At 33.9% G+C, this 65,439-nt stretch overlaps 7 protein-coding genes across 29 annotated transcripts in view; 4 read left to right on the forward strand and 3 right to left on the reverse strand.

The window, feature by feature from the left end:
- The window catches only part of LOC111700891 (protein bicaudal C homolog 1-like), an 11,211-nt gene extending 5,582 nt beyond the window's left edge, over positions 1–5,629 (forward strand). Inside the window, 6 exon segments of the mRNA XM_023471956.1 lie at positions 1–521; positions 1,186–1,277; positions 2,013–2,462; positions 2,465–2,665; positions 4,104–4,360; positions 5,574–5,629. The exon segment at positions 1–521 is cut by the window's left edge and continues 761 nt beyond it. Coding sequence (XP_023327724.1) covers positions 1–521; positions 1,186–1,277; positions 2,013–2,462; positions 2,465–2,665; positions 4,104–4,360; positions 5,574–5,629 — 1,577 coding nt within the window.
- A 5,453-nt stretch (positions 5,630–11,082) lies between these two features.
- LOC111700892 (nascent polypeptide-associated complex subunit alpha, muscle-specific form) lies at positions 11,083–18,100 on the forward strand. Of its 2 annotated transcripts, none has more exons than XM_023471957.1 (4): positions 11,083–11,269; positions 11,322–11,692; positions 14,354–17,495; positions 17,686–18,100. In XM_023471957.1, the coding sequence occupies exons 1-4, from the start codon at positions 11,097–11,099 to the stop codon at positions 18,014–18,016; spliced, it is 4,017 nt and encodes a 1,338-aa protein (XP_023327725.1). In that variant the 5' UTR covers positions 11,083–11,096; the 3' UTR covers positions 18,017–18,100. The 2 variants fall into 2 exon arrangements, with proteins under 2 accessions (XP_023327725.1, XP_023327726.1); XM_023471958.1 differs by having other exon boundaries at positions 17,606–17,717.
- A 3,964-nt stretch (positions 18,101–22,064) lies between these two features.
- LOC111700900 (protein O-GlcNAcase) lies at positions 22,065–31,466 on the reverse strand. 9 transcript variants are annotated; one of them, XR_002765076.1, is made up of 13 exons: positions 31,331–31,466; positions 29,855–29,939; positions 29,335–29,526; positions 27,415–27,642; positions 26,860–27,058; positions 26,073–26,738; positions 25,721–25,995; positions 25,307–25,637; positions 24,250–24,422; positions 23,452–23,983; positions 22,993–23,126; positions 22,696–22,714; positions 22,065–22,534 (listed from the first exon to the last, which is right to left on the reverse strand). XR_002765076.1 is itself a non-coding variant. In XM_023471971.1 (12 exons), the coding sequence occupies exons 1-11, from the start codon at positions 31,369–31,371 to the stop codon at positions 23,038–23,040; spliced, it is 2,811 nt and encodes a 936-aa protein (XP_023327739.1). In that variant the 5' UTR covers positions 31,372–31,466; the 3' UTR covers positions 22,065–22,714; positions 22,993–23,037. The 9 variants fall into 9 exon arrangements, 2 of the variants coding, with proteins under 2 accessions (XP_023327739.1, XP_023327737.1); XR_002765075.1 differs by lacking the exon at positions 22,696–22,714 and having other exon boundaries at positions 22,968–23,126; XR_002765073.1 differs by having other exon boundaries at positions 22,065–22,714; positions 22,968–23,126.
- A 233-nt stretch (positions 31,467–31,699) lies between these two features.
- Positions 31,700–37,829, reverse strand: LOC111700901 (sorting nexin-17). The gene is made up of 6 exons (XM_023471972.1): positions 37,727–37,829; positions 35,827–36,051; positions 35,207–35,558; positions 34,635–34,804; positions 34,010–34,477; positions 31,700–33,868 (listed from the first exon to the last, which is right to left on the reverse strand). Exons 1-6 carry the CDS (start codon positions 37,757–37,759, stop codon positions 33,689–33,691), a joined length of 1,428 nt encoding a protein of 475 aa, XP_023327740.1. The 5' UTR covers positions 37,760–37,829; the 3' UTR covers positions 31,700–33,688.
- Positions 37,830–38,092: 263 nt separating this feature from the next.
- On the forward strand, positions 38,093–46,002 carry LOC111700902 (plexin domain-containing protein 2). 12 transcript variants are annotated; one of them, XR_002765081.1, is made up of 14 exons: positions 38,093–38,290; positions 38,472–38,749; positions 38,982–39,145; positions 39,619–39,832; positions 40,251–40,419; positions 40,531–40,666; positions 42,411–42,558; positions 42,860–42,938; positions 43,098–43,225; positions 43,962–44,057; positions 44,668–44,900; positions 45,019–45,083; positions 45,395–45,492; positions 45,690–46,002. XR_002765081.1 is itself a non-coding variant. In XM_023471973.1 (11 exons), the coding sequence occupies exons 1-10, from the start codon at positions 38,215–38,217 to the stop codon at positions 44,028–44,030; spliced, it is 1,461 nt and encodes a 486-aa protein (XP_023327741.1). In that variant the 5' UTR covers positions 38,093–38,214; the 3' UTR covers positions 44,031–44,057; positions 44,668–45,563. The 12 variants fall into 12 exon arrangements, 1 of the variants encoding a protein (XP_023327741.1); XR_002765082.1 differs by having other exon boundaries at positions 45,019–45,078; XR_002765079.1 differs by having other exon boundaries at positions 44,668–45,083.
- A 4,532-nt stretch (positions 46,003–50,534) lies between these two features.
- Positions 50,535–54,157, reverse strand: LOC111700893 (protein RER1). Of its 3 annotated transcripts, none has more exons than XM_023471960.1 (6): positions 54,008–54,157; positions 53,457–53,561; positions 52,691–52,796; positions 51,769–51,980; positions 51,331–51,384; positions 50,535–51,009 (listed from the first exon to the last, which is right to left on the reverse strand). In XM_023471960.1, the coding sequence occupies exons 1-6, from the start codon at positions 54,083–54,085 to the stop codon at positions 50,971–50,973; spliced, it is 594 nt and encodes a 197-aa protein (XP_023327728.1). In that variant the 5' UTR covers positions 54,086–54,157; the 3' UTR covers positions 50,535–50,970. The 3 variants fall into 3 exon arrangements, with proteins under 3 accessions (XP_023327728.1, XP_023327727.1, XP_023327729.1); XM_023471959.1 differs by having other exon boundaries at positions 50,535–51,042; XM_023471961.1 differs by having other exon boundaries at positions 50,535–51,000; positions 54,008–54,156.
- Positions 54,158–56,451: 2,294 nt separating this feature from the next.
- LOC111700904 (calcineurin subunit B type 1) lies at positions 56,452–60,761 on the forward strand. Its single transcript, XM_023471974.1, has 5 exons — positions 56,452–56,611; positions 57,136–57,236; positions 58,090–58,189; positions 58,396–58,450; positions 60,045–60,761. Exons 1-5 carry the CDS (start codon positions 56,535–56,537, stop codon positions 60,213–60,215), a joined length of 504 nt encoding a protein of 167 aa, XP_023327742.1. The 5' UTR covers positions 56,452–56,534; the 3' UTR covers positions 60,216–60,761.
- Positions 60,762–65,439: the final 4,678 nt, after the last annotated feature.

Here is a 65,439-nt window from a genome sequence, read left to right on the forward strand (position 1 = left end):
CTATCACCATAAAACCTAGGGTTAAACAGGAAACACAAACGGTACTGATTAGAACAGAAGAGAAGAATTCACAAGGTTTATACACTGCTAGAAACCAGATTCTAGTGTTCTGTCAGGACCTGGAGACCTTCCCGGTGTCTTCAGACAAATCAACTCATCTCATGCAGAAACAAACTATTCATCCTACTCATCCCAAACCTGGAGATTCCATGATTCCAACACAGAATTCTATATGTATTCCCTCTGCTAGAGACGTGATAAACCTGTCTCAGAACCCTGACTACAATCCTTCCCAAAAAGATGTGAATATTACATCCTTTAATCCTTCTTATAATGGTCTGGGTAGGCTAATGCAGCCACATAAAGTGCAGATTCAAGCTATCCTCAATTCTTCTCGGAGTAAAGATCCTGTCTGGAGATCTGGAGAACCTCATCTTAGAAATTCAATCCAAGGAGTAGGAGTAGGATGCTCTCTACTCTCTGCTACTCCTAGAGCAATTATTGGAATAAATAAGGATCAGGTGATTGTTGACAACTTTTTTTTTACTTTGGCACTCTGAAATTATACTTATACAAAAATTCTGAACCTTATTTTGTCCTAAGAAATAGTAAGAATTTTTTTGTCAAGTGCAAACTTGATCCCTCTTCTAAACTTGCTAATTAATCATAGTTAAATTTTCCTGTAACATTTAGGAATTGTTTTTACATATTATGTTCAATTATATTTATTGAGTCTTTGCAACAAATTTAAATGGTCTAATTCCTATATATTTGCAACCTGTTGATGTAAACTTAAAATTATTTTATCTTACAAAATCAATATTTTTAAATATATAAGATCTACGACATTGGGATTAGAAAGTCAGAGTTTATAGCAAGGGCTCAATTTCTTTTTTTAGTTTTTTTCATTCTTCATTCTTTAAGCATTAAATAGTACACGTTGTACTTTACACAAGCAGATAAAAGCGTCGGAATTTTTTAAAGTTTAGAAGATTTTCTATAAAGTCAGTTCACATTCACCACCTTACACCCTCAGCTAGCTGGTCATAGTTTTAACATCAAATTCACCAAATTCCTGGTAAAGAAATCCAGGAAGCGTAATTATTTTACGCCGCAAAAATTCAATTATTTTCCCCCCTCATAATATCATAAGCCGCTCCTTTTCTTGTTTGTTGAATATTCTAGAATCTGGGAAGTTCAAGGGAGAGTTTAGAGGAGAAAGATGATGTGGTTGGGGACATGGCCATTTATCTTAATCAGTTCTCAATCAACAAGAGTTAAGTTTTTAGAAAAATTTATTTTTAGGAATTCCCGTCAATATCTGAATATGAATTTCTCTTAGTTCCTTGATTTTTATCCCAGCCTAAAAACTGATTAATTACAATATTGAATTTGTCTGTCCAGTCATGTAAGGTATAGTATTTGTAAACATATATAAGGGTTAAAACCTGGTCATTATGTGAATATTGTCTACATATTTGACGCTTTTCCTCTGATTTTGAAAAATTCACATTGCTATTTTAAATTTTTTTTTAAAATGATTCCTATCATAAGAAGCATCAGACTGTATTATTACTTGTTACTTGTTTCGATGACTGCAGAAGACCGGGTAGTCCATAAACGCAGACTTCTTTTCTTGTCCTCGCTGTACAGAGATCGATCAAAATTGAATTCTGTGCTTTACATATAGCTCTCTGTCCCGGGCGCATATTAATTTTCTCAAGTCCGGTTTTGAAGGTATTCAAGGTTCTAGAATTCTTTAGTTCAGTGGGCAATTCTAGGTAGAAACTTCTCGGTTAGTACAGAAATTTTCCTGATGTCGGTGTTGCTCCTGGAAGGTATTAAATTCATGGTGTACGCCGTACTTCTTGTAGGTCTGACAACATTTTCCCCGACTATATGTCAACCAGGTTGAAAAATTAACATTGTCGATCCCACGCAGGATTTTAAATACGCACCATATCGAATTTTTTTTACCTTTTTCAGCTAGAGTTTTCATTTATTTGGTTTAGAGGAGGGGGAGGTTACGAAAGAGGGCCCGATGGATTAAGGAGCGTAGATGGAGCAGGACGGATGATGGAGGGATCAGGACGGATGTTAGAGGGATCAGGACGGATGTTGGAGGGATCAGGACGTATGATGGAGGGATCAGGACGAATGTTGGAGGGATCAGGAAGGATGATGGAGGGATCAGGACGGATGTTGGAGGGATCAGGACGTATGATGGATGGGTCAGGACGGATGATTGAGGGATCAGGACGGATGTTGGAGGGATCAGGACGGATGTTGGAGGGATCAGGACGTATGATGGATGGGTCAGGACGGATGATGGAGGGATCAGGACGGATGATGGAGGGATCAGGACAGATGTTGGAGGGATCAGGACGGATGTTGGAGGGATCAGGACGGATGATGGATGGGTCAGGACGGATGATGGAGGGAGCAGGACGGCTGGGGAGGGATCAGGACGGATGATGGATGGGTCAGGACGGATGATGGAGGGAGCAGGACGGCTGGAAGTCTGCTCCGGGTGGAAAGACTATGAAGCTAAACGATTGCTGGCATCTAAAGCCAAGTCCTTGAAACCTACTGGAGAAGAACGTACTCCTACTCAGGCCTGGGCTGGGTTAGGATTCTCTAGCTCTATGCCGGATGCAGTTCTCAGGTAGATTTAACTTTCAAACTCGAACTTTATATATTGCACACCTCCATTAGATTTTAATATAACGAACATCTTGATTATCAAAAATTTAAAAGATCTATAAGTAAAAACATGATTTGTACCTTCTCATCCGTTGGATGTGTAACTGTACTGTTCGCTTTTAATTTGAAGGACTACTGCTGCAGTGTAAAGAATCTTTTAACTTTCTTAAAATCTCACAAACCTAGAACAGAATCTCACAAACCTAGAATAGAATCGCACAAACCTAGAATAGAATTATTCAAACCTAGAATAGAATCTCAAAAATTCCTAGAATAGAATCTCACAAACCTAGAATAGAATCGCACAAACCTAGAATAGAATCTCACAAACCTAGAAAAGAATCGCACAAACCTAGAATAGAATCTCACAAACCTAGAAAAGAATCNAGAAAAAAGTATCGCACAAACCTAGAATAGCATCTCACTAACCTAGAATAGAATCGCACAAACCTAGAATAGAATAGCACAAACCTAGAATAGAATCGCACAAACCTAGAATAGCATCTCACAAATTCCTAGAATAGAATCTCACAAACCTAGAACAGAATCTCGCAAACCTAGAAGAGAATCGCACAAACCTAGAATAGAATCTCACAAACCTAGAAGAGAATCGCACATACTTAGAATAGAATCTCACATACCTAGAATAGAATCTCACAAACCTAGAATAGAATCTCACAAACTTAGAATAGAATCTCAAAAACCTAGAATAGAATCGCACAAACCTAGAATAGAATCTCACAAATCTGGAATAGAATTTCACAAACTTAGAATAGAATCTCACAAACCTAGAATAGAATCGCACAAACCTAGAAGAGAATCGCACGAACCTAGAATAGAATCTCACAAACCTAGAATAGAATCTCACAAACCTAGAATAGAATCGCACAAACCTAGAAGAGAATCGCACAAACCTAGAATAGAATCGCACAAACCTAGAATAGAATCACACAAACCTTGAAGAGAATCGCACAAACCTAGAATAGCTGAAAAGTTTTATTAGGCTAAAACAAACTTCTATTATGAAAACAGTAAAAAAACGTTTATGTATGAAAACATATTGATATGTACAGGGAAAATTAAATATTTTCCTTATTATTTAATACATCGTTTTATTTAAGGAATTGAGTCTTTGCCACAAACTCCAATCTTTTAATCCCTATATCTTTGCAATCTTATGGTGTAGACCTTTACTATTTCAAACTTAGATTATCTGATCATAGTTCATTCAGAGTTTAAAATATGTAAGTTTTCGACATTGGGGTGCAAAGATAGAGGAATTACAAAATCGAAATTTGTGCCAAAACTCAATTTCTTTATCCTTCTATTTCAAGTTGAAAAATTATGCAAATAGTGTTCACATGCCTTAATTAATTAGTTTTTACCGAGTTTGTTTTCAGAGAAAAGCGAAGAAACGAGCAGAGCTATAGAATGAACCAAACCAGAGAAATATCCTCTAACTCAGATTGGTTTTGCCAATCCAACACATTCGAGTCACTCGACGAGGTCAATGAACCGGTCGACGATCTCACCATTCTTCTTCTTCGGCATGGGCACTCGAAATATATCGATACTTTCCAGCGGCATGAGATCGATCTTGAAACATTTATTAACCTGACTGACGAGGAGCTCAAGGAGATCGGGATAACAACTTTCGGTAAAATAATTTTTTAATTAATGGCGTTTGGAAAACACTCCATTTTATCTTCTTTCGCTACTAAGTCAATGCCAGAGGCTATTTTTCTTTTTAAAGTGTTAGAATTAAAATCATTGGCCGCCTCTTTACTAATTTTTAAAGGCTTTCTTTAATTTTTATCAATCTGTAATACTTACTTGTATACTTGGAGAGTAGTTGATGTAGCCCCCGCTAGGGGCATTTAGCAACATCTTTTCCACACAGTCTTCTTCTGGAGATCCTGTCATATTCTCAGTTCATCAGTTCATCTCAGAAGAAGATAAATATTGGTCTAGATTTCTTTTAAATATCTTGATATTTTGAGACTCTCTAATTGTGCTGGGTAAATCCTTGACGATTCTTTCCATAAGTTTGCACACTACAGAAGTTAATGACACAGGCCTGTAATTACTGGGTTTGGATTTTACACCTTTCTTAAAGATTGGAACTACAATTGCATCTTTCCAGTCTTGGGGAACTATCCCTTCTTGCATTGATTTTCTAAATAAGCAGGCTAGAGGTACAGATATAGAATTACTAACTTCCTGTAGTAATGTAACAGTTATTCCAGTTAAAATACTAAATGAATAAAGAATAGAATTTAATGGGGGTGGTCTTAGAGTTTAAAATTTGGTTTAATGAGGTACTTTTCTGTTTCTATCCAATGTTTCTTAACAGAGTATTTTAAGAAATACAGAGAATTTTCTTGGTCTGTTAGTTTTGATTTTTTCCTTTGAAAGAAACATCGAATCAGCATAGAAATTATTCATTCTCCAAATCAAATCAAATCAAATCAGGCTTTTAGGGATGTCCATACACCCACACACCAAAATTTGAAGTGACTATACTAAATCAATAATGAAGTGAGGTCTTATTTCTTATCGCTACAGAGTTTAATTGTAACAGAATTTAATTGCAATTGCAACTTCGAGTATTGATTGCAATCGTTACTCTGTGCAGTTAATGCGTTGCTTGCAATTGATTTTGATTGCAATCGTAACAGATTTTAAACGTTACTGAATGCAACTGATTTAATTGCAATTTGTTCGATTGCAATCGTTAATGATTGCAAATGAGTTTGACTGCAACTGAGTTGAATGCAACCAAGTTTGATTGCAAAAATCCCCCAAATCATAATCATAGCTTTGATAATAAAACATTTGCTTACTGCTATATCTTTTAATCTTTTATTTAGGAGGAAGGAAAAAACTGTTACTCCTGGCCTCCAAGATCAAGAGCAGCAGTGGCTGACTTCAAAGATCATTTAATAAATAACTGTTATTTTGTTGAAAATATTAAATGTACTGCAGGGTAACTCACAAAAAATGAGACTTCAGAGTTGATCCGTAGTATAACTCTAATTCTTACTGGGTAGCACTTAAAATTAATAATGTTTTCTTAAATCCTTTTAAATGTCTTTTTGTGAATTTTAAATTTTTAGGTCTTTTCTGAATGCATCAATCGTGGCCCATATTTGTCTTTCATCTCAATTTGAAAAAATTCTTAACAATGCTAAAAAGATTATTCTAAACTCTACCTTTTATTTGTTTGAGAAGAAAGTTTATTATATCTTTTTCTTTTTTCTTTTTATCTTCTTAGATTTAAATTTTTAATCAATACTTTTTGTTTTTCAACTTTTATAAAAATTATTAATTTTATTTTTAATATTAATATTTATACATACATTATAAATATTACAGGCCTTGGTGTGAAAAGATGTACATATTTATATAGTTGGATTTTAAAAAGTTTATCATAATTTAAATATTTTTTCTTATCTTATAAATTACATTTAATGATGTTATGTTTGAAATTCAATTGTTATATATGTTTAAATAAAACTGTTATACATAATATATATTAACCAACAGATTTCACAGATTAAAAAAAAGTAAATTTTGTATACAAATTCTCTAGCAGTTATATTATTTAAAAAAATTTAATATTGCTTTTAACAGACATTTTGTTAGGGGGGGGGGCAAGATGAAAATTCCCCCCCCCCCCCTAAAAATGTGTGTTATACTCAAACAATAGAAAACTAACGTTACCAACCGGATATTCAGTAAGTCAACACATCTGATATGAAACAAAAAAAGATATCTATTCATTATTCATCCATAAAGCAAAAAGAAATGCCTTTCATTAAAAAATTATGACTTTAAATGAAATTTTTTTTTTAATATGACACATCACACAATTTTTGCAGTGAACATGAAGGATTTAATTTTGAATGGTTGTACTACACCATTAAAGCTTTATCATAATAAGTGGCAGAACTTTACCCCCTTTCCCAGGAATTCATGAATCGCTAAGTTGAAAAACATTCTGGACTTCTTGCCCACCCCTCACAAGGGTGGGGCAAGCCCTCTTAAGGGAGGGGCATGACCCCCCCTAACCTAGCCTTGTCCCCTGGATTTAAAAGTTGCAATTATTCTGTCGCAAAACTCAAAATGTCGCTGATTTTTTGTTTAAATTGGTGGATTTACAAAGCACATACTTTTTTCACAGGCAATATTTTTTCATTTGACTTTCCCTGGGATAATGTGAGTTGCCACAAAAAATTAGTGCCCTATTGATTCAGCTGTTTTGACTTTCAGATTATAATAAAAGACAAATGAAGAAGGTTTACTGGACTGGACTAATCTTCACATGATCCTTCTACAAGCCTTCCGTACATTTGGAAAAATAGCAAGTTGATTTCTTCTTGTGGATTTGATTTGATTGGTGGATTTCCAAAATTGGTCTGAAGGTACAGCATATTATATTTAACAATTGTTTCGTGCGCTATATTGAATACAGGGAATACTGGTTGATCACAAATTTTAAATTTTAGATGATGATATCTCAAATATTTGGAGCACTCCGCTCATCTATATATATACTTTGCTTGTCCATCTGGGTGTTTGTCTGTGAGTCCGTTTGTGTCCACTAAACGCCAAAACTGTTAAACCGTCCCATACCCTTTCAGGGGGAGGTACTGTTCCCCCCCCACCTCCTTGTGACCGCAATGCAAAGATTTATTTGGAGGGGGGGGGGGATTGGAATTTGTCGTTGCAGCCCCCTTAATAGGTATAAAGAGGTGAATCATGAAAGAAAGAAAACAGATTGAATATATGCCCTCTGTCCACTGTCCAGGCCCGTAGCTGGGAATTTAAAGGGGGGGGGGGGGGGCACAAAATAAACAAAAAAAAGTGCAATGTTGCAAAATTGTCGAAGGTGCGCAGCTTAAAACTGAAGATAAAACATTAAATTATTCAGACTTTTTAAAACTGAATTTTACAGGGTGTCCCAAAAAACATGGGAATTCAGTGACGAATTCGATATCGTCTTTGTTATACATTAGCATTGTGATACCTGATTTCAACAGCCATATATTATTATGTCTGCTAGAGTTTATTTTATGAAAACGGTAAATGGCTGTAAAGATGTGTCTATAATGTCTCCGCAAGATGAACAGTGAAGACCGACAAGTTTACTCTGTTTGTATACTGTAATTTTCTTGTTTTACTAAGTACAACCGTATGCAGTCAAAACATAAACAAACAAATTGTAAACATAGCAGACGAAAATCTTATGGATTACAGCTTTCTCAGTAGGTATCACTATACTAAATCAAAGAATTTGTTAAAAAGACGATATCGAATTCGTCACTGAATTCCCATGTTTATTGGGACACCCTGTAGATAACTACAACACCTGCAAGCTGGAACATTCGAGTTCAAAGAAATTCTATCTTTAATTTTTGTTTCAATATTGTTATTTTTTTGCTCTTTAAAATACGGTTGATAAAAATCATGAAATCAATATAAGAAGGGAAAAGGTAAGCTTCTCTGTTCTCAAATTTAGATGCTATTCTGTTTGAACTATAATTGTTCATTTGAACGTTTGTTCGTTTTATCTACATTGCACGTGGTACCTTCGTGAGTTAGAGTTATATTTCAAACAACCAATAGTTCAAACGAGTATGTTTCATGCTCATCTGAACTATTTTTTGTTCATTTGAACTACTCTTCTTTTAACGATATTAACATATAAGGTTTAAATGAACCTTATATAACGTACAAATGAACATAAATATAGTTCAAATGAACAAAAAAAATACCCAGTAAACATTTTTAACTGAGCCAAAAAAAATTGTTCAAATGAGCCAAAAAATATTTCTAAAGAGCCAAAAATAGTTCAAATGAGCAAACGAATAGTTAAATGAGCAAAAACAATAATATTCAAATGAGCAAAAAAAATAGTTCAAATGAGCCAATAAATAGTTCAATTATGAGCCATAACAATATAGTTCAAAATGAGCAAAAAAATAGTTGCTCATTTGAACATACATATCTTTTTGATTCATTTGAATATATTTTTTTGCTCATTTGAACTACTTTTTGCTTATCTGAACTATTTTTTTGCTCATTTGAACTATTTTAATGATCATTGAACTATCTTTATGATAATTTGAACCAATTTGCAAAAATGTAATAAGAAAATTCGCAATTTTCAGTTCTGGTATAATTTTTACGGAAAAATATGGTTTTCAGTGGTTCTTAAGCTGGTTTCAAATGAACAGCGTATATTTAATACTAATTAGAATATATACTAAGAATTGAAAAGAACTAGATAATTTAAATAACTTTTCCATTAAAATTATACCAGAAAGAAAAATTGCGAATTTTCTTTTTACAATTTGGCGAATGTACGTTCTGTGATTCAATCTTTAAAAATTTTAGATTTCGATAGAAATAATTTATTCATACATTTTTGCTTTTCTGAACTTTTGATTTTGAGAGAAAAAAAGGTTCGCGGATTTTTTTAGGCCAATCGAAGTACTGAAAAAATTACTTAAATTTTCAAAAAATATTGAAAATACGCCAGGAGATTTGCACAAAAAAGGGACAACTTTTTACCAGGCTCTGCAAATCACACTTTTTTTTGACTCATCCCTGTATATATATATACAGTGAAACCCTTAATAACGAATACATCGAAAGAATTCATCAAATGTCGTATTCTTCACTTTCTGATAATGGAATGTTGCAGATATTTAGTATTTTAATTAAATGATATGGAACTCTTCAAAACTGGTCCCGCATATTAATGGCTATTTATTTATTTTCGCAAATACTTTTTAAAAGAGATTTTTTTGTCCCCAGGACATGATCGGGTTGTTACGTTCAAATCTCGGAATTTTTTCTATTGCGAAAGTTTGGTGTTGTCTGGGTTTTTATATTGATCTACCAGGGGTTGTAATCTGGCAGCACATTCATCCATCCACGCTTCATTCATTCTGAGAAGAGGGTTGACAAGATTCCAGCTGCCTAAGATTCTTCTTAGGCCTGAGAATATAGAGTGCAGGAATCCTTCTGATATACTGGAATGAGGCCCGGGTGCCGTACTGATAGGAAACATCACACTCATTGCTCCCTAACATCTGTAAGCCCGGATTGGATACCCCCAGGTACCTATAGCTGGCAACCATAGACTCTCCCTGCTTGTCCACCATTCCTCTCTTCATCGTCATTCACTTGGATCAATCCCACTTGAAGCTTCTTTCTTGTTGAGCAGAAAGCACGCACCCTTTCGCTGCGAGAGTTGTTGACAGCCGCCCCTCTGTCCTCCTACATCCGTCAGGTGGTCATAACTGCTAAACCAGATGTCGGCTTCAGATGTTTTTGAAACCACAGGTTTGTGTGGAGCACTGGAATCGAACCCGTGAACACCAGTCTGGACACCAATCCAGTTACTGGCATTGTGGACAAGTGTGCTTAACTTCAGTGATCTAACAAGAACTGGTGTCACACACTCTCCACCCCATTCGCAAATACTGAAATTTACGTAATATAGTTTAAAACTCATTGAAAAATTGTCAAGACGACATTTGATAAATTCTTCCGATGTATTCGTTATTAAGGGTTTCACTGTATATATTTTTTCGGCGTCGGGCGTGGCAATTGCCCGAGGGGGGGATAGATAAAACTCCTAAATGGATTATTTGGCCGCAGCGCCGGCCCCCTAGCCTTTCCTAGCTGCGGCGCTCGGCCCCCTAGCCTGTGCTAGCTGCAGCGCTCGGCCCCCTAGCCCATCCTAGCCGCAGCGCTCGGCCCAGAATATAGTCTTAACCTAACCTAACCCTCAATAATAGGAGTTTTATCTATCCCCACCTCGGGCAAGCTACGCCTTATGCCTATTTTTTCATAAAATATGTAAAAATTTTGAATTGAATTATATTAAATAGTTCAAATTAGTAAATAATGTGTTGTTTGAACATACTAGAAATGACGTCATTATCAGTAGATAAAATGAAAAATAGTTCAAACGATCAATAGTTCAAACGGCTGTTTATAGTTCAAAGGTATCGCCCAAAGGTTGACGAGTTGTGCGAAGTTCAAATGCAGAGCAGATCCACCAGAAAAAATTTGGTCGTCTTGCGCAATTCCTGCTTTCCAAACCAAATATAATCCAATGTCTCTCTCTCTCTCTCAGCGCCCTCCCTTTACGTATTACTCACCTCACCAATGACAGATCAGAATCAGATCAGCGTGATTTACTTTAAACTTACGGTTTATATCTTAATTATTACATAGTTTTCCCTTTCGAATATTAATTGATAATTATAACCATCTCGAATAACGTTTTTTCTTAAGAAATATATAATTTTGTATTGATGCGTTTTGCGAGATATTTCGCCATTAGAGCTAGCTTGTACATTTCTTGAATTTCAATTATGTTTAGAAGACAAAAATGTTTCCAAACGAAAGATATTAGTATGAAAGTAAACATGGAATCTCGAGATACTACTCCGGAAATATCTCCACTGCGAGCAGTAGACGGAGATGAGATCGTGCTCTCGGAACATGAAGAAGGCGAGATATCGGACGGATCTCTTTCTGATATTAGGTAAAACCAAACTCCAGAACTTAATTATCAAACCTATATTGAATATGTTTAGTGAAATAGGAGAAGTTGAATTACTTGAAGATGGAGAACACAGTGGTCCCCTTGCACCTGATCCTGTTTACGACGTTGGACGTTATTATGGAAAAAATAGTAACGTTGATAGTCCTGCTTCTCCTGAAACTCGAGATGTAACTGGATCTCCTATTCATATTATACCTGGATCTCCTAAACCCAACCCTGACGATGTAAGCGAGGATGAGGATATAGACGAGGATATCCTCTACTTGAGATTGATGGCTCTGAGATCTATCCAGGATGCAGCATCTACTGAGGGAACAGAGGAGTCGGAGCAGGAAACTTTAGAACGTGAGATGGAGGATCTTATCGACGAAGCTAATCAAGCCTCACAGAATTCAAACCTAGGTTAGTTTTCTCCAGGGGAATTTTGTTTTCCAAATTGTAGGTACCATGCAATTGCATTTACAAGAAATTGTCCAGGTGGGCTCAATTGTCGACATCTGCTTAAAATCAAAAGTTTCACTGATCTGTGGGGGGGGGGGGGATAAAGGGTCCCTGTATACGCTTCAAGTGTAGAAAAATAAATATAATTTTAACTCGAAACTTAAATTCTCTAACTTTTTGTGATCCTGAAGAGCCATTCAGTTTTAAAAATAATTGTATCCGAAAGACTTATTGGTTATCTTAGTTTGCATTTATACCATAATTTGTAATTATACTGTCTGGATAGATTTGGTTAGTTTTTTGTATTAGCATAAAAGGGTGCACCCATAAAAGACTTGAAGCACCTACTTACAGTAGGTGCTTCAAGTCTTTTAAGCTCATACAATAGTAGTTGTAATTGTAGTAAAATGTTGAAAATTTAATTGAAGAACTTTGTGTGATGTTTGTTTCTGAAAAAAGATGATTTGAAAATTTTGTTCCACATCCATTAAAATTTTTATTTACTATTCAATAAATATTCAAAGAAAGAAATTTTCCGATTTGACATTTTGTGTTAATTCAATGATTCAACCAGTGCTTAGGATCCAGATCTGGACCCGTTGGATCCACAAGATTTGGGCTTACTGGATCCGGATTCGCAAAAATATGCGGATCCACGGATCCGGATCCGATGGATAATAGAATATCACTCAAACTGCAAAAAAATCTTTTTTACTCCTAAAATAAAAATCTGAAATCTTGAAAAAAGAGAGATTATAAAAATTTCCTCATTTCAGAATGGTTCATCAAGTTTTTGGATAAAAATATGCGGAAAAAGAAAACTAAAAATTATTTTTGTTAAAAAGATTCAGTAAATCTTATAGAAATAACCTGGATTCGGATCCATTTTTTCCAGTGCGGATCCAGGATCCCAGGGGCGTAAATAAGGATTCTGTAGGGGGGGTTTTCTAATTTCTAAAATTTTCTTGTCGTTAATGTACTAGGTATATATTTTAATTTTACTATATTTAAAGAGAAACGTCTTACTTTTTAAAATTTAATTCTTAATAATCTTGATCTTTTAACATTTTATTCTTAATTTAATTTATACTTAATTTTAAATATAGTGCAATTACGCTACTGCATCGATTTTTGGGTAAAATTTATCTATGTTACTTTGATAAAGTTGATTGAGTAAGATTATCTGCGCAAAGCGGCAAAATTTTTTAAAACATTTTTCCTAATAATTAATTGTTATCATGAACATGGAGAATGGAGATTAAGTTACTAAACGGGGATATTTGTGTCCCCAAGATTCTAGGGGGGGGGGGTAAGTAACCCCAATAACCCCCCTTATTTACGCCACTGCAGGATCCGGATCCAGGATCCGCATCAAAATTAAATGGATCTTTAGTGTTGAACGACCGGTCAGTTAGTTCAGGATTATTCACATTTTATTCGGTTAAGCCTGCTGCACCACACATTATGAAAATGCATAAGTTCAAAGACATTTTATTGAGGCTTCTGTATCTATATATAAATTTGGCTTGTCTGTCTGTTTGTTTGTTTGTATCCAATAAACGTCAAAACGCCTAAACCGATTAAGCCCAAATTTTTTGTGGGACATCACGTGACCACAGGGAAGGTTTATGAATGATAAAAATTTAAAAAAAATATGTTTAAAGGTTTTTAATTTTGTAAGAAAATTTAGATTCTGGAAAATCCGCGAATTTATTTGTAAAAATCCGCAAAAAATTTTTCTTTTTTGTTTGTAGACAAAAAGAACATGCTCACAATTTAAATAGAAGATGGGCCCGAAGCGCCCTAAAAGCCTAGAAAGAAGGGCGCGAAGCGACTTGAATTTCTAGTATATATATACTTTTCTTGTCTGGGTGTCTGTTTGTCTGATTGTGTCCAATAAACCTCAAAACGACTGAACCGATCGGGCCCAAAATTTGTGTGGGACCTCACATGACCCTAAGGAAGGTTTATTAATGATTAAAATTGGAAAAATTTGTGTAAAATGGTTTTTTATTTTTGTAAAATTTTGAAAATGCGCGAAAAAATATTATGAAGATGCTCACAGATAAAGGCACAATTAAAAGTTGAAATAAAAAATGAGCACGAAGCGCCTTAAAAGCCTTTTATCTTTGCAAACAGGGTGTTAATTTGAACCCTGGACAAATTTCTAAGTATCTCCGTCGTTAAGAATGTGCAAAAGTGTTCGTTCTACATTTTGGAATTCCCAAGACTAGTGTTTTAGATTTAAACTGTCATTATCTAATAGGAGTCTGGTTAGTCGGGTTACTCGTTTTTCTAAGGCCACTTTTGCTGACAAATTAGGCTCTAAGTTATCAAAAAAAAGTAAAAAACGCAAATTTGATTCTGCATTTTTATTTTGATGTCCGTTTCTTCGTTTATCTATCTTTAATTTGAAAATCTGAGTCATTTTTATTGCTCGCCTTAAAGAAAAACCGCGATCAGAAAATATGAGTTTTTAATACACAATGCAAAAAAATTACTTTTTGTATTTGAAGTTTAGAGTAATAAAGATGCAGCTTATAATATTTTTGACAAGAAGCCACGTAAAATTACTTTGGAAGGACTCCTTAAGTAAAAACATGATATTTTTATTTTTTCTAGAACCTGATCCCGCTCTCTCCGAGTTGAAACTAAACAATCAGCAGTCCTTTATGACATTCTCCTCTCTAGAAAATACCTCAGAAATAGAAGAATCATATTCTCCAACTCAATCTCCATCCAAACCTACTCCAATAGCAAGTCCAATCCCTGATGAGATTATAGATTTAGTTTCTCCGGTTCCAAGTCCTGAAGAGATCCCTCTCCCCGACCTACCACCTCTACCTTCTTCTCCCGTCCAACCCATGCCTCCACCTCCCTCTGTTCCACCCACAGAACCTGAACCTGGCTTTTTCTCGAGTTCCTTGGCTTTTGATATTCCACCGCCTCCCCCTCCTTCATTACCTGCGCCTCAGCTTAGATCATTCTCACCCCTACCTCGTCCAATACCAGCCGTACTTAGAGATATCGATGAACCGCTACCTCCAGGAGAAGATAAACTTCCCTCAGCTGTCAAAAATACTCAGTTTATGAATCAAAGTTCTGAAGTTGACGCTGAATCTAGATTTTTTCAATCCCAAGATTTTGCTCCAGCTCCTATACTCTTTCCTACCTCCGTCTGGGGATTTACAGCAGTAGATCCTAACTATGGATTACAAGCTGAACGCCCAAGCTATGCATTAGAGACTGAAACCAGAAACTATTTTCAAACCTCGTACGAGTTTGCTCCAACACTCAATATTGAAACCTTGAGTTCGGAGCAGACCAGTAGTATTTCAAAGAAGAGAAGGGAGAGAAGAAAAAGAAAGATTAGTAAGCATGAGAACTCAATTGTGATTAAACGAAGAAGATCGAGTGGAGACAAAGAAGACGATGAGAATGAGTTACGTGCAATACTTTTAGCTCAAGTTTCTAAGAAACAAGAATCGCATCAAATTATTTCCTCAGACGTGAGTTTAACTATGTCTAAAGAAAGTATTACTGGTAAAGAAAAGGAAGAAACTAAGAGCGTAGCCTCATTACAGAATAGTTTGAAAAAAAGTAAAAGGGTTCAAATTCCTTTATCTGAGAATACACAGACGGTTGTGAACTCCGTGTCTGGTCTATCCCTGGAACCTGAGAAACATAAATCTGCACCAATACTTCCTCAACTCAAACCTCAACAACCCTTAAAAACTAAACAGAGTGCCTTGTCGAAACTAAACTCAACGTCTTTGGTAAAGTCAAAACTGAAAACTGTTGTCAAACCTAAAACCATAGACTCTAGGTCTGCCCTGAAGAAGAAGGGAATCTCTAAAGCTGATCAAAAGAAACATTTCCCAAATCTAACCAAGACCCTTGTCATTCCTCTGAATAATGAAAGCGAGAGTGATGATGATCCACCTCCCCCATCAAATCCACCGGAGTCATTTCAACTTGATGTTGAAAAGTTTCTCCTTGATATTCGACAAACCTCTGGATCCTCAAGGAAACCCAACCCTAGGTCATCAACCTCTACTATTACAAGCAGGAGTATCTCTGTCCAGCTGAAAGCCAAGGCTAAGCAATTAACCCCAGCTGCTAAGAAACAGCTGATAACATCTAAAATCTCGAATCTACCTTTATCAAAACAGTTGGAGTACATTAAACTTAAAACACTTATTGCTCGGAAGGAAATGATGAAACAGAAAGCTAAAAGCAGTTCAGCTCCGCAGACCGGGGGAAAACCAATTCCTCCTCTTGTAGTTGCTGCTGGAAATGTTACAGATGATAAAAAAGAAAAACTGGATCCGAAGCAGAATATGAAGAATAAGAAAGAAATGATTAAAATGATAGAAATGAAGAAGAAGGTTAAGGCGAAGCCAACAAGCAATGTGAAAGCAGAGGTTAAGTTAAGTATTGAGAAGGAGATGAAGCTCAACACCGCGATTCAGAGCACCGATGAACTAAAAAAAAGCACTGATCCTGTAAACCATCCAGACTCAAAATCACCCGAACCTCAAGAGCTTGAAGATGAGGATGAAAAACTTTTGCGAGAAAGTTTGTTAAAAGATCTTAAGTTTAAGAAGAGTTCTAATTCAGCAGAACCTAGTAACGGTCTAGCCAGTCAAAATATATCCAAGGGGAAGTTAACTGTTCAACTATCAGGTAACAAACGTAATGTTAGTGTGGGAGAGATATCTAATCCAACTGCTAAGCTTGCTGCTTCTAACCTTGCCAGTTCCAAAACTACCACTAAACCCACCCCTACTAGATCTGCCACATCTAGACCTGCTAGTTCCAAACCTACATCATCTAAATCTGCCAGTCCTAAACCTGCCTCTACCAAAACGGCCATTTCCAATCCAACCACTACCAAACCTGCCAGTTCCCATCCTTCTACTTCCAAACCTGCCATTTCCCATCCTTCTACTACAATGTCTGCCAGTTTCAAACCCATCAGCATCAAACCTGTCGGTTCCAAACCTACCGACTCTAAGACTGTCAGTTCCAACCCTTCCAATTCCAAACCTACTATTTCCAAACCTGCCAGTGTAAATCCATCCAATTTTAAGTCTTCCACTTACAAGCCATCTAGTCCCAACCCATCCTCCTCCAAACCCCTGTTAACACCATCCTCGTCTAAACCTGTATCCAAATCTTCCACTGCTCCATCTAAGGTTTCCATTCCGTCCTCGGTGACCGTAAAATCCTTCCTTCCTAATCCCTCGACCTCTTCTAACCTACCTCCATCCGCTTCAAATACTTCATTAACTGATCCCTCGCCCACTGAACCCAAGGTATCCACCAATATTCATTTAAACCCTGGAGCTAAACCTGCGGAGAAAACAGTTCCCAAACTCATTCCCAAACCTGGAGTAGATTTGAAACTTAAAGACGAGCTTAAGCAAACTGAGAAATCTGTGATAATGAATAGGAATGATTTATCAAATGTTCTGTACAAGTTGTCTGCGCAGATGTCGCAGCTGCAACGACAAAGTATAGAACTAGAGGGAGCTGTCAGCTATGCAGCTGAGCTTAGAAATCAACTGCGTGAGACGGAGCAGCTAGTGAAGCTGAGAGAAGAGAAGGTGGAGAACTTGAGAGAGGTGATCAGGAACTCCCATCAGGAGGTCACGCTGTACAAGGAGCAAATGCTGAGTGCTGAGGATACGTGTAAGAGGTTGGGGGATGAAGTCTATGGTTCGGAGTATATTCTACCTCCTCAGGGAGCGCAAAACATCAGGGACAAGTCAAATTCATTTTTAAATTTTATTTCCTTTTTTTTAAATTTATTAAAATCTTTCTATTTTAAAATATTTATACAAAATTATGGTATCTGGTTATGAGATATAGGTGGGAGTAAGAAGGAGTGATGAGGACGAGAGGAAGTAAAACCAAGCTCCAGGGTTGGATTTGACTCTGTTCATCCGAAGGAATAAGCTGGCTCAGATAAAAACCACTGCCCAGAAGGTTAAAACAACCAACACGGATAAACCGAACCTTCTTCCAGATAGTCCTGGGGATATAATATCCCTAGAGGATCCAGAACTACAGAAGAACCCTGCTCCAGGTAGCATCAAATCTAATGATACGTCGACAGGTATAGTTTCAGGTTTAGATTACGTTTCTCCGCTGGAGCATTTAAGATCCGAGAACGGGAGCGTGAATATCTTGGATCCGAACACCCTGCTGTGCAGGTTTGAACTGGGGGGTAAGTGCATGGATCCAACCTGTGTATACCAGCACTGCAAACCTGCTCGGTAACTTAATCTAAACTTTACTTTTGGTTTAGTTTTATCGATATTATAGGTTTTTTGTTCGTTATTTTTTCACAAGAAAATATATTTATGAAATAAAGATTTGTTATTTTACCTTGTTATAAAATCATGTTCTATGTTATGTTAGTATTGGAAGAAGCTGAGAGCATAAAAAAATGAAGAGAGATTTTGAAGAATTTGGTTATATTCAATAAAAATAAAATGGATCATAATGCTCGACATTTCCATCAATTTTAAAGGTGTAAAACACGCAGACCTCATTTTGGAAAGCTCATATATATTGGAAAATGCTAGAAATGAGCTCAAAAAATAACAATGCATGATCAGATTTTTAAGTCGATTAAAAAGGGCCACTCCCTCAAAGGGCTAATAATAGATTAAATTAACGTTTGAAGTACCGTGCAGGATGCTCACAATAGTAAGATTGTAAAGACTACTTGAAACTCTTCAAATATATCAATCAAATTTAAATTTAGTCTGAACCTTAAATGTAGAATCTAAATGGCTTATTTAATGATTTGGCAGAGAATGAAAGATGTTATAGTTTAAGAGAATCATGAATATAACGAAATTTAATTCCGTGCAGTCGTCTCTGGAGTCTAATGAAGTAGGAAACGACAGGTGTAGCGTTACATCCAGACCGGGCGTTATATTTGGTCCGGGTGAGTGTTGCATGTGAAATCCATGTACAAAATTGAAATTGGAGGGGGAAGGGGTCAAAAAATCGTATATTAGGAAATTACCCGCTGGTTATGTACAAAATTGATAGAACGGGGGGAAACAAAAAATTGTAACAATTTCAATAACAATGATAATGTGTATGCTTTGGGTCCGTCAAAGTAAACAATTTTTGGATCCCCCCCCCCCGTTCTATCAATTTAGTACATAACCAGCGGTAATTTCCTAATATATGACTTTTTGACCCCCCCCCCTTCCCCCTCCTATCAATTTTGTACATGGATTTCACATTTAACACTCACCCGGACCAAATATAACGCCCGGGCCTTTTTTAACGTGACACCGGACACCATGCAGATTGCAGACACGAGCCTCCAAGATTTTTAAGGCAGATCGAGCCTCTGCCATACAACACAGCTTCCTTATAACTATTTGTTTTTACATGTACTAAAGATTTTTCTCTTGCATACTGTCATGTTTCGTGGGACACCCTGTAGTTTATTTTATTTTAATCTTTGATTTATGTAAAACTTTTTTTGGAAAATTTTTAAGATTCAAATTATTTGTCAATGTCAAATTTTATTATCTTAATCTGATAAAAATTTCAAAAAGGCATCATTTACATCAAAGAAATTTTTCTCTGAATTATTCCTTTTTGAGTAAAAAATGTTTTAAGTGTTATAACCCACTTTACTAGTCGTAATTAGTCACTATTTATAATAGTTGATAACATACTTCTAAATACAAAAACAAACATAGAAGTCTTCCTTCACTTCATGTAAAAACCAAGAGTTTCAAGGAAACTATTCTGCATAGCTGAGAATCTTACTGCATGGCGGAGGCTCGGTCTGCCTAGCAAATCTGGGAGGCTCGTGTCTGCATAGCGGAGGCTCATGGCGTCCGTGGGCTCCCTCCCTCGTCTGATCCTATGCAGGTAATCCTTATATTCAAATGAACAGGAATTTGTTCAAATAAACTAACTCTACAGAAGTTCAAATAATCACTTGCTATTATAAATCAATTATTTAGTATATTTAATGAAAAGTTACATGGTAATCTTAATTATTTAGGGTATCAGAAGAAATTCTGTGTCATATTCTTTGGGATGTACAGGGTGTCCCACGAAACATGACAGTTGGTGAATAGTTTAGAATGTCTTCTTCCATAATTTGTTAAGTTGTTTGATACCAATTAGACAATACAAATATATGGGATTTATGTTATGGTAAAATTGGCTTGAAAGTAAAACAAAATTCGGAAAAAGATATTTTTAACTTAACAAACTGCAAAAAGCCTTTAATATCTAATAAAGTATATGGAAGACGAGTTTCATAACTATTTACCAACTGTCATGTTTCGTGGGACACTCTGTATAATCTATCCAAAGAACTATATCATGCTTCCCATGTGATATGTAGTTAAAAAAAAATAAGTCAGAGCATTATGAATTTTAATCTTGTTCGTATGCACTGTTTAAATGGACTAATAACCGGATTGTAAACATTTTCCCCGTCAAATTGAACGTAAAGTCGATAAGCAATTTGACAATCGATAAAGCATTTCAGATTTAAGAATCAGTTTCGCCAGATCACAGGAATCACAGATTAAAGTGTGCCGTTCATAGTGTAAATGAACAAAATAAAATTTGATTATTTTCAAATGAACTGAATATAAAACTATATATTCTTTCTCAGTTTAACCTCTCAATCTGCCCTTAAGTTTATCCTCTCAATTCCTCCTTGCTAAGTATCTCCTATCAATTCATCCCTGCTCAGTTTCTCCTGTCAATTCATCCCTGCTCAGTTTCTCCTCTCAATCCGTCCTTGGTTAGTTTCTCTTCTCAATCCGTCCTTGGTTAGTTTCTCCTCTCAATCCGTCCTTGGTTAGTTTCTCCTCTCAATCCGTCCTTGGTTAGTTTCTCCTCTCAATCCGTCATTGGTTAGTTTCTCCTCTCAATCCCTCCTTGTTAAGTTTCTCCTCTCAATTCATCCCTCCTCATTTTTCCTCTCGATCCGCCCATGCTCAGTTTCTCCTCTATATTTATCCTAGCTCAGCAAGGATGGATATAGAGGAGAAACTGAGCAAGAACGGATATAGAGAAGAAACTGAGTAAGAACGGATTGAGAGGAGAAACTGAGTAAAGATTAAGAGAGGAAAAACTAATCTGTAAGCAATGATCGATAGGAGAAACTGAGCTAGGATGACTTTAGAAGAGTAACTAAGCAAGGACAGATTGGGAAGAGAAACGGAGGAAGAATGGATAGAGGAGAAACAGTAGCTCCTGTTATAATCCTACCTGGATTTCTAGGAGTCAACATAGAAGTATAGAAGTAAGTAAGTATAGAGCATGGACGTATCGAGAGGAGAAACTGAGCAAGGATTGATTGAGAAAGTAAACTGAACAAGAGGGACTGAGAGGAGAAACTAAGCTGTGAGCAGGAATGTAATAAGAGGAGAAACTGAGCAAGGATTGATTGAGAAAGTAAACTGAACAAGAAGGGACTGAGAGGAGAAACTAGGCTGTGAGCAGGAATGTAATAAGAGGAGAAACTGAGCAAGGGCGGATTGAAAGGATAAATTGAGCAAAGATGGGTTTAAGATAGGATATACATAATTTTTATTTGAAAATAATGAATTTTTATTTTGTACATGTGCACTGATGTTTAAATGGACTAAAAACACCTTACTTTAGTTAAACGTTAGATGAATCTGAATTTTAAGTTGGATCTATATGAAAGGATCAACAATTTCGATTATTAAATCGAAAAATGTCAAATCTTAAATCTCAAAAAATCTTTAAATTCAAATTTTTATCAGGGCACAAAAGACGGCATTTAAAAATGGGGTTTTGGTCATAAGATCAAAATAACCTATTCCTGTGGTCGACTTCTTTACATTTTTGCAAATATTTTTCAGGGACGAATTTTTTTGGATTTGCGCACCTAGTCTATGCTAAAGCATACACTTGAGGATTCCAAAATGCTGTCTTGCAGTAAATTATGATTTCCTTGCTAGCTTGGCAAGAAGTCGCAACTAGAAAATGTCTATTTCATCCCCGACGCTCAAAGCTTTTATGTGCATCGAGTTTTGTCCAAAAATGTAGTTTACAGGTTATTACTGAATTTTTTTTTGAAGTTGTACTCTGATTTAAAGAACCATAGAAAAGAGATTAACAAATTTTTTTGTTTTTTGGGATATCTTAGTGCAAAGAACAGAAACGCTTCTTTTTTGTCGAGATTGTAATTATACTCTTAATTTTTACGCTATAAAATAGGTAGACGATTTTATCCTCAAATTCATTATTTTTTTATCAAGAGTTGTATTGATTTTTCACACCAATCTTTGAAAAAAACATAAAACCTTAAAGGAAAGTTTATTTTACAAAAACAGATCATAACATAGTGTAAATGACAAGCTGTAGTAAATAGTGCGAAGTAAAAGGGGGGACATGAAAAATTATATTTCTGTCCGAACCCTTGAATTTTCTCTATCTACCTAGCGTATACTTTAATGCCTTCAGAGTCTAGGAAAAGTTTGACAAGGGGAGTACCAGGGGCCCCCATCCTTAACTTTTTTATTAAATAAAATAACTGGTTTTGGGGAGGGTGGGGGGGCAGTTAATAAAAAAAAACTTAATAGTAGGAGATCTAACTTAGCATTCTTTTAACCATACGAATATAATAGGGGTGTGGGGGCAGTAGCTTAGATATGTCAAGTAGAAAATTAAGAATTTGAACAGAAGTTAAAATTGACTGGATTTTGACATAGATATATTATAGACTGGTTTATCGATTCAATATAGGTTCACATGTACAGTGGTCGACATCTGTATCAACACAGTAAAGACAACTTAAGGAAGATTAAATGTACGTTCTTCATTTTGACAATAGAAGAAAATAATATTAAAAATGCGTCTGTTAGCTGGTAAAGCCCGGGGGTAGAAAATGTAAAGAAAGAAGCAGTATAGCTTGTAGTCTTATTTCTGTCTTAATATAAATGATGAGCACTGTATCAAGTTAATGCATGGTATCCCATATACAGGGTGGCACAATTAACAAGAAAATTAAATTGAATTTAAATCGGCTTTTGATAGTTGTTGTACAAAGTGAAAGTAAGATGTTATGATTTTTAAGCCCGCGGAATAACAAGTGAATTGGGGTTGAGTAAAAAACTGGCATTATTAGAATTACAAATCAAATGCCGCGTAGATGAAAGACGATAAGGAATTCGTCACTTAATCCCCATGTTTGTTGGCACACCCTGTATTATGGAAATAAGTTGTTCCATGCATAATGAATAATGTCCTCTGTTTGGTGTTTATAATCATGTTTAGTATCTTCTCGACATGTAAACATAATCATCTGAGATATCATTAGAGGGTTGTCCTCCGCTCCCGGTCTCAGTTAAAGCTGCGAAACCTAAAAATCAACCACAATTAAAGAGCCTGTAAACGTTGTTTAAAGTATCATTTTTATAATGAAATCCATAGGATAAATATCCATTATGGAATACTCCTAGTTGTATTTTTATAAATAAAAATTAATAATTTGGAAGATATTGTCGTTTTGCTGGGTTAAGTGTTTAAAAAAAGGAAATTCCTATATGGATTCCTGCAATAGTAATGCGAAGGTCACTTTTGTAGAGAAACCACATAGTGAATATGCTCTTAGATTGTATCGTTACTTAAGTTAATGGAGGGGGGGGGGGATGTTTTACATTATTTATTAATCCTGTAAAATTTACCTATTTTTGAGTAAACTTCTTGAACATATTTTTCCTTTTTCGGAACCTCTGCTAACGCTTTTAGAACTCCAGATGTTCTGAGACAGGCGAGGACGAGCATGGTTGCTCTGCTGGCCAGACTTGAATCTGATATTGACGGTAGATATGCAATCCTCACCAGCGCCCAGGCTTCAGGGGTATCCAGGCCAGGTGGGACAACAGGGTCAGATTGATGGAAGGAGTTTATTGTGGTTTCACAGGGGGTTGGTAGTTCTCCTTCACTCCACTCAACCTTAGGGTATTTAGTTCTCATCTCCGGGAGCCAGGCAATATTCACACGCTGATAGAACTCTTTTATATCCGTCGCAGCAAATATGTAACCAACGATTTCTCCGACACTGTTCTCGAACACGAATCCAAAGTTGGAGTAAAAACTAATGAAGGGTCCAATTGACTTCTCCCCTACTAATCTAGGATGGGTGGAGTAGAACTGAGTAGCGTCCATCCCGTCCTCCCAGGTTTGCAGTGCTATCCTGTAGCAAGCTTCTTCATCCTGAGATAACGCATCAGTTGTATAGAAAAAAGTTAAAAAGAAGGGTATCAAATTCCTAGAAAATCATTCCTCCCCCCCCCTCTCCCCCACAGTATTGGTATATTAAGGAAAGGTTTAGGGATATTTTCGTTGAATTAGGTAAAATTAATGATTTTAGGCGAAACAAATTAATAAGGTGATAAATATCTAAACTTTAAAATCCCCCGAAGTAGAGTATAATTCTTCCAAATATATACTCCTGAATAAAGATACATAAGAAGGCTTACCTGGGGCTTAAATGGTCTAATCTTGTAAACTATATTTGTAGGATGGTCCGGATATTGGTACATAAACAAATCGTTCCCTGAGTCAACCGGCATCAGTCGCTGTAGATCGGCGGTTAAACCGCCACGGAACACATACGGTTCATGATCTCCAGAGAGGAACGCTTCTCTAATGCCTAGAAACAGATCAACTGGAGCAAATGTTATAACAAATGATAATTGAAATTCTCCTTCCAACGAGTTTAGTTTCTTTACATATAAATTAACAGCGAATTGGCCACTAATACCACCACTGTATCTCTTTTGAAACTGAACAATATTGTGTTACTGTAAAGCTTTAAGGATTTAACAAATGTCCTCAAATCCACTATATTTACACGAGAGGGGTGGGATGGGGTCAAATTTGTGCCCCAATCTAGATAAAACACCAGGGGTGTATATTTTCACAAAAATCATTTTTCTTTCCCGACCCATTTTAAAATCATATTTATACCCCAGAAAATATTTAATTTTTTGCAAGGGTTTTGCTGAATTTGGAAAAGTAAATGATTTTTAGAGTAAAAAATTTATGAATTTTTGGGTAAATCTATTTAAAAATTTGCTTGAGTGTTTGTTTGTGTCTAATAAACGTCAAAACGGCTGAACCGATCGGGCCCAAATTTTGTGTGGGACCTTACGTGACCCCACGGAAGGTTTATGAATGATCAAAATTTCAAAAATTTGTGTTGAAAAGTTTATCATTTTAGTAAAATTTTGAAAATGCGCGAAAAAATATGACGAAATCCGCAAACTTTTTTGTTTATTTTGTTGTTTACTGTACAAAGAAAAGATGCTCACAGATAAAGCCATAAATAAAAGTTTAGATAGAAGATAGGCGCAGCCTAGTAGTTAAAAAAAAAGAAAAAAAAGTTGCCATTTGATATCCAATTTTTAATCCCCCGCCCCCCTCCCAATTATCACCAATCATTCCCCCTGGGGGGGGGGGGGGTGAGGGATTCTGAAAAATATACACCTCTATGATACTCTATAAACGACCTTGTACAATGGAATATTCAAATACCTGAGAACCAAGTGTGGCGTCCTATGACCAACTGTTTATATTTAGGAGAGAAGAACCCTAGAGCCAGCCAATCTATATAGGATTCTAGAAGGAGAAGGACTCCAACTAAATCCCATACATAGGTATACAAATTATACACCAACTCGCGGTTGGGCGCCATGCACAGTCGGTCGAACGCGCGTTTAATGCTCCCCAGGAGAGCATTAAAGCGCGCACGACGGGATTCCCATTCTGGTTTTGCATCCTCGGGTTCTCCGTCCTCGGAGCCGGAGACTAGCATAACTCCCGCGTGTGTTTTCAACCAGTAGAACTCCGTCAAGATTTCCACAGCCTAGGTAAGTTTAATATTATAAATCAACCATTTTTCAAATTCCAGATATCAAAATTCATAATTGTCGGTGGGAAAAAGGTTACCGTCGGTCCATGCTCGCATGGTAGATAAAATAGATCACAAAAGAGTTGAAGGTCGTCATAGGAGAGAGAATCCAAGTCCTCGATACTACTGAATTCTTCCTTCTCCGGGCTTGTAGGTTCACACAACATCGTCGTCGACTCCGCCTTGGACAAACCTCCCCCGCCATCCGTTGGTTCAACCTGCATACCGGCGGGGGTCGGAGGGTTTGTCGTGCTTTCCATTATGACGTCAGTGACCTTAGAGACAGGACTAGATCCGGCCGCGGGATCTGAACCTAGATAATTATTAATATGTAATACCAATCAATGCAAACAAAAATTGTATTTAAATTACATATTTAAATATGCTTACCCTCAGCGTCAATATTTGTTTCCATTGGCTCTGGTTGCGTCGATTTGGGATCATTTGTCAACATTACAACCTCATGAGTAGACACCAGGGAGTTCATCACAGGAATACGGAGAACCGAACCTAAGCTAAGTAAACCTGACAGATCCGTCGAGGAATCTTCAGCAGGATTCGAGGATTTAGGATTAGGTAGATCAGCAGGAGTCCCCACTAGCACAGCAGCGGGGATAGGTAGGTTTAAACTTGAAGTAGTTGATGTGGAGGTAATACAGGTGTTAATAATAGGTTGAAGGATTCCTGTAGGGTTCAGCCCAACCTGGGGTTTACTAATAGGGCCCCATACTGATTTCACGCGATTAAACTCCGGTAACCAATCTCTGATAGCGGATTTGAGCGCGATCCTAGGATGGTATACGTGGGGAGGAAGTTTATCTGGTGGTGGAGGAACTACGTCCTCTGAATCCCCGTTTGTACCGTTCCCCAGCTCTAACTTGATATCCGAGGATACGGTATCGTTGGCAGATAAACTAGAACATCCGTCCACTGTACACTTACTCCAGGCAGCCAGGGAATGGATTGCTACGAAGTTTGCTCCGTATTCACAGTTAGGGTTCGCGAGAACACCACGTAGTTTCTGGATTATATCTGGGGAACGACCGGAGTAGGGACCTAGAAAGAAATAACAGTAAACACACTATTCAGTCAATCAATCATTAAAAATATCTGAAAAGAAATCAGATATAAAACTCTAAATCCTACGGAGATTATTTATATATTAAAAGATACATACCGAGGAAAACTCGTCGCTGGTCGTAATCGTTGGCATGTTCATTATCCCAGATAACTACTTTACGCTTGAGCGCTTGTGTGATTGGTTCCAAGGATGCCACGGTTATTTCTTTAGGGATAACTTTATCCCCAGTCCACATAATATCAATATTGGACGCCAGCTTCATACCAATTGTCTTCAGGTACTCTGAGGTTGCAATCTAATCAAAAAAAGAATGTTGAACATTTCCAGAGACAAATTTTATGCTCAGAATTTGTAATAATCCCAATTTTTCTGCTTAAAAAACTAAACTTGGTTTTATTTTAATATTTGATGTGTATAATTTTTTAATCTATTTCTGTGAACAAAAATATAATAACATTTTTTTTTAAATAAAGATCTCAAAAAAATACTATGAAAAATGAAAATTGTTAAGTAATGCACCAAAAATCAAAAATGTCAATATGTTTTGTTGGGGTTCCAAATAAAGTTAGTATTCTCCTATAATTTCCTCCTTAGTTAGGGTTCTATGGGGACGTTAATAAATTAAAAAATTATATCGGCATATTTTCCTACCGTAGGAACAGCTCTAGAAGTACAGTACTGTGTTGGACAGAAGAGGAAACTAGGTTGCCCTAGATGCTGATAAATCTCGTTTGTGACAGAAACCTGCGCATGCGCAAAGGACTGGAAGGCCTCCTTGTCCGGTTTTTGCATCTCTGCCTCAATATCGTCAAATAGGAGTGCAAAGGATTTACACCCAAGCTGTGCTACTTGATCCAGTTTACGCTTTAATGCACCGATCTAAATAATAGAACAAAAATCAATCGGAAGTCAGAACTTGTAACTTGAACGGATAGTCATACCCTGCAGGGATAGTCATACCCTGCAGGGATAGTCATACCCTGCAGGGATAGTACGTGTGGCCGCAGCGCCCAGCCCCCTAGCCTGTCCTAGCCGCAGCGCTTGGCCCCCCTAGTCTGTCCAAGCCGCAGCCCCCTAGCTTGTCCAAGCCGCAGCGCTCGGCCCCCCTAGCATGTCCTAGTCGCAGTGCTCGGCCCAGAAATTGTCTTAACCTAACCCAACCCTAAAGTAATAAATGATAATAATTTATGCTGAAAAAAGTGATCATGTACAATTAAGGTAAACCATCATACATTATCATGTTGTACTTTTAATATTAACGTATAAGATTTAAATCATAAAACTTGTAAATATGAATAACCAACCTGAATATCAGTTTCTGGAATTGAGAAATGCATTTTATCACATTTTTGTTTTCTGAAAAATAGAAAAATATGTTGGGATTCACCGAAGAAATTCGAGGAAAATGTAACTTGATACCAAAGGTTTCCATCATTCATCTTTTTGGTAAAAACATGATAAAAGAACTTGTATGAATTCTAATTTAAAGTATTTTTAAACTTTTGTGTCGTTTATTTTTGATTAATTCTTTAATAACCGGGTCGTTGCCCGTCGGCTCAGTGATCTATCATATTATCTGTCTTGAACCGCTTCGTCTGACTTTCCCCTTTAGTGAAACTTTACTAAGAGCAGAGATACTCGAACCATCTTCTTATTCTCGGTCCAGTGTAGAGTGTACAGAGAGAGAGAGCAGAGAGCTGAACCTTGTTTTCATATTTCTCATATCCGCGGTTTTACTTCTCTCATCTCAACTCTTACAGTACCAAGCCTTGCACAAAGAACAACATCTCTAATGTTGGAACTCGGATTCCGGGTTTTAATCCTATGTGGGATTACAGTTCTCAGATTGGATTTAATCCTTAGCTCAGGTCAGCCTTTAGTTTTATATTTGATGTTTTTAAAGAAACAGTTCTCTTTACATATCTGTCATTTAATAACAAACATTTGTTAGATTTTCTTTAATATTGTTTTTTTTACGATTATTAAAAGTTTAAAGTTGAAGAATAAAAAAATTGATTTGACAGATTTTCAACGGATTTATATTTTTAGACGTTAGTTCACACAATTCTTATTTTGACGGGAGAAGATTGGACGATATCAGAACCGACATAATTCTACTCTCCGACCCGGAGAATATTAGAACGAAGCGAGATACTAATTCATCCGGGAGTCAAGTAACCAACTCAACTGAATCCTCCGAAATATCAGACCCGGATTTAAAACGGGGTTACTCACAGTCCAACGAGTTCTTGAATGATGTTGATATCAGTGAAGATACAATAAAAAATACTATTCAGAGTCATAATCATTCTATTTCAAGCAAAAATGTAAGTAACTATCTTTTTTAAAATCAGTAAATAAGAATAAAAAAATTTTTGGGTTAAAAAAATAATTGATATGAATACAAAAAATGTATACATTAAGTTATGCAAAACATAATCTTTTTGCATTTTAAAGAATTTTTTTTCAAATTTAAAAGTCAAGATTAAAGGTTTAAAGATTAACAATACTTTTTTTAAAAGTTGTCTAAAATCAACAATAATTATTATTTTGAAGAAATAGAATTTTTACCTCTTTACTGTTAGAATAGACTATATCCAGCCCGGGAGAGATAGCGTAGTAGAAGTTTACATTAGACTCGTGAGCAGCTAATATTAAACTCTGTAAATGCTCTGCCTCCTCTACAGTATACAGCTCCCTCCAGAATGCTCTATGCTTGCAATCATCTTTAGGTGCGTACAGATAGCTGCACATACCCCAGAACTGCAATATCAGGTACTTTCACAAAATATATTTACTAAACGCAATTTTCGAAGAGCCACTTGTCCAAATATCATTTCCCAATTTGAATTTTAACATATGTCGTTTAGGTTTTTAACAGGCTAGAACTTGACATTTCAGGACAGGTTAAGTTAGGCTTTTTTTTCTCAAAATAAACGACAAACTTCGTAAGTTTTGGAAACCAATTTTTTCTAGAAAGTTGGAAGTTTTGTCAGAAAGGAAAGTGTTAAAAAATAAATCCCATCGTTTTTGTTTTGTTTATAAACTTACCTCCATTTTTATAAACTTACCTCCATTTTTATAAACTTACCTCCATTTTTTCAAATAAATCTTTTCGTTGAGTTAAAGTCCAAGGTCTACCATAGAATCCTTCAACAACCCCGCACATGAACGGTCTGTTATAAAAGTTTATAAAATAAGAATTATAAAAAGGAAGATTTTCAGAAAAGCTTTGTGTTGTGTTCTTCAAAATTAGAAGGAAATAGGGAAGCGTGGAAAAATGAAGCAATATACAGATCATAAATTAACTGAAAAAATAAAATTGAGGCAGAGGCGCATTCAAGGGAGGGGTTAAGTCATGGATATATAATAGAATGGATATATCATAGTCAAGGTTTCATGTAATTTTCTGGGTGGGGTGTCATGGAGTACGTTAGACTTTGGACCCTGGACTTACAATTTGTATTTGATTTTCTTAAAGTTAGTTGTTGTCAAAAGAATATATAAATACATTGTAAGCCTTTTAAAATTGGTAAAAAGCCTCCTTCTTTGTATCATATAAATAGTAGAAGATACTTGAGATTTGACCAACCATGATTATATTTAATACTTTTAATATCTCAGTCAATTCTGAAGTTACAAAAACGGCAGACCACATTTTGGAAATCTCAAAACAAGGCGCATTTAATGTTACCAACTGTTGGATGGCAATGTTATGTTTACAAGATTTAAGCGACAGTATCTCATTTCTGTTTACTCCAGGGCCCACGATCTACCAAAAGTCTTCTCTGAATTGGACCCTGAACCTCACTTCAAAGTTTTTTTAAAAGCACAAAATATTTTTAAAGAATCAACGACAGCCAAGTTAAACATTTGTTAGAGAGAAGCTTTAAGTACATTTTGCAGAGATTTAAAAAATTTCCCAAAAAATCTAGGGCCCACTGAGATATAACAGCTGTAAAGCCCACCCACGAAATTACATGTACGCTGGCCCAGATTAGTGTAGATCGATAGATAGAGGCATCTCTATAAGCGGGCCGTGGGCTAAGTCTCCNAGCAAATCAATTAATCAATTCAATCAACAAATCAATTAATCAATTAAATCAGCAAATCAATTAATCAATTCAATCAACAAATCAATTAATCAATTAAATCAGCAAATCAATTAATCAATTCAATCAACAAATCAATTAATCAATTAAATCAACAAATCAATTCAATCAACAAATCAATGAATCAATTCAATCAACAAATCAATCAATTCAATCAACAAATCAATGGATCAATTTAAACTACCACTCAACAGTAACCCAAAGAAACTAAATAACCGAAATTATTCAAATCAATCTTATTTAACGGCAATTAAATCTTATCAATCATATCAATCAAATCAACTCAAATCAAATTTCAAATCAATCCAGAAGTCGATCAAGTCAATAAAGTAAATTAAATCAATCAAACCAGCTCAAATTAGCTCAAATTAAGTCAATCAAGTCAATCAAGTCAATCAAGTCAATCAAGTCAAATTGGATGAATAAATGAACAGGAAAAGAAGATTGTGGTTTACCTTGAATCTCCGCCTGAGTCCTGTCCTTCTGACTCCGTCATTTTGTTCTGAAATATTTCAGTGTAAAGGAAGGTTTAATGTGTAAAGTAAGTACCACGTAGATTTAACGGCTCAGGGCTCAGGAAACCAGTGAAAAAATTTATAGTTTTTTTTAAAGGTTTTTAACAAAATAGAAAAGAAAATTTCTCTTAAAATCATTTCACTCCCGTCCTCACATTAAATGATTTTATCATAATATTTGTAAGGGGAAGATATCAATATGATAGGTAATACTTCAAAACTTAATCCTCATTTTTTATTTCCCATTCATCTACGAATAACAATAAAAGAGTGTTTGCTTATTTTAGAAAAAAAAATACTTAAACTGAATTTTAACAAAAAAATTTATCTTTGGATCAATTTATAATTAAACTTAATAATATTTCACACAGTTTTAGTTCCAAACACCATAGAAATTAGTATTTCAGAAGATAATTCATAAATATATATATAATTAAAATAATAGTAATAATTCTAACACCATATCCACATATAATTAAAAGAACTAGTTTAACATATACATATAAATTCAGGCAAATGTAAAGTTTAAACTATTAAAATATAATAACACTAAAAATAATCTGACATAGAACAATTAATGATGAGGAAAGCAAGCTTGCATCTGAATGTTTCTAGCTCTACTTTAATTCATTGGTTCGTGAAACAAACAAGAGTCTGAACCAAAAGAGACTGAACTTACAGCATTCCCAGCTTAAGTTTGGTGAATACAGGACTTATTATTGAAGGTCTTAATATATGTTCAGTCTCTTCAGGCTCAATCTATTTTGAAAAGAAGCACTTAAAGATCACAGTACTGATAACTAAATGGATCAACTCAATTTTTCTAAATCTTAAACACATCGAAATAAGTACTGGGTAGGATTTAAGAGCCTCAAATTTGGTTTGCAAATGCGTTCGTAGGCGTGGGGTTAGATAAGGTTTAATTGCACACTGTAGCACTACAGTACAAGGAACTTTTGGTTGTGGCACCTAGGTGCAGTACAGTTTTAGTTTAGGGGGTACAGTATGGTAAACATAGTGGACGCAGGGTGTACGTGTAGTTAAGTACTGTCCCGAAAACACGTTGGATTTTATTAGTATAGGAATGTTAACAGAGGTCGGAACGGGCTAATTTTCTTCTTTAAGTCGATTACTTTAACCTTACTTAAACTTAGTCGCTAATAAATTGTTCGTTATTGGTCGCAACCTAAAGAGATTCTCATTGGTCCACAACATTTCCTTTGTCTTTTAGTAGTCAAGCTGTCACACGGATTGGACATTTCTCCAAGTTTAAACAATTTATCTCTTTCAACCAAATTTTGTTTAACTTAACTCTTTCAACCAGAAGTTCCGACCCTGATTGCATGGATCAACAATCAACATCTATATTTTGAATTGGATAATTCTAGAATAAAATTTGGATAATATTGATTGTTCTCCATTGTTAATGGATCAACAAAATAACAAAAAATCTGTTTAAATGCGACTAAAAGAAACTTCGCATAATAAAAATAAAAATATAAAAATTAAAAATGATAAAAAATAAATGCAAATTTTCCTTAGATCTAACTAATACATATTCAAAGATAAACAGGAACATTTTTTGGTTTAGTTTACTGGTCTGGAAACAATATTAAATGGATGGTTTCGTGGTTTCAGGTTTCTAGGGTTGGAATGGATAAGAAAACAAGTAGATTAATTTTAAAACACGTGACAAACATTAGACTGACGGGGATACAATAGGATGGAAAAAATGGATGGAATGAGGATGGATTTATCCGTGGTCAAAGAAATTAGAATTTAAATAGATTATATTAAGTACGTCTGGGAGAAATCTATTCTGGATTTACTAACATTCTTGTTTCACAAGTTAACAGATAATCTCAAAATATGTTTATCATCAAACATTTCCTTCGGAGCTGAAAACTCAAGTATTGGAGACCCTTAATCCCGATAATGCGCAGCATCCACTGTCGAAACTTTTGATTTTCTGTTTAATCCTCTCTTTTAGATATCCCTCCTGGTTTCCGACCAATTATTCATTGCGAGCCGAAATTTTGAAATCTTTCGTCTTCTGATTGGCTGTTCGGTTTCTACAATCAAGACTATGATTAATTGCAGTTGAGGCAATTTCCCGGATATTACCTTAAGATAAAAACCAGTCTGCAGAATAATAAAAAGAAGAGCTCGAGCATTCATCTCAATAGCCACAATTCTTAAATTTTTAGCTCAAATTCTGTTTCGGTTCTATTTTTATTCTAATTCCTTCAGAGTGGGAGATTAAGGACTAAGATAATAGTTGCCTGCCCCCTATAGACTTTATAGACTATGTAAACTATTACTATCCACCATTTCTATAAAAACTTCGTTCTCCACGAGAACGTTCTCCGCCGCTGTGCTGGCGGATTTCATGTTGACCACGGAGAACTTCTCCGCCAGTTTTCTAACCGTATAATCTACTGGTCCCTTACATCCATCATCAACAACCGGAGACTCCATCTAAATAAGATATTTTTTTCAAATAAAAAAATCAAGAACATTATTTTATTAAACTTTCATTAGGGAACGCCAAAGCAACCTTTTTCTTTCTTATAGTAACGTAAAAAAATATTTGTTTTCTGCTTTACTAAAAACCATTACCTGAACACGCTTGTTATGCTTGGTATTGCATTTAGTAATCTTTAAAGGATCCTTTTCTCCGCTCCTAATCCTGACCAGCTCCTCAACCATGGCCTGGAGACACAGGGACATCAGGATTGATTGGGGAGACACCACGGTAATCCACTCCAGCTTGTCAGCAGCTACCAGATATTCAAAACTTAACTCAAGTTTCGCTTCTTGGTCGGAGTGTAGCTTGGCTCCTGGGTTTAGCAGAGGCTTGCCAGAGGTCATTATTCTCCAGCAACGAATCCTCGTCACCTTGAAGACGACCTCTTTAATTTCTCCGCTAGGAGTATAAAGTCTCATGTTGATACAAGATCTGCCTAGAGCTAGGGTTGCTCTGCTATGGGGCTCCGGGTAATCACATAGTCCTGGTCTGAACACGATATATCCATAGAACTTCAAGTTTCGAGCTATTTCCATATATTGACGCTTCGCACCTTTAGCCTGAAAATTGGTAACATTTTGCAATTCGAATTAAACGTTTTAAGGTCTCTTATTTTTTTCTTTATGTTTATTTTTGAAAAACTCTGATACAAATTCTCTATAGAAATAAACGTTGTTTTTTTCTCAATATTTTATAGTTTTCTTATTGAATGTATACCTGCATTAAAGCAAGTTGTTGCTTGATATCCTCCGTAGCTTGTATCCATCCACGTTCTATCTCCGCCACTGTCTGTATGTAGAGTAGGTTCAAAGTTGAGGTTTCAGAGAGTAAGGAATCATCTATACTTGAATCCCAGCAACTTTTCCGCAAAACTATTCTTAACGGACCTGAAGTAATCACGGATATAAATGATTAGAATATTCCAAATATTGCACTGCAATGCCTGTGTATTTTTTTCTCATACATTTTCTCCACAAGAATTAATAACCCCCAAACGATTTTCAAATATGTTTTAAGAATAAAATCGGTTTTATATTACAAACATTAACATTTAACATATAAAATTATAGATAAATTATTCGTAGCCAGGGCTACTGCCTAACCATTTCTGGTTGTTTTATTTCAATATACATTATACACTCTTAAATCTTCCGATTCCTCTCGATTCTTTTAATCAAATCTTATTACAGGACGGGTAAAATGTCTGGGTAAGTTTTCCATTACAGAACGGATGAAGTTTATCTGGGATAATGTTCTAACTATTATAACCTCGAAAAACATAAAACAACCTGAATCCTCTTTATCACCCATTAGAGTTGAGGTTGTTGAAAGAGCTTTCTGTGATATATAAGGAGACTCGAAATCCTGTAGTTTACGAACTATCGTGATATCTCCGTCGAAATCCCGCCGAATGAGGAACAGAGAGAAGCAGGATTGAAACTCCTCTGGTACATTGAGCTGGGAGCAAACCTTGCTGAGCACAGAGTCCGTCTGCTCTACAGTTTGTATATTAATGTTGATCCTCTGCTCGTTGAGAAGGAAGATGTCTATGCTGATGTTCTCCAGGTTCTCCTTCCTAGTCTCCTGCTGGGCGGAGACTAGGAGACTGTTGAATGTTGAACTATTTGATACACGGGGATCCTGGATCAAACACAGCTTTAATTATAAAATCAGGACGGGTTTAAGTGGTGGGCGGAGATGTTTTGATGGAGTTTTCTACAAGTTTTAGATTTTTACAATTTGCAAAAATTGCCAAAGTAAAGTAAAAAAAATGATGAGATGATTTAGTTCTTTTCTTTTAGTGATTTTTATATTTTGAAATTGCATTGGCTAAATTAGATAGAGAAGGGTATAACAATGAGGATTGCAACAGTAGGATGTTAAAAAAATTGATCAAAACTGTATTTTCCTGGGACACAAGTTGTAAATATTTTTCTAGGTTTAATCTCCGTTCTTCAATCTCGGTTTCATTGAGCGTAAATAGTTTCTTGGGTGGGAACTGCGGGATAAGCGGACCGAACTCCCTCCGTAGTTCCAAGTGGAAACTATGAAACTGTCGATACCGGAGTCGACAATGCAGGATACCATTAATATGCACTGAGTAGCTCCTGAAGTTCAACCCCTTTTCGTCAACCTGACAACAAAATATCTTTTATAAAAGTTTCATTGAATAAAATACTTGTATTCAACAGAGAAGACTGCCTCTAAATTTTCTTGTTTGTTTTGTAATTTTATTACATAAAGCTGAATGTATGTTATACTGTATGTAATGTATGTATCTATGTCACAATTTTGTGCGTTCTCAACATTAGCAGTGGAGGACTGAACCCCTCCCTTTGTGTGAGAGATGGTACCTTAAGGTTCCTTTTATTGATTTCGAGATTATCCAAACAGTCGACGAAAAAGGGTTTACACTCTTTGCTAACGGTGGATGTCAAAGTCTACTAAAGTCAACAAGAATGGATTTACACCCTTTACTATAATGGTGGATGTCAAGGTCTACCAAAGTCAACAAGAATAGGCTTACACCCTTTACTATAATGGTGGATATCAAGGTCTACTTAAGTCAATAAGAATAGATTTACACCCTTTACTATAATGGTGGATGTCAAAGTCTACTATAGTCAACAAGAATAGATTTACACCCTTTACTATAATGGTGGATGTCAAAGTCTACTATAGTCAACAAGAATAGATTTACACCCTTTACTATAATGGTTGATGTCAAAGTCTACTAAAGTCAACAAGAATAGATTTACACCCTTTATTATAATGGTTGATGTCAAAGTCTACTAAAGTCAACAAGAATGGGTTTACATCCTTTGCTATTGGTGGATGTCAAAGTCTACTATAGTCAAGAACAGGTTTACACCCTTTACTATAATGGTGGATGTCAAAGTCTACTAAAGTCAACAAGAATAGGTTCACACCCTTTACTATAATGGTGGATATCAAGGTCTATTTAAGTCAACAAGAATAGATTTACACCCTTTACTATAATGGTTGATGTCAAAGTCTACTACAGTCAACAAGAATAGATTTACACCCTTTACTATAATGGTGGATGCCAAAGTCTACTAAAGTCAACAAGAACAGGTTTACACCCTTTACTATAACGGTGGATGTCAAAGTCAACTAAAGTCAACAAGAATGGGTTTCAACCCTTTACTATAATGGTGGCTGTCAAAGTCTACTGCAGTCAACAAGAATGTTTTGATACTTTTACTGAATCAATATGTACTTTTAAGTGATGTAAATAAATGCATCCCTGAAAATGTTTTGATTTTTTGCGAGCTGGCTAATTACTTATGAATGCAAAAATAATGTTCAAATATTCAGTTGAGATTGCCATGAATACCAATCAGTACAAATTTCATCAAAATTATATTTTCATTTTCATTAAAAATTAGATAATTTCCTAGAGAACGATTTGTTGACCCCCCCCCCTCCTATCAAGTTTGTACATGGATCTTATATGTAACATATGGATGTAATTTATCGTGTGGCCGCAGCGCCCAGCCCCCTAGCCTGTCCTAGCCGCAGCGCTTGGCCCCCCTAGTCTGTCCAAGCCGCAGCCCCCTAGCTTGTCCAAGCCGCAGCGCTCGGCCCCCCTAGCATGTCCTAGTCGCAGTGCTCGGCCCAGAAATTGTCTTAACCTAACCCAACCCTAAAGTAATAAATGATAATAATTTATGCTGAAAAAAGTGATCATGTACAATTAAGGTAAACCATCATACATTATCATGTTGTACTTTTAATATTAACGTATAAGATTTAAATCATAAAACTTGTAAATATGAATAACCAACCTGAATATCAGTTTCTGGAATTGAGAAATGCATTTTATCACATTTTTGTTTTCTGAAAAATAGAAAAATATGTTGGGATTCACCGAAGAAATTCGAGGAAAATGTAACTTGATACCAAAGGTTTCCATCATTCATCTTTTTGGTAAAAACATGATAAAAGAACTTGTATGAATTCTAATTTAAAGTATTTTTAAACTTTTGTGTCGTTTATTTTTGATTAATTCTTTAATAACCGGGTCGTTGCCCGTCGGCTCAGTGATCTATCATATTATCTGTCTTGAACCGCTTCGTCTGACTTTCCCCTTTAGTGAAACTTTACTAAGAGCAGAGATACTCGAACCATCTTCTTATTCTCGGTCCAGTGTAGAGTGTACAGAGAGAGAGAGCAGAGAGCTGAACCTTGTTTTCATATTTCTCATATCCGCGGTTTTACTTCTCTCATCTCAACTCTTACAGTACCAAGCCTTGCACAAAGAACAACATCTCTAATGTTGGAACTCGGATTCCGGGTTTTAATCCTATGTGGGATTACAGTTCTCAGATTGGATTTAATCCTTAGCTCAGGTCAGCCTTTAGTTTTATATTTGATGTTTTTAAAGAAACAGTTCTCTTTACATATCTGTCATTTAATAACAAACATTTGTTAGATTTTCTTTAATATTGTTTTTTTTACGATTATTAAAAGTTTAAAGTTGAAGAATAAAAAAATTGATTTGACAGATTTTCAACGGATTTATATTTTTAGACGTTAGTTCACACAATTCTTATTTTGACGGGAGAAGATTGGACGATATCAGAACCGACATAATTCTACTCTCCGACCCGGAGAATATTAGAACGAAGCGAGATACTAATTCATCCGGGAGTCAAGTAACCAACTCAACTGAATCCTCCGAAATATCAGACCCGGATTTAAAACGGGGTTACTCACAGTCCAACGAGTTCTTGAATGATGTTGATATCAGTGAAGATACAATAAAAAATACTATTCAGAGTCATAATCATTCTATTTCAAGCAAAAATGTAAGTAACTATCTTTTTTAAAATCAGTAAATAAGAATAAAAAAATTTTTGGGTTAAAAAAATAATTGATATGAATACAAAAAATGTATACATTAAGTTATGCAAAACATAATCTTTTTGCATAATCCTTCATCTATTTTACGTGCGGGTGAAACCGCGTAACATTTATAAGATGTGCATTAATTAGAATAGATTCTAAATACGATATAATTAAATATAAAACCTTGTTAAGGAAACCACCAAGTACTACCAGACGGATTTCCTTGTGTCGGGGGACCAGTATTTCCGGGACCTGGACTTGGTCAACCATACAGGAGAGTTCAAGGGTCTGGTTCAGGAGCACTCAATGCTCTCACAGTCCTACAGGAGAGCAGCAACCATAAATCTCAAGTTCAGGTATTACAGAGCGTTCCATATCATCTTAGATTAGCTTAGATCAATGTCAAAATTTCACCAAGGACAATGTTAAAGGAGAAAACACATCTTTGTAATACACAATCTTTATTCTTATTATTATTCTTTTTATATTTTCTTAAAAGTTACATTAATTTTGGATTATTTCCAAACTTGCAACAAAAAACGTTTAGAAATCACGTATTTTTTCAAGCAAATTATGATTTTTAATATATAAGTTCTATCCCATAAACCCTAGTCTGACCTAGAGATAAACAAATATGAAATAACCAAAATACCAAAAATTGTGTTCATATTTACAGACTTTTCGAACTTTTACTTTTTTCCACTAAAATCTAAATTATTAAGAAACCTAATATTGTCAGATCTAACTTCCTGTAAAACGAAACTAAAACCCAAGGGTTTAAACTGAGAATCTACAATTAATCATGTCAATTTTATTTTCAAATATTTAGATTTCCTTTCTACGGACACGAAGTTGAGAATATAACAATAGCAACTGGTGGATTCTTGTACACGGGGGATTATGTACACTCCTGGCTTGCGGCAACACAGTATATAGCACCATTAATGGCAAACTTTGACACCTCAAACAATCAGGAGGCGAAGATTAGATACCTGGATACAGGAGAGCTTTTGGTCGTTGAGTGGAAGGATGTTTATCTACAAGTAAAACAAGATTTTATCTGCCATGAGATCACTGTTACGTTATTTTAGATAAGAACGCAAAAAAATTCTTTTCCTGTTTTGGATTTTTTCTGTTTCTCTTTCTTAATCATAGAAGCTTTTATTTTACAAACTAATTAAATGATTCACATAAATATTTCAAATTGATAAGTGCTTTCTATAATTCAGAAAAAGAGCATTGACAGCCTAAAATCAAACCTTGTCAATTTTGAATTTTTGAGATTTGAGGCGTTCATTTTGACTAGAAAATGATTTCTTTCATGTTAAACTTAAATTTTATTAAAGCTAACTATTATGTTTGTCTATTGGCTGTAAACATTCTTTGAAATTTTGTGTCGCGAAGAAAACAATGCATTCTTATTATTTTAAAAATTAGTGAAAAATTCATCTTTTTAATTAGGAAAGAGAGAAGGAAGGACCGTTCACCTTCCAGGTTACATTGAACAAGACGGGGGATATATACTTTGCTTACTACAAGATCCCCCTCGCCATCACCACCATACAGGACGAGGAGCATCCGGTTAAAGTCGGACTATCAGACGCCTACATCATAGACAGAACCATCTTCTGTAAGTGAAGAATAATTTTACCCTCAAAACATTTTCGGTTGAGTATTGAGCAAAAACAAATATAATTACACCTTTTAAGATTTACCATAATAATGAACTTTATTTGTTTAGTTGTAAGGAGGAAAACAATCTATGAGTATCATCGTGTTAACTTGAAGAATGAGAATATATCTAGTCACACTGCTATAGTGTTCAAGGCACTATTCACATGTAACACCCAGAAGACATGCTCAGAGTGCCTAGCTAGGTAAGTAATTATGACCTGATAGCAAGGGTGTATACAGAGGGGAAAGGAGGCAGTGCCCACCCTAGCCCTGCAAAGGAGGGCCCTCCCTAGAACTCAGAGCTTTCACACTTTTTAAATCTTAAACTGAAGAGAGAAGAACATAAAAAAATTAGTTTGCTGTTCATTTAGTGCACTAAGAAAACTTTATACGTGGACCAGAGCCACTATGACAGAAGTCTGAATGAAAAATCTATCTTAGAATGTACATTCATCCTAATCGGATGGGCGCTATCAGGGACTGCGAAGTTAAACATTCATTTTTAAATGCCAAACCACGAAGGTTTGAGTTTGGACTGGAGGTACTAAAAGATCATTTTTTGTTTATTAATTTAGATTTAATTTACTTAATTCATTGCACCGCCGTTTCGTAATCTTTCTTTTTATTACAAACAAGATGAAGTGCCCGGCGTTGCCCATGTAATTTTAAAAATCGAATTAAAACAAAAACTTGTAATTTATTTAGCTTTTGTCATCCCCAAGGGTATCAATGAGTTTCCTCATCAAAATTCAGCACAATTGATTCAGCCGTTTGGCCAGCCATAGCAAACATTTAAATGAACTAGGAGCTTTATTACATAAATTACAATTGTACTCCTACTTTTTTTTCAAAACAGAAACTTTTACTAGTCATAATTATTTTCTGGACCTTTGTCCTTTTTTCATCTCATAGAATTTAAGTTTAAGTTGAGCTTTTCATTTTCAAAAATGTCTTTTACTATCTCTAGTTTAAAGACTAATTATTACCAACATAACAGTATAACATAATGTAATGTTAAGTAGTAAAATTTGAATTAAATTTTATTTGCTGGATCCGGATCCGCATTAAAATTAAATGGATCCTAAGCACTGCATGTGACGAAAAATTATTCAAACTTATTTAGGCTAGTTAAGGTTGGTCATCTTTTCTTTTCACTAAATTATTGTATATTAATAAACATTAACAATATTTTCACAATTTTTTAAAAATTTTCTATTTTTGACATTGCTTTCATTTTTTAATTTCTTTCGGCATATTTTTAAATATAGTTTCAGCATAAAATTAATTTTCCAAAGTATTTAAGCGTTTAATGTTTAGCTGTAAGCAGCCAAATCTGGAAGTTATGATACTGTATTTCAAGGGCTTACTCTTAAAATATATACGTCAGTTTATTGTCTGGAGAAGTACGTCGTCAGAGCTCTGATTCTAACCTGCCAACGTATTATTTTCTTATTAACCAACAATTCTTTTAATGGTTAAAATCTTTACATCTATATATATAAGGTTGTAATCTCTGTTTGTTTGTTCGATCATAACTCAGGAACCCCTGGACCGATTTGCCTCAAATTTTGATTGGGGAACTCTGGAGACCCATGGAAATGTTCTTAGCTTGGTTTTAAGAATATAAGTTGAGCGAATCGACTTTAATAGCGAAAATTTAGTTTCCCGGTAAAATCGTTCAAGTGCGGGTAAACGGCGGGAGTAACTATGAGTAAGCGGGTCAGCACTGGGTTCCCAAGCTAGTGCATAATAAAGAAGAAAAAAGTGTGTGGGTATTTGAGAAAATTCAATCGTTGAAGAATTAACAATTTTTTAATTTAAAAAAAAATTAAAGATAAACAAATGTTTGGGCGCTTGTTTGAAAAGATAAATCTTTTAATAAAACCTTCACTAATTTTAAGAAAACAAGATTAATTATGATATTATCTAAAATATTGTTTTGTTTAGCCGTGGTCCCCAGGAGACTATAGAGTGTAAGTGGTGTCCATCAACTGGACGCTGCTCTGATGGTATGGATCGTAATAGACAGGATTGGATTACGAACGGTTGTGACAAGAGCTTTTACTCCAACCTCAGTACATGCACAGCACCCCCGGTACACTAAAAACTAATTCTATCTTCATAATGAAAATTTCTAGGGTCTGTCTCTGACATTTTTCCAAGACAATTTTTTACTGAGATTAGTCAAGGATAGTTTCTCAGCCTTCCCTGTAGGTGGCATGTTTTATAACAGTTATCTGTGAAAACTTTTTTTAAGCGGTTTGAGAAAATACGTAGTTTCTCTGTAAACTGAACTCTTTCCTATCTTGAGACATGGATAGGACTATGTATTTTTCTCTCTCCCACTGCTATGAATTATAATTAATTTTATTCACATGGCAATGTTTTTTCTTAAGGTCCCATCTCCTCAATCTCCTGCTACACCTGGAGAACAGGCTCCCAGGAGTGCAGATCCTTCCTTTATTTCAACCCAAGGTGAGAGTTTTATATTTTTAAAGAAATAGCTCAATACTTCTCCCCCCTCGCTCAAGAAAAAAATTTAAAATAATCATTCTATTTTTTACTTTGTGATTTACACTATCTCCAAAATAGAGTAATGACGCTTGAGGACTTCATCTAATCAAAAATATCCAGATCCTGCTGTAAGTACGGGAGGATTAACAGCTGTAGTAATCCTTGTATCGCTGGTCCTGCTGATCTTCGGTTGGATCGGATACGCATACTTCTATCCTCACACCTGGTCAGGACAGATTCTTATAAAGGTAAAACTATTCTTATCTAGAATTATTTTCCCTGGAATTTCAGATTCTAAGGCAATAAACGTCAAATTTCTACGCATAAGATTCTTTTTATCCTCTTGCCCTTGCATATTTAATTATTTATATTTTCCCCCTTGCAACATCTTTTAAAAAAACTCGAGAATTATTTTATTGTATTTTTTATGAAATGCCTCAATTTTTTTTCCAAATCACAATGTCTTCATTTGTTATTTCTTGAACAGCTTTATCGGAGATTATGCCAGAATACATAATTCTACGAGATTTTAAATATGATTTTTAAAACAAAATCTGCACACTAAAATTGTCGCTGCTCCTGAAGATCTGTGGAAGGGGATTAGAAATTAAGCTGAGATATTTATGCCGTGGTCTAGGATAATGATCATGTGGGGGAAGGGGAAGGACCTCCCCTCCCGTTCTTTGTAAAAGAGATGTTGTTGTAATTTCAAGTGACCTTTCATATAGAGAGGGCCATGCCCGATTTACAACGGTACCCTATAAACCTGTATCTGACTGTATAATGTGGAAGATATCGTCGTTTTCCTTTAAATATTAACAATTTCTTTCATTTTTCTGAACCAGAACTTTGCATGCGAAAATTATGTTTATCTCATGCGTTCTTGATCATACAAAGCTTTAAAGGGCGTAGTTGTAAATTTTTCTTCACAAATCGAGTGACTAAAAATCATGCCTACAGTCCCTTTAAATATTTGTATTTTAGTACCGACCTGGAGCCTGGAGATGGAGGCAAGGTGGAACCAGATATACTGCAGCTTCCATTCATATGTAATCTATACCAGCACACTTTCAATATTAGGTAAACTTTTCATTTTCATCCAGGAGCCGTCCTGTAAACATGGATCAGTCATGTAAAAATGGACCGTTCTGTGAACATGAATCCGTCCTGTAAAAATGGATCCAAATAAAATGGCGTTTTATTTATTTCATTATAAAATAAAAATGTTCCCGTTTTTTCAATGAAACTTGATTGGCCATTGAGGGATAGAGGGGAATTACCAATCACACAGTTGTCATTAGATCTGTTTCATGAGAGAATTTCTTTTTATTGCCACACAAGTTCTTCTCAGGGTGTATAGTTTTCAGTATTTAAGGACCTGGGGAAAACATTAATAATTTGATATCAAAAGCAAGTTTTTTCATCTTTTCTCTTATGTTTTACCCAAAGATTTATTTATTTTCATCTATAAATAATTCATTTTTCCCAATTCCGGCAGTATAACGAACAATCCTAACTTTGAGGGGGGGGGGGAATTATCTTTAAAAGGGGAGGGGGATGATTTTTTAAGCAAATATAAACTCCGGGTACTACTAGGTTTGTTCAATTTTCACCCATACAAATAAAAGTTTGCGTTCAGTTAAGATTTTCAAATGCTATATTTAAAACCTTAAATCCTAATAATTTTCAGGAAAATGAATTGTTCACAAATTGCAGAAATCCATTCATTATCTATTAATGGTTCTTCGAGTGGAACAGAATGGATCTTAACTCTTCTCTTTAGGAAGAAACAGGAAAATCTACGAATTGTCGGCCTACATCTAGTATTACACAGTACACATTTATAAACTAGGCCTACCATAGACTTGGAATCTAGAATCTATATATACATATATATCTAATTATTCACATGTCTGTAAAAAGGTTCGAGAATAAAATCGGAGGCTCAAAAAAAAGAAGTTTAAGGATGAAGTTCGTATTTAATGAAGCATAAAATTTAAATGAACTCCGATTAATTTTCTACCTGTGCCATTTTAAATAGCTTTATATTTTACATGTTCATCTTTGAAGCTTTATAAAGCTTTGAAATTATTAATAGAAAGTAATGTAATTAAGATTTAACTGGATTAAAAGACAATTTTTATTACATGCGTGCGTACTGCGTAAGGTAGAGGTTCTGGTCTAAATAGAAATAAAATGCGAGAAAAACTGCTAAAACTGATTTTTACAAAATATTTTTAAAAATTGCTGGATTTAAGAGAATTGCGCGGAAACGTAATTTCTGAAAGACCAGAATTTCAACCGAAGGCAGACTTTTATGCTCAAGCTAAGCTTTTTTATGTCCATCAAATTTGAAAAAAAAACATAACGTTTCTGGCATTAAAATTGTATAACCAAAAATCCGCGAATCTTATCAGTTGTGTACACTTATTTTTTCCTTCGCCAATCAATGTTTTAACCTCGATATGAATACAAGTTTTAGTCAACATTGTAAATTTCGACTCGCTTTATATTTGTATGTTTAATCTAGGGTCGAAACTCTCAAAACAAACTTTCTTGTTTACTCTGCCCTTCCTTAATATTAAAGCATAACTTCTGGATTCGCTGAAAATTTTTTTAAATTTATTTTTTCATTTTCCGAAAACTTTGGATTTTGATATCAAATTCAAAATAGATTCCTAACATTTTCTAAAACTTTAATATTGATTAAAGAAAATCTAAAATAATCTACCCAACATTGGGAATCGCAATTTACGAATGTTTGCAATCTAAAGTTAGTATTTTTGTGAACTCTCCTTATATTTGTAACATAATAGTTTATATTTCCCCCCCCCTCCCCCCCCCCGCTTCCGTATTTGTTTGGCTGTGGTACCTTAGTTAATGTTTTATAATATCAAGTCTCGGTTCATGGATCCGTATCATTCATAAATTCATTTATTCATTCATTATCATTAATTTGATTAATCTTCTCCTGTTCATATACATAGATAGGATCAAGGAAGCCTGAGACTAGAATTATTTACAGGGGTGTATAATGTATATTTTTAAGAATCCCCTCCTCCCCCAATTATTTTTTAAAATCAAGTTTAACATCAATAAAGTTTTTTTATCCTTTAAATACTTGTTACCATGTATTCCCTTCTAAATCATATATTTTCCCTAAACTAAATATACAGTATACAGTATACACCCCTGATTATTAAACCCAGGAGAGTACAAATATCCATAAAACTGTTTTATCAAGGAAAAAATTGTCTAATTTTCACTTTAGACTTAAATTTCGATTTTTTTTTGTCACAAAACTTTGTTCTCCTGGAGATAAAGTTGTATCCGGGACTATATAATAAACATAGAAATCTCAAAAACATCACTGAAATTTTTGCATCGTTTTTTCATAGTTCCAATACAGTAATTCCCAATTTAAAGCTTAATTATCGTCCTCTATTCTTTTTTTTAATAAGAAAATGATATTTATGACTTCATGATTATGAGGTGTATTCAGGATGAGACTCAGCCCCCTCCCCTTTGATAAGTGAAATCTTTTTTGGGCCCAAAAGTTCTTAGCCCCCCCCTGGACATTCTCCTGAATACACCCCTGATGATTTTCTAATGATTTTCCTCTGCAAAAAATGTTTTGAGATTTAAATTTTTACAAAACTTCAAAATTCTTATCTGTATTTCATATGAGAAGAAAGAACGAAGACGACAATAATTGAGTTGTTGATTGGTTACCACTGTATGAGAATACTGGAGTCTGGGTTTAGAGCGGAGATTACTCCAAGTATATTATGTACATGAATTTATATACTGAAGTTGGTCCACTGTATCTTGCCGTGTGTGTAAACCGTACATAATTATCAAAAAATGTATCGTATCAAAATTTAATAAATTATTTACAATGATCAATTATGTTCCATATTCTTTTTTTTATCTGCCTTTTATCCTAGATCATTAAAGGATTATGTAGAATATGAATCAACAGTTAATGCCAGTAGTTTTGTAATGAACAACAAAGAAATTTTTTTTTTGAACAATAGAATATATGATTTTAAAAATATCAATCTTTCTTAATATTTTTTTTTTACAGATTTGTCGACAAAAGTGAATTTAAGAAGATCAGTTCTTGTTGCTGTAGGAATATTTTATTGCATTTTATTCTACTCTTTCTTGATGCTCAAAAATAATCCTTTTTGCTTTAAAATGAAAATGTACTAGTAGCTGAAAAAACACAGAATTTTTAAAAAATAATTTTATTGGAAAAACTGTCGAGTCACGCTCTACATATACTGTAAAATATGCATACACAGGGCGGCGTCCCTAATGATTATAGATTCGTACTCCGAGAATTTCTGCACGCAAATTTTTATTTTACTCTAAAATAATTTCTATGTAATATTAAAAATGTACTATTATTTCCCAAAAATCGGATTTTTGCGCATAGGGTCCTCCATGCTGGCAGAGCTGGCATACAGTCACATTCGAAAGTTCTTTTGATCTCCAATCAGATAAGGAGAGGTTTGCAGACAGCAGTTTTCTGGGGTACAAGTGGTACAAGGTTACCCACTGTGGATAACACTTTAAGTGACGATTGTACGACATTTAGTCAATTCTTGTTCTCCCACTCATGGTTCCCTGCAGCTGTGATCTTATTTCTACATTCAACAAATTCATCTGTTTATCTGATAAGACTATTTTCAAGGCACAACCCCAAATTAGTCTGTTTATCTGATAAGTTTATTTTCAAGGCATAACTCCAAGTTCATTTGTTTGTCTGATAAGACTATTTTCAAGACATAACCCCAAATTCATCTGTTTGTCTGATAAGACTATTTTCAAGGCATAACCCCAAATTCATCTGTTTATCTGATAAGATTATTTTCAAGCAAAGAGAATATAATATATATTAGAGGGGAATTTACTAGAAAAAAGTGTAAAACGGCCATTTTGTTGTACTGTTTCCATACTGCAGGTGTACTGCACATATTTATGCTATATAACCTTTTGGGCCCTGGAATATCATTTTATAGAAAATCTAAAATTAATGTTAAAAGGAAACCAAGTTATGAAATAGACTGGTTTCATAATTGACCAATGATCATTTCACATAGACTCTATCCCTTCCACTTTACAAACGATGATTTTCCGTTATAACTATAAATCAAATGATGTTTTTATTCATCTAATTCATTATAAAGTTTATTTAACAGCTTTAGAAAATTCGAAATTGAAATGAATAGTCCAGGGAACATACTGTATTAATGTACTCTACTGCATATAATTTGTGAACATTTACATGATTTGTTCACTTTGACCTCCCTTTCAGGCTGAAAGGAACTGAAAAAATTCATACCGAGAGATTCTTTAAATTCCCCTCTAATATATATTCTATTCTCTATGGGCACAACCCCAAATTCATCTGTTTATCTGATAAGACTATATTCAAGGCACAACCCCAAATTCGTCTGTTTATCTGATAAGACTATTTTCAAGACATAACCCCAAATTCGTCTGTTTATCTGATAAGACAATTTTCAAGACACAACCCCAAATTCGTCTGTTTATCTGATAAGACTATTTTCAAGACACAACCCCAAATTCGTCTGTTTATCTGATAAGACTATTTTCAAGACATAACCCCAAATTCGTCTGTTTATCTGATAAGACTTTTTTCAAGACATAACCCCAAATTCGTCTGTTTATCTGATAAGACTATTTTCAAGGCACAACCCCATCATCTGTTTATCTGATAAGACTTTTTTCTAGGCACAATCCCAAATTTATCTTTCAGATCGTAATATTTCAAATTTTAAAACTGACAGGAAAACGACCTTAAGTGTAGATACAAATAACGCGGCCCGCCCTACCATATGATTATACATGCTTTGCAGACGGTACTCCATTTTAATAAGAAATATTCAGAATAGGTTATTGTATACGAGGTATTTGTACATCAGACAAATATTTCTTATTAAAATGGTGTACTCAAAAATGAGAAGTATTTATTAATTATCATAAATAGTGCCTAATTATGACTAATAAAGTGGTATCTAAAACTTTAAACATTTTTTACACGAAAAGGAAAATATTTAGAAAAAAAATTTGAATTGAATTGAATTTCATCTTTTATAATCTTTGATTTTAGCGATACCTTTTTTTGAAGTTCAAATTAAAACTTAAAAAATTTGTATTTATTATTTAAATCTTAATATTTTTACAAAAAAAGGTATTGTTTTAATCAAAGATTACAACAAAACAAGTTTACTCCAGAAATATTTCTCCAAATATCTTCCTTTCTGCGTAAGAAATGTTTAAAGTTTTAATATAAATCTTATAAACCACTTTATGAGTCCATATATGTTTCTAATCATGACAATCAATGAACAACTCTACACTTTTGAAAAATTCTTATGACACTACGTCTGCATAGCGTAGACTTTGTCTGCATAGTGGAGGCTCGGTCTGCCAAGCGAATCTGGGAGGCTCGATGTCTGAATAGCAGAGGCTCATGGTGTCCGGGGGTTCCCTCCCTAGTACAATGTACATTATACAAAAAATTCGTAGCAACAGCTGATTGTAATATTAACCTAAGTGTAATATTCTACCTTTTAATATTTATTTGACGACAGGCGTTTACTTTTATCTCATTTATCATCAGATAAGTGTCAATAGGTTTTTTGTTTATTCATATAGAAATTCATTTTTATAGTTCTAAATTAAATAGATTCTAGAAGAACTGCTTTAATCATGCTCATTGCTAAGAATACAATGTGAACCACTCTGTAGATGAGGAATATTTTACCCCTCGCCACCTATCAATCAAGACACTATCCACCTATTTATTTGGAGGTCCATTATGCCATTGTAAAATATCTAAAATATTCTCGCACCCCCTCGGCAATCATGTACCTAGAAATAGAAACTGAACTCTTGCAAATTTTAAATAAATCAAATTATTTATTGAATAAAAATCACATTTGACGACATAGAACTGTGTAGAGGTTTGATACCACAAGGATAGATTCGTGGTTAATAAATAGAAGTGGAAATAAATAATAAACCTTCTTCTTCTTATTAACGAAAGAAATCTAAGTATAACAAAGAATAATCTTAAATTGTCAAGTTAAATAGTTTCTAAAAAGATCAACTTCACAAAATGCTTATTTTCGGAAAGTGCCCTACTGGGAAATTAAGCAAATACCATATCAACAAGTTCATATTGTTCCTACATCAAGTTTGGGAAATAACATACATTAAATGGATTAGGTTGTTTATATAAATATATAAAAACTTCATATATTTTATTATTGTTTATAAACCCCTGAAATACCAAGGAGAAAATTAAATAACAAAAAATTAAAATTAAAATTTTAAAATTACTATAAAATGAGGTCGGTGTATTTTTTTTAATAACCATAGTCCCCCTCCCCCCTCCCCACTACCAAACAATGTCTAAAAAGTCAATAAAATATCACTGCACCGTTTTCTACATTTTTAAAATATAATTTATTACGTCCCAGTACTTAAACATGACGACGTTGGGCTGGTGATTTGATTAGGTTAGTCTTGAATGATTTTTATTGGATAGGTTTTTAATGAAGAATTATATTACATTGTTTTAAGTTTTGAAGGGTTGAATACAGTAAAACAGAGTTTAAAGTATTCTCATTATAACCCAGGGAAAGCAAAGATTATTTTTTAAAATATTTTTCACTTAGCAGCCATTTTGAGTCTTTGTGATATAAAGTTTTCAAATGAAATGAAGCTTCTTGCGGTCAATATGATCATACTGCATCTTTAAGATGAACGTATAACTATAAATTTTGCTCTTGTTTTCTAGATTAAAGAACCAGATGAAGATGATGATCTGGCACAGAGAAAGGTTTCGCCGCTCTGGGTATAAATAAAGTCTGCATGGCTGCGATTGATGGAACGGATAAGGAACTAGTTAGGATTGATGCAAGCGGAGGGAGTGAGCTGGGACCCGGAGGAGATATTATTTCGGAGGAGCAGCATCTTCTCTAGCCTGGGATTCCTGGAGATTTAGATTCATATATTCAGGTTCAACCTTCAAATTAACACTCTCATCAATTCTTAAGAGTTCAAACATAGCTTTAAAAAACCAAGATGATGGTTGTTGTTGCGAAAATTATGAATGAAAAAGAGTGGAGCCATTAAAAATTACCATTTTTAAAAGTAAATCCCAGGAAATTATTTTGTAAAAAAAGTATGAAATTATAAAAAAGATATTAACACAAGAGTTCAGTATCGTGGATAATACGGAAAATCCAAAACTTTATTTATTAATATCAATTTTGGAAGAATATTGAACCCGGAAAAGAATCTAAATCTGAACCTGAAACTTAGGTTTTCCCCAGGTGAAGGGGATGTATCTATACCGAATCATGTGCTGAAAAAGAGATAGTTAAAGAGAAATTAAGAAATGTAAATATAAAGTTATGCAAAGATCTTTGAGATCGATCATTGATAGAAGCGCAAATCATATTCAAGTCTACTTTTAGCAATTATTGGATTTGGAAATTAATGCACAATATAAAAAATAATCTGTAACAACTTTGGGTGCCAAGTGTACAAAGTAAGTATTAAGTATTGAATTAAAGGGGGACTGCGCAATTATAATGAAATGTCAAGGTAAAAAGTGGAAAAAGGGAAACATAAAGAGGGGAGAGGAATGTTAACAGTGACGGTAAATTTGGATGGCATACATTTTACTGCAGAAAATAAATTATTTTAATTTGACACGTGACACTTTGATGTCGGCACCGTTCTATACCTTGATCTGTCGCTTCATGGTGATACAGAAGAGAGTAAGGAAGTACATGACAAGGATCGGCCAGAACACAGGGACGTTGAACAACTCAAAGAATGTACACGTGAAGGCGATCACCGTTGCCTTTGTTGCGGAGTACCAGAACTTAAACTCTGGTAATCTACGGATGAAGGGACGGAACTCCTCGTTCTGTCTGGTCGGCAGCTCAGGTCCTTCTAAACATTCGGTCAGCACCAAATAGATTATCAAGTACAATAGGTGGCAACAGAGAAATTAACAAATTATACACGACGTCACAAGTGTCAAATATAACAAGGAAAGCGAAATTTTCTCACATTAGTTGAGATGTTTTCCAAGATTAGATAAAGAAGTGTAAAAACAGAAACTAAAGAACACATAAAATTGCACTTATTTCATTGTAAGAAAAGCACTTTATTCTAAAATTATCAATATTATTAATAATTTTGTCCGACACAAAAACTGAACTGACACTTGTGACGACAGAATACAACTGTACTGAGAGTGTACAAATTCTACGTTGCCATCTATTGTACTACAATCTATTTGGTCAGCACGGTTAATACAGGAAAATCTTAAACTCAAGGATTATAAGCATTTGATTAGATATACCCCCCCCCCCATATCTTAGAAAGTAAAAGCCCAAATTTTCACTACCCCTTCCCAGGGTAATTAATGACTTGAATGTCAAACAATTACCAAAAGCAAGAGAAAATATAATGGTTGAATATTGGAACAACCCTCTTACCAGACACAATCACATGTACATGAGGGATATCCATCTACTCCCGATGGAGCAGTTACCAAGCACTATACTATTTGAATAAATCTAGACCTGAGAGTGAAAGGAGTTGGCGGGAGATGAGGATTGAAAATTGATAAACTTATAACAAAGCATTATTCTTACCATCATCATCCAACTCTGACATAGCCGGATCTATTTTAGGAGTAAGGAACGCCAGGAACAGATTGAGATGATAAATAGCTAGCGCGTAGGTCACAATATACCAACCCTAAAAACACAAATAGCTAAAACAAACCGATCCTTGTTGAAAAAAAAATAGCTAGCCAATAGGTTAAACCATACCAACACAATATACTAACCCCGCAGAACAGAAAGAAAATCAAGTGCTCCTCTAAACCTTAATTGTTTTCTTTTTATAGATTAGCATGTACGATCCACAACGGTACCCATACCAGCTTTGTTTGATCAAGAATGAGATCTGAGGTTACTTTTAAAATTGAGAATTTTCAGTGTTAGCTTTACTGAAATAGTGATTTGCAGTAACAGTTGAGGAATTTGTTAAAAATTAACTCTTTTCAAGCAAGAAAACACGACTCATATCTTCTAAATTATTGATCAGCTAAAAATTATTGCTATCATTATGAATAGGACATGGCAATATTTAAATCCAAGGAGTTATATTTTTCAGAATTTTTTCATCATTTGGGGGGTAAAAGAAATATTAGACATCAAAAGGTAATTTTTTCATTCTTTTTTTTCCCCCTAATATTTTCCCCAAATCACCAAATATCACCCTAAGACAAAAAAAATTTTCAAGAAAACATACACCCCTGGGAGATTCACTTAAAACTAACGACAGCAACATAAAATCATGCCTGCACCTTAAAAACACCTGAACTAATAAATCCAAGAATGGAAAAATGTTTACCTGGGCGATTATAATTCTACCGATGAATGCGAGAATAAGGAAGACCGTTGTGGCCCATCTGCTCATAGTGTAAGGGGTCCACCGGTCCAACATCAGCTGGTAGGTCTACAAGAGGGTGAATTATTAATATATATTTATAACCCTGTTCATAAAATTCAAAAAAGTATCTGTCTATCTAGTAAATATTTTAGGGAATTCCCCTTTTAACCCTGGGCAACAGTCAAAAGTCCCCCCCACCCTCTTCGGAAAATTTTAAGGTGAAGATATATGACTTTAAAATGGGGGGGGGGGGTAAACCCAAGCTTTTAAACATGAGTAGAAATAAATGGATATAGAAATCTCTCAATTAGTATTTGATGGGCATAACATAAAATAAATATAAAAAATTGAATCATTTAAAAATGGTAAAATGATGATTCAAAATTTACATGCATAGCATACAGGGCACCAATATAGGCTTACATAATAAATAACTTTTGAAATTCTTCTTCTTACTTTATCATTAAAATACAACAAAACAATATTATATTTAAGTTATAATTTTGTTTCACCTGTCCTAATCTCTTAAAAAATGTAAGAACCATGCTTGGCCTTTGCCTGAGAACATCCTCTCCGGCGTCCTCCATCATAATTACGGTTTTAGAACAATAAAATTGTGAGTGAAACCTACTAGTCTGAAAAATTACAGGTTCAATTATTCAACCGTTCGATTCACGTCATTCTGCATGACGTAACATGACTTGAGCTAATTCTCATTAGTTTATTTGATTAAAGATGTTTACATGCGTAGCTCAACCGTAGATGATACAAAAATAATACACGGATGAAATAGGCGATTCTTTCAGTCATTATTCAATATCCGATCGGATTAATTTCTCATTATTTAATTCACTACTTGTCAAATTAAAGTTCTCTGATTTTTTTTTTACTCAGCGGCATTCCTAGTGTACGTATCATTTAGCGCGAATGCCCCGTAAAGTCTGAATAAAAAAACAAAGACGATTAAAAATAAAAGCTTTTTCAAAATTATTCCCCAAATAAAAAAACAACTGATTTAATTTATGAAATTTCGTGAGTAGTTTGTTTGCTTCGACATTAACATGTTTCCAACAAAAGTTCTTACTTTTTAACGAAAAGTGCGTCCACATGGCCGCGCGAATTGCGTGCAGATATTATTTATTTTCCTTTTAACGGTTTTCATTAAAACTCAACCCATTTAACAGGTTTTTTATCATACAACTAGAACTAACAAGTTGTAATGAGAAAGCTGTGTGTGTGTGTATGTTTGTGTGTGTGTCGAGGACAAGGATATATCTGCGCATGCGTAGAATACTGAGTAGTATTGATTCAGCTGAGTGAGCTTGAGCCAAGGATTGAGCTAAAGGCCTAGATTGCTGTTAGACCCAAGAATAGGCCTTGCTCCTCCAATATTTTTGTTAATGTGAACGATGAACATTTATGTTGCGTATTTTCTTCATAAAATTAGATTTTTTTCAGTGAGAAACAAATTGACAAAACAATTTAAATATTTTGAAATATTTCTTTTAAATTTATATGTTTTAAACTCAAGAACTGCCTCACTGAGATGCCGGGTAGCACTTTATTCTAAAATTATCAATATTATTAATAATTTTGTCCGACACAAAAACTGAACTGACACTTGTGACGACAGAATACAACTGTACTGAGAGTGTACAAATTCTACGTTGCCATCTATTGTACTACAATCTATTTGGGTAACCCTGCATACACTGATAAAGAGTTGAAGAGAAGAAACAATAAAAAAATGTTTGAAATAAGAATGTTTTCAGTTAAATTCATGCCCTAGAAACTTAATATTTTTGACAGAACTTTTAGCTAATAAATTGAAAACCTACAAATTTGAAGATTGTCAAATGTTTGCAGTCAACATCCTAGAATTCTCTTTAAATGAAGAAAGAAAATCTAAAAATTGGTCAATTCCATAAAATCCCCCTTTAGAAATACGATCGCTCTATATACAAGTGTACAGCGTTAGACACGTAAACATATCGTAATGTACACAACCAACCTGTCTATTAATTAATTAAAAGACAGGTCGGTTGTGTAAATCTGAGCTAAGCTTCACCTCTTCGTTTTATTACTCTATGAGTTTTACAATCTTATAACTTGTCTAGATCTATACTTCTCTGATCTTATATTGTCTAGATATCTAATCTTGACAAGATCTTCTCTTGTCTAAACTTTTCTTGACGAGATTTTATCAATTGTCAAGATATTTTCTTGTCTATATCTTATCTTATCATGAACTTATCTTGTCTAGATCTTATCTTGTCTAGATCTTATCTTATCTTGTCCAGATCTTATCTTATCTTGTCTAGATCTTATCTTGCCTAGAACTTATCTTGTCTAGATTTATCTTATCAAGAGCTTATCTTGTCTAGATATTATTTTTTCTAGATCTTATCTTATCTAGATCTTATCTTGGCAAGATCTTATCTTGGCAAGATCTTATCTTGGCAAGATCTTATCTTGGCAAGATCTTATCTTGACAAGATCTTATCTTGGCAAGATCTTCTCTTATAGTTTCCAGAACTTATCTTGTCTAGAACTTATCTTGTCTAGGCCTTCTCTTGTCTAGATCTTATATTTTCCAGAACTTATCTTGTCTAGAACTTATCTTGTCTAGATCTTATCTTGTCTAGATCTTATCTTGTCTAGATATTATCTTGGCAAGATCTTATCTTGGCAAGATTTTCTCGTGTCTAGATCATATATTTCAAGAACTCATCTTTTCTAGAACTTATCTTGTGTAGATCATATATTTCAAGAACTCATCTTTTCTAGAACTTATCTTGTGTAAATCATATATTTCAAGAACTTATTTTTTCTGGAACTTATCTTGTCTAGATCATATATTTCAAGAACTCATCCTTTCTAGAACTTATCTTGTGTAGATCATATATTTCAAGAACTTATTTTTTCTGGAACTTATCTTGTCTAGATCATATATTTCAAGAACTTATCTTTTCTAGATCTTATCTTTTCTAGCTCTGATTTAGCCTCTTCTATTTCAGCTCAAGCTGCCGAGATTAAAGAATGGGAAACGAAGCGTCCCTTCCCCTGGACATGTGCGCAACCTTTGACGCAGACGAAATTAAGAGATTAGGGAAAAGGTTTGTCACGATTTGTCTGATTTGTCTGATTTGTCTGATTTGTCTAATTTGTCTGATTTGTCTGATTTGTCGGATATGTCTAATTTCTCGTTTTTGTCTGATTTGTCTGATATGTCTAATTTCTCGTTTTTGTCTGATTTGTCTGATTTGTCTGATTCGTCTAATTTGTAAGGCTTACGAGAGGGGACGATTTACAACTTGTTATTTTCTTGAAATTGATCTTGTTTTTTATGCTCACAATTATTTTAGGTGATGTTCAAGTTCTTTGCTTCTAAATTTTTAAGATGTCTAAACTTGAAAAGAAAATATAAAAAACCGCGGGGATCTAATTTAAAAAGTTGAATTATAATTTCTTTGTATTTATTGCAAAACCCTTATTTTTTACTAGAAGTTTAAATTCTATTTATTTTATTTTTCTCTATTGTTTTTGTATTTTTCTCAGTCCGAAGAACTTGAATTAAAAATTGTTTTTGTTGTGATCAGAATTTTATTAGTTTTATCTTGTTATAGACCTTGTTTTCTAGGTTTAAGAAGCTGGATCTAGATAACTCCGGGTCCTTGTCAGTAGACGAGTTCATGTCACTCCCGGAGCTCCAGCAGAACCCTTTAGTACAGAGGGTGATAGGTAAACCTAGTTTTAGAAATGATACCTGGATCACAGGTTTGCTGTAGTTGTACATATTTTTATTTAATTCAAAACATTTAAACATTTTAAATGCTTCCTGTAAATATGAAAATGGATTCATCGAGAAACGCTTGATTTTTTAAATTTTTTATGTTGATATTTTTTGTATAGCATTTTGAAAAATGTGATTAAAGAATGTTTTAACTATGCTAATATATTAATTCAAGTTGGTTGTGTTGTGTATTTAAAGCGGGAGAATGTATGTAATATCCAGGAATGTGTACTGCATGAACGAATGCGGGTTGTTAAACAATAATATTATTATTAATAAACTCTTAATTAAAACAGTTAATATTCATTAACCACTACACAATACACATGCAGCACACATTCTGCAGTATGCATCTTTCAAACATTAAAAAAAAATTCAAGCTAAGAATATAACAGAAAATCCACCACTCTGCCCAGGCTGGCTATGTTAATATTCCTTCCAGAATTTGAAGTATAAATTATTTCATGGAACTTCCAATCATATATCTTGATTTAAAATAGATCTATTTTCGTCCTAAATAAAGAGAAATCTTAAAAGATCGTACTTTATAATCGTAGACCCATATTGATAAGTAATTGTTGTAAACGTTGTTTTTTTTCAAGTTAAATTTGCATAGCTACTTTCTCTGAAAGGTAGAATTTGCGGTAAGAAAATTCGTCACATAATGTACTAAATTTACTCAAGAAAAGCGGAGATGCATTTTTACGTAATCATATACACTGCAAACAGCATTCTAACCGAAGATTAATATTTTAAGATAAACAAAATTATTCATTAAATTACTAAAGAATTTTTTTCTAGAAATCTTCGACGATGACGGTAACGGAGAAGTTGATTTTAAGGAGTTTATTCAAGGGGTTTCACAGTTCAGTGTTAAAGGAGACAAGGATACAAAACTTAGGTGACTATTATTATAAATCAGACCTTATAACAGGAAAGTGAAAATTGATTTAGAAGAAATGTTAGCAGTGTGGTATAAAAGTAGTGACCTACTGTTCGCTGGTTAAAATAAAAAGTGAAGTGAAAAAGTGTGAGAGAAGACCTAAATAATGAACCCTTAACAAAATTTATCAAAATAGCCTAGATTTTAGATTGTCTTTGTTAAAGGAACTGTAAAAGTAATTTAAATAACTTTCCAATGTCGGAATGTCGGATTCACAACGTACCATCAAATTCAAAACCCATGGTCTGATCAAATATACATTTGGTGTCCAATGTCCATGTCTCTCTTAAATTTTTTTTTAAATTATAGTTTCTCTTCAAAAGCGACTTGCGCATTTCTATTGCAGAGGCCAGGAAAGGGAAAAACATTTTTTATTAATAAAATTTTTTTTGATGATATCCAGGGTGCTCCACATCTATTGGTTCGTGCACTCTATGTTAGGATTTGCGGGTTGAAACAGATGCTTTATTTAAGATTTGATAATTTTTTTTTTGAATTAGGGTTGATATAATTTTTTGTGGTAACAACACTTTTTAAGTATTCTGTGCTTATTTTGGTTTTTATATTAAATGAGACACTCGGTTAAAAAAATATTCAGTCGCACAAATCTGTATTTTGATGAATCCATGAATATTGTATTCCCAATTAACTTTCAGTAAAAGTTCTCAAGCTTTTTAAATTAATTTTTCCATTGATTTTTATATTTAATTCAAATCTTTTATATACACTAGAAACATTTTCTCGTATTTTATCTCAATTTATTTATTTATTTTCTAAAGATTAGAGTTATCTTGTCAATTAGCCCTAGTTACAAAACTAAAGATAACAAAATAAAAACAAAAACTTTACATGAAAGAAGATTATACAGATAATAGTCGATGAAGATAAGAGCATTGGTTGGAATACCCAGGGATATATATTTTCTAAATAATTAGAACGTCATAAGGAGAATGGGACTTAAAATATCAAGCGTTTTACCTCCTTTTTCTTTATTTCCCCAAAAGTTGATGTATGGATGGTGGTCCGGGTTCTCCAATATTTGGGGTCTATCAGAGCCCCTTCTTTTAGTCTTGGTAACCGCTTTGGATCGTTTTTTAAAACTTTTATATATATTTCATGATTTTAAAACTGTCTCGTGTTAAAATTTGGTTTTATGAGGCTTTATAATATCTTTATTATAATAAAAAAATGTGAAAACGATAAAAAAACGATTCGACATTGAATGAAGAATTTAGAACACATATATATACTTTTAAATTATTAATAAAAATTAGCATTTTGTGTGGTTTCTTAGAATCGCCGTTTATTTTCCCGAATTAGAAAATATATTACAAACATTAGAAGGAAGTAAAATATTTAAGGTTATCATTAAATTTTTTAAAATTTTGAAAATCCACGAAATTTTTTGTGAAAATCCGCGAATTATTTTTGTTTTGTTTTACGATGTACACAAAGAGAACATGTTCACCATTAATTTAGAAGATGTGCGCGAAGCGCCCTCTAAGGCTAGTAATATACAATTTCAAAAAGGAATTGAGTCTTTGGAACAAATCAAATGTTTAAACCCCAATATCTTTAGATCCCGATCTTGTAAACCTTTGATATTTCAAACTCAGATTATTTGATTTAAAAGAATTCATAGTTTGAAATATCTAAGGTCTACAACATTTGGTTCCAAGGATATAGTGATTAGAAAATCAGAGTTTGTGGCAAAGACTCAATTCCTTTCCCGGCTCTTTTAAGTTCATTTGTATCTCCGAAATCCTTGATTCTAAAAATCGTTTTTATATACACATATATAAATGTTATTTAGGTGCTAAAAATGATGGTTGGAAATAACCTAAAAGATACTCAGCTCCAACAAATCGTCGATAAAACTATTCTGTTCGCCGACAAAGACGACGATGGACGAATAAGTTTTGAAGAGTTTTGCAGCATTGTCGGCAACACGGATGTCCACAAGAAGATGGTTGTTGATGTCTAAAAGTTAAAAGTTCCCGTGATCACTTATTACAAATATTTGATATTAAAGTTGAATATTTAAGGCCTACACCGTTTCTCTACTGAAGAGTTATTTTCTAAACGCATTGCCCTTGTCAGTCTTATATCACTCAAACTAAAAAAATCCAGGCTTGTGATCGTTTAAAGCACTACAGTCGTCGTCGTGTATATCAATACAAGAAAGACTACTTTCTATTTCAATTTTGATTTCTTATACCAATCTTTCAAACAGCTTCTCTTTCTTTACTTGTGAACTTGTAATTTGAAAAGTGCTTGTTAGGATTAGGAATCAAAGCATTATTAAAAAAGTCGTCTTCATTGTATTGATATAATCGCCGACCACTGCAGTTGAATGTTACAAGCTCACAAATGATTTTTATTTGAGGATATTAAGATTGTCACTGGATTCACATACTTTTTAACATTAAAGAAATGTTTCATACTTTTACTTAATTCTTTATTCTTTCTAATTAATATTTATTAAATATATGAACTAATTTAATACACAAAATATAGTAATTAACTTTCATAATTTTCTATATGTACATTGTACATAGCGTGTTGTACGAACATTTTAATTTTACTACTTTAAAAGATTTTCTAGTCACTTAATGTTACCATTAAATCATCTATTTTAAAATGGCTTTTTAATGAGTGTTTCATTAAAATGCTTTATTTTTTAAGTGATTAAATTTTGTATATTTAGCTGAATTATTTACTATCAGTTCGATCCTAGCCTTACAAATCTTGAGTGCAATATTTTAATGCAAATCAGACATTTTTAACATTAGCTGGACATTCAAAAATATTAATTTATACATTTTTCCTTTGTTCTTTCATAATGTCAATTCATTTCATCGACTCCTTGTGGCTTATCTTGACTCCATGTACCCTTTGGCATCTTTAACAAAGGAATCCTTTGATTATTGACTCCTTTAACAATTAACTTCTTTAACTTTTGACTCATCGTTTTTTTTAAAATATTTGACTCAAAAACAAGCGGCTCCTGAAGTCTGAGCTAGAGTATTGTAAATCACGTTTGATCTCGATATACAATGTGAGGTCAAATGCGTAATCCTCCAATAAAAGTTATCCCTGCGGGGTATGAACACCACATGGGATATTGAAGAGGAATGATATAAGATAGAAGGGAATAAGATTGAGATCAAGGTTTGATCTCGAGATTCACAACACTTGAGTTCTCACTTCTGGAACAACTTACTCACTGATAAATTAAAAACTTAAGCGACTTTTTACAAGAATAAATATTTTTCATTAAAATTTAGAAGCTAAGGGCTGATTAATTAAATTTTTATCTTTTACGCTTCTGTGTTCTATAGTGTTCGCTGGAACACATTTTTCTATCTCTAAAAATTAAAATTTTTAAAATAATATGAACAAAATATTTTCTCTGGATTTTAATTAAAAATGATTCTTTCCAATTCTGATGTAGATCATAATTAAATTCAGTGCTTAGGATCCATTTAATTTTGATGCGGATCCGGATCTTGGATCCGCACTGGATAAAAATGATCCGGATCCAGGTTATTTCTTTAAAATTTACTGAATTTTTAATAAAGCAGAATTTTCACATTTTTGTCTTATTTTTTTTCTCTTATTTTTATGCAAAAACTTGATGAACCATTCAAAAATCAGGAAATTTTTATAATCTCTTTTTTTCATTTGTTCATATTTGGGTTTTGAGAATAATCATTTTTTTTTGCAGTTTTGGTTGATATTTTGCCCCTTGGATCCGGATCCGGATCCAGGAAGCCAAAAAACTTGCGGATCCGGATCCTAAACACTGTAATTAATTATCTAATTGTTTTCCAATGTTTTGATGCTGTAGTAAGAGAATAGTTTGTTTTCAGACCGCATTATTCATTCAGAATACTGTATCAAGTTATACTATTATTAAATAAATTTATAAAAGAATTTTTTTCGTTGGCCATGTTTTTATGTATTTCATATATACCCTACAACAAATTTTTATGTATTTCATATATAACCCACAGCATAGTTTAATGTAGTTCATATATACCCTACAACAAATTTTAATGTATTTCATATATAACCCACAACATATTTTAATGTTGTTCATATATACCCTACAACAAATTTTAATGTAGTTCATATATACCCTACAACAAATTTTAATGTATTTCATATATAACCTTCAACATATTTTAATGTATTTCATATATAACCTGCAACATATTTTAATGTATTTTATATATAACCCACAGCATATTTTAATGTATTTCATATGTAACCTACAACAAATTTTAATGTATTTCATATATAACCTACAGCATTGTAATGTAGTTCATATATACCCTACAACAAATTTTAATGTATTTCATATATAACCCACAACATATTTTAATGTTGTTCATATATACCCTACAACAAATTTTAATGTATTTCATATATAACCTACAACAAATTTTAATGTATTTCATATATAACCTATAACATATTTTAATGTATTTCATATATAACCTACAACAAACTTTAATGTACTTTATGTATAACCCACAGCATATTTTAATGTATTTCATATATAACCCACAACATATTTTAATGTATTTCATATATAACCTACAACATATTTTAATGTATTTTATATATAACCCACAGCATATTTTAATGTATTTCATATATAACCCACAACATATTTTAATGTATTTCATATATAACCTACAGCATATTTTAATGTATTTCATATGTAACCCACAACATATTTTAATGTATTTCATATATAACCTACAACATATTTTAATGTATTTCATATATAACCCACAACAAATTTTAATGTATTTCATATATAACCTACAACATGTATTAATGTATTTCATATATAACCTACAACATATTTTAATGTAATTCATATATAACCCACAACATATTTTAATGTATTACATATATAACCTACAACATATTTTAATGTATTTTATATATAACCCACAGCATATTTTAATGCATTTCATATTTAACCTACAGCATATTTTAATGTAGTTCATATATAACCTACAACATATTTTAATGTATCATATATAACCTACAACAAATTTTAATGTATTTCAAATATAACCTACACCATATTTTAATGTAGTTCATATATAACCTACAACATATTTTAATGTATTTCATATATAACCTACAACAAATTTTAATGTATTTCAAATATAACCTACACCATATTTTAATGTATTTCATATATGACCTACAACATATTTTTTTTACTTTTATTTTGAAAAATACCAAATGTCTAAAAAATTCATGAATGCTGTAACATCTTTAAATCGTCTAAATCATAAGGAACATATTTTAGTTGTAATTTGTATAGGGTGGATTTAAAAAGTTGGCGGGTGTTAAATACGAGATATAAAGGAATTGACTTTTTGTCACAAACTCAAATTTTCTAATGCTTATATCTTGCCAATCTAAAGGTGTAAATCTTTATATTTCATTTGAATTAACACAATTCATGAGTTTGTAATATCTAAGGTCTACGATATTGGGTTGTAAATATATAGGGAGTAAAAGATCAGAGTTTGTGGCAAAGACTCAATTCCTTTAATTGCAAAATATATTCTTGATAAGTTAGCTTTATTTTCATTTTGCGAATTTGTTTTCTCGATCAAAGATATTGACCAAAACGATTTTTCAAAACAAAAACAAATTCTAATCGTTCTGAAAAATCGTTTTGTTCATAAAAATAAACTTGTATAGCATGATATCTAGAAATAGGTTTTACATCTCAAGTTCTTGAGCCTTTTAAAACTCTAAAAACTTTGAATATTAAGAAACGATGCTCATCCGAAAATGACTCTTGGCGTACGAAAGTGTTATCAAACTCTTTTTTCTTGTTTACTAAAGAATATTAGCGCAAAGTAAATATGTACAAGTTAAAATAAATTGTCTAGTAAATTCATTTTGTGGCACCTGGTACACCTGGTACACCTGGTACACCTGGATTTTATGTCTGAGTAAATCTTTCAGGAGGACGGATCTCGTCTTCAATCTGTCCTCGGCTACTTCGAGAAAAGCCTCTTTTATCTTTGGACCAAAGAAGAAATGAAAATTACATTAACAAATAAACGCCGCAAATTATTTCGAATATCATAGACGACCTTCAAGTCGTTCTGCTTCTTTGAAGTTGTTTGGAACACCCTGTATTTAAATCAATTTTTTGTGAGGAGGAATGTAAACAAACCCTGTGCCCCCACGGAAGTTGAAGGTAAAGGACTACAGCTCTGATGTGATATTACAGTCCAACAAAAAATCACAAGTTAATATATCAAGTTGGCTTTCTGGTCAATATGGAAAATACAATAGCAATATATTTTTATTCCACCCTTTTCCATAAAAAATGGTGCATGGCCCCTGAATTCTTTGTTTTGATCTCCTCCCACTGCAGTACACAGATTTGACGCATCAATTAAAATGGTGGTTCCTGGTCTATACATTTCTTGGCTCTTACCATAGAGAATAGAATATATAGATAGGAATTTACTGGAAAAAAGTGTAAAACGGCCATTTTGTTGTACTGTTTCCATATTGCAGGTGTACTTCACATATTTATGGTATATAACCTGTTGGGCCCAGGAATATCCTTTTATAGAAAATCTAAAATTATTGTTAAAAGAAAACCAAATTATGAAATAGGCTGGTTTCATAATTGACCAATGATCATTTCACATAGCTATATGTCTTTCACTTTACAAACGCTGATTTTCCGTTATAACTATAAATCAAATGATGTTTTTATTCACCTAATTCATTATAAAGTTTATTTAACAGTTTAAAAAATTCGAAATTGAAATGGATAGTCTAGGGAACATACTGTATTAATGTACCCTACTGCATATAATTTGTGAACATTTACATGATTTGTACACTTTGAACTCCTTTCAGGCTGAAAGGGACTGACAAAATTCAAACCGAGAGATTCTTTTAATTCCTCTCTATATATTCAATATATATATATATGAGCGAAGAGAATTATTATATAGATAAAGTAGCAATAGTAGGTTGCTCGAATGTCCGATCATAACTCAGAAACCTCTTGACCGATTTGCCACAAATTTTGATTGTGGAGCTCTGTAAACCCACGAGAATGTTCTTATGTCTGGTTTAAGAAGTCTAAGTTGAGTTGGTTGACTTATATAAAGGAATATTCGTTTCTAGGCAAACTTGGGTTC

Source organism: Eurytemora carolleeae, unplaced genomic scaffold, assembly GCF_000591075.1.
Source record: "Eurytemora carolleeae unplaced genomic scaffold, Eaff_2.0 scaffold425, whole genome shotgun sequence".
Taxonomy (NCBI): domain Eukaryota; kingdom Metazoa; phylum Arthropoda; class Copepoda; order Calanoida; family Temoridae; genus Eurytemora; species Eurytemora carolleeae.

Bases quoted from the DNA above. Each gene is read 5' to 3' on its own strand.
- LOC111700904 (XM_023471974.1), top strand. From the start codon at position 56,535: ATGGGAAACGAAGCGTCCCTTCCCCTGGACATGTGCGCAACCTTTGAC. The intron at 56,612-57,135 runs GTTTGTCACGAT...CTTGTTTTCTAG, and splicing joins ATTAAGAGATTAGGGAAAAG to GTTTAAGAAGCTGGATCTAG. The intron at 57,237-58,089 runs GTAAACCTAGTT...ATTTTTTTCTAG, and splicing joins TTTAGTACAGAGGGTGATAG to AAATCTTCGACGATGACGGT.
- LOC111700902 (XM_023471973.1), top strand. From the start codon at position 38,215: ATGTTGGAACTCGGATTCCGGGTTTTAATCCTATGTGGGATTACAGTT. The intron at 39,146-39,618 runs GTATTACAGAGC...TCAAATATTTAG, and splicing joins ACCATAAATCTCAAGTTCAG to ATTTCCTTTCTACGGACACG. The intron at 40,667-42,410 runs GTAAGTAATTAT...TGTTTTGTTTAG, and splicing joins TGCTCAGAGTGCCTAGCTAG to CCGTGGTCCCCAGGAGACTA.
- LOC111700892 (XM_023471957.1), top strand. From the start codon at position 11,097: ATGTTTAGAAGACAAAAATGTTTCCAAACGAAAGATATTAGTATGAAA. The intron at 11,693-14,353 runs GTTAGTTTTCTC...TATTTTTTCTAG, and splicing joins CTCACAGAATTCAAACCTAG to AACCTGATCCCGCTCTCTCC. The intron at 17,496-17,685 runs GGACAAGTCAAA...GTTCATCCGAAG, and splicing joins CAGGGAGCGCAAAACATCAG to GAATAAGCTGGCTCAGATAA.
- LOC111700900 (XM_023471971.1), bottom strand. From the start codon at position 31,371: ATGACGGAGTCAGAAGGACAGGACTCAGGCGGAGATTCAAG. The intron at 29,527-29,854 runs GTAAGTTTATAA...CTGATATTGCAG, and splicing joins ATTTATTTGAAAAAATGGAG to TTCTGGGGTATGTGCAGCTA. The intron at 23,127-23,451 runs GTAAATTTTACA...GTTGATTTTTAG, and splicing joins AGAAGTTTACTCAAAAATAG to GTTTCGCAGCTTTAACTGAG.
- LOC111700893 (XM_023471959.1), bottom strand. From the start codon at position 54,085: ATGATGGAGGACGCCGGAGAGGATGTTCTCAGGCAAAGGCCAAGCATG. The intron at 53,562-54,007 runs GTGAAACAAAAT...ACCCTCTTGTAG, and splicing joins TTTTTAAGAGATTAGGACAG to ACCTACCAGCTGATGTTGGA. The intron at 52,797-53,456 runs GTAAACATTTTT...TTGTGTTTTTAG, and splicing joins GTAGAATTATAATCGCCCAG to GGTTGGTATATTGTGACCTA.
- LOC111700901 (XM_023471972.1), bottom strand. From the start codon at position 37,759: ATGCATTTCTCAATTCCAGAAACTGATATTCAG. The intron at 34,478-34,634 runs GTATACATTCAA...ACCAATTTTCAG, and splicing joins AACAACTTGCTTTAATGCAG to GCTAAAGGTGCGAAGCGTCA. The intron at 33,869-34,009 runs GTAATGGTTTTT...TATCTTATTTAG, and splicing joins AGCATAACAAGCGTGTTCAG to ATGGAGTCTCCGGTTGTTGA.